The following is a 72,089-nucleotide window of genomic DNA, read 5'->3' on the forward strand; positions in this document are numbered from 1 at the left end:
ACCACAAGCCTGCCGGCTGTGGGACATGCAGAGACACATGCACATGTGCAGTGAGTATCTAAATTCTTTATTTTTCCCCCCAGTTGTGCCATTGAAGGGCTGAGGTTGAGATTGCTTCCCTTTCAGCCCAGGCACTGTTCTCTGTACCTCATCTCATTCTTTCTGGGACCATCCTATATGCACAATTTAAAGGGAATTATCTATTACTTCAATTATTTGTTTCTTATCAACTGATGTTAAACTACAAGGATTTGCATTGAAAGGACACAAAGAAAGAGCAAGTCATGGCACATCGCCAAATGAAAGAGTAATGTTTTGGTGAATTTAGCCTAAATAATTTACTGCTATATAAAAGTGGAAAAGTGGAAGGTGAACCCTTTGACCAATAAATCTCTCCTGCCCATGAAACCCTTATCTGGTCTCCTCCAATATATTCCACACGAGGAAGCCATCATCATTGGCTCTGGTTTGTTATTTGTAAACCTTGATCTTCTGCACTTGGTGTCCTAAATATGGATAATTAGCATCAGTTTATCACACTTCTGCATATTTTCTCTTCTCTCCAAACATGCATGCTTCTATTGGCTGCCATTCTGCTACAGAAGATTATGGAGACAGATTGCAGAGAATGAATGTGCTAAACGAGATTAGGAAGGAATAGAAATAGCAACTTGGCCAATAAATTCCTCGTGAGAGCCTTATCATGCAATTACACGTTGACTTGCTTCACACTCTCCCAGCCTCTTAATCCAACACCCCCACCAGGAATAAAATTTCACTAATTTCTGAATTACTGCATATCCTTCTGACTTGTTACTGAGAACGGTTGGAAGGAGAGACATTGCTGAAAACAACATGTCAAACTTTACAGTAAAAAGTAAACTTTAAATCTCAAAATGGGTGGTATGAATTTGGAATGTTTAAAGCATTTAAGCATCTACAAATGGATGCACAAAGTCTTGGCATAGAGAGACATTTAACTCTTCTTTGAGTACCAATTCTCTCTTTCTGCCACCTTTGGGGATTCAGAACTGAAGGATTTCCTCGATCTTAAACAGGACTATCCAATGTGTTTAAAACAGGACAAAGCACTCACTGATTTTCTTACTTCTTATTATTACTGATAACAGTCATGACACCCCTGAGTAATTCTGGGCAAATCACTTGACTTCTTGAAGTACGATCTCCTCCTTGCTCAAACAGGCTCTTTCACATCCCCTACCCCCCGCCCCAGCTTACTCTCCTTAATGTGTAGAGACTTCTAAGTCTTGCCCACTCCAAGTCTTACAAAGAGTGTAAACAAGAACTCTAATAGGGCATCTACAGAGGGAGCTGTCTTCTCTTTCCTCTGCCTGTTAATGTCATTCTCCCCAGGGCTTTATAATAAGTGGGGTATTTAAAGAGGCCCATTACGCCTTTCGATCCACCAGGGGACTATTTATAGCACAGAGCAGCAGTCAGACATTACAGTGCCCCTACAAAAACAAGGTGCTGCAGCAGAAGGAAAACCCTGTAGGACTGAACTTGTGTTTACTGGAAGGAATGGAAATCTAAATCAAATATTAAAATGATATATTTGGGTTTGCGGAAAAGGAAAGATGTCTAATTCATGGTGGAAAGAATTAATTAGCTAAAGAAATGCACAGCAATTGGAAAGAGAGTTTTTATACATAGAGAAGAATGTTGCCTTCACGGTCTCTTCTCCAAGAAATGCCTGTTAGTCACCACCCAAGACTGTGACTATGAACAATCCAAGAAAGGATTCCATATTTCCTTTTCAAAGGACCTGCTTCCAGGCTTTGAGTTCAGAGATAAAATCGAACTGCTTCATTCAGTAAACATGTTTTGAGTGTATCTTTTACATGCACACTGCCAGGCACTGTTCTGGGACCATAGGGCTTAACCACACGAAGGAGCCCTGCCCTGGGCGAGCTGCCAGTTGCTGGGGTGCAGGCATGCCTTGCCGTGGGTGAGTATGGGCTGGCCTTTTGCAAGCCGGTTGGTTTGGTACTGGCTGCCCAGGATTGCCTTTCTGGAAAGAAAGCCAGCCTAGAACTGTGGTTTACCTTGATTGGGAGGGAAGGACTCAAGGCCCGGGAGGCAGCCCTAGGAGACACTTGTCTGAATGGCTAGAGACTCTTGATAAGAAATAACACCTTGAAGAACACCTGTTTTCCTGAACCAGTCATGAACATGTGCCATAGGGTGGCAGCTGCAGCTCCAAATGCTGAGGTCATCTGGCAAGAACGAGCACACACGCGTCTCTCAGTGGTCAGAGAAGTTCTGCCTCCCCTGCAGCCTGCTGTCTTTCAAAGTCCTTGAAATCCAACTGTGCCTGTTATAGGGGTGGGAGGACAGCATGGCCCTGTTGACTGGATGTGGGGATGGGAGTCGGTGAAGGCTTAGGGCTGGTTTGTTGTTTTTGTTTCCTGGAAGAAATATTTCGGAGGCTTTGCAGGACTAGTTTTGGGACCTCTTAAGTTTGGCTTCATCTAACTCCTTCATTCAAGCCAGGAGCACAGCCAACACTGCTAAGACCTCCCCAGGCCACAGGCACTAAGCAGTTTTGGGCTTGGAGCACAGCTCAGCAACTGGAAGTGGGGAGCCTGGGGACTGGCACGAAGACCCAGCCCTGGGGCAGGGGACAGAGTGCGAAATCAGATGAGTTATTAATAACTGTTCTCCCCTCCCCTAGGCCGTGTTGCCTGAGTCGTGAGCGATCTATGTTGGTAGGGGGAGGAGGGAGCCATTTGCCATTAATCTGGGAACAAACGGCTAACCTCGGTGACTGGTATTTTCGCTTTTCTTTTCTCACTTTTCTCAGTGTGGGGAAAGCAGCGGAGCCCGCGCGGAGCGATTGTGAGGGGCTCTGCTGGAATTTGGCAGCCGCGGCTTGGAGAGCAGCCCCATGCTGGCTGCTATTCAGAGGCCGGTTCTCCTCGAGCTTTGGAAGTTTCACTCAGCCGTGCACTCAATGGCTTCACAAAGCTGATTACAAGCTTCAGCGCATTCCTGAAGGAGCCAAAAGCGACGCAGGTGCAAACGAGCCGAGGGAGCCCCTTATCCCGGTGACAGAATGGGACAAGCTGGGAAAAGCTTGGACCACACAAATCCAAGGCTCACCAGGCAGCAGAAAGCCTGCCTTGGGAACCGGGGGTCATTATCCCCCCATTCAGCGGCGCCTGGAGACCCTGGGGGCCCGGGGAGGCCGGCCCCGGCGGGAGCACCACCGCCAGCGCGCCCGGGGACAGTGGGGACCCCGCTGGGCCCTGCAGCCCGGCTGGGTCTCTGGGAGCTGGGCTGTGCGTTTGCCACGACAAAGTCAATGAAATCCCTGCTCGGACAGGCCGTTGTCAACACTAATAGGAACACAGAGAAGGAGCGTGGCAGAACGCTACGCGGTGCCCGGACAGAGAGCAACTTTTGTTCTTCGGGCGTCCAGGCCGCATGGTCCTGTGCCCGCCCTAGCTCTGTCCCGGCTTGTCTCCCCGTGCCCCCAGGCTACCGACAGTCAGCTCCAAGGGTCGCTTTGTGCCCCTTTGCCCCAACCCGCCCTTCCCATTCGTCTTCGTCCCCGCGTGGCAGCTGGGTCTCGGGGAGAGGACCCTTACGCTGTGTAGTGGGAAGGACAGTGACCGCGCGCGGGGAGTGGGGGCGGTGGGTCCCGGGGCGGTGGGTCCCGGGGCGGTGGGTCGAAGCGCGCCTGGCGTAGCCGAGGACGATTTCGCAGCAAGCCTGATTCCGTGGCGGGGGAGGGCCCGTCCTCTCCCAGAGTAATTCACGGCGTCTCCCGCCCGCCCTCAAGGACAGACAACCCGAGGCTTTGGGCGGCGGAGGGAAAAGGGAAGGTCTGGAGGAGCGCGTCGGGGAGGACAGCTTGCGGGAGGCGGACTTGGAAGTGGGAGGGACGGGGGTGGCCCGAGCTCAGCGGAGGGAGAACTGGGGGAGGAGCTGGAGCTCGGGCGCCCTAGTAGGCCGCTGCGGTGCCCTGGCGAGAGCCCTGATCTGCGTCCTGCCGAGCGCAGCCCCGGAGTCCCTGCGGGGGCTGGGGCCTGGATCCCCCTGCGCGCGCCTCCTCGCCCTGCGCCCTGCCCCGGCTGCGCGCCTGTGAAAGCCTCGGCCCTGCCCGCAATGCAATGGGCCGGGTCCGCCCCGGGTCCCCGCGGGCAGGGCGCGGGCGGGCAGGGCGCGCGCGCCGACGCTCTTTTGTCTGATAACTAATTTGAGTTAATGCGATCTTTATGTAAAGCTAACAGCGGATAATTGTCTATTTTCTCGCCAACAATCTCCATCACAATCACTTATCTGGAAACCTGCGGCTGGATTAATCATTATATTCCGAGATGAGCCTCGCTGCGATTCCCAGCGAACGCGCTCGGGTGGGGACCTGGAAACACCTCCCGGGCGCTTGCGGGGTCCGTGTGGGCCAGAGTTGCTTCCGCCGGGGACATGCCGTGCCCAGGTGTTGTGCCCCCGGGCGAGGGCTGCTGGGCGCCTCCCCCAGGACTGGCTTTTTGCTGGGGCGCCGGCGGCGGAGGAGGGCGGAGAAGAGTAGGGGAAGAAAGGCTTAGGGAACCGGGCAGCCCTGGCCTAGCCCCACCTGGGTAGGCCCTCTGCGCATCGCGGCGCGTCCTCGGGGTGGTCGCAATAGAGGAGCTGTCCGAGAGGGAATCAAGCGTTTTTGGCTTGGCAGAGATGATGTTCTGAGCCCCCCTCCTCCCTCCAACCGTCTAGGTTCCTCTAGCTTCACTCGTTCCCTCCTTAGGTCCCTCCTCCAGGAGCCTCCTTCAAGGCCTGGTCTCTGCGAATTATTGGGAATATTTACACTTCCCAAGATTGAAATCCCCAGGAGAGAAATTTTGGACGCGGACACCGACCCTAGTTTCCGCAGTGCCGCGGAGCTCGGTGCTGGGGTAGAAATGGTGGCAGATGGCGCGTCAACCCTCTGGGGAAGAGGAACTTGTATTACAAAGACTTGTCTTTCTGAGCTGAAGTCAAAACATCAGCGTCAAGTGAAAATTATTTTGGTGGTGGTGGAGGTGCTGTGCGTTTGCGACCTCGTTGCTGAATAAGTGTGAAACGATCGACTTCTGAAACCAAGTACTGCTTTTGGCTGGCAACGTGGAAGTAAACCACCCTGATTCCATGTACTGCCACAGTTCCAAGTTGCCATCCAAGGACCACAATCGCCAAGTTTTCAAAATGGTGTTTCTGGAAAATAACAAATTCAGACTCAACTGGTGATAGTTTTTGGCCACAGAGAATGAAACTATTTGCTTCCCCTTTGGCAGTGTAACTTTTAAACTTTGAAGAGTGAAAGATTACAATGAAATAAAATGCCATAAAATTATTGGAGTTTTGTATAAAAGACGACCCCAAATTACTCCCTAAACGAGGCTTTGTAAATTCCTGTTTAAAATCCTTGTCTCTAATTTTCCCCTCCGACAGCAGATGAGGTCTTCAAGAGCAAACAAGTCAGATCCACCGGGAAAACATCAAACCCAAGTTCTTGCTAAGCTTCCCAGCGTTGTTTTTTCTCGAGGCATTTGGGAATCATCCCTCTTCATCTCTCACCTGAATCTTGTCGCCTCGGCCATCTTGAAGTGATCCGTGAACAATGCTGATCCCCGCGACAGACTCGCCGGTCAATCAGGCGGAACAGTCTATGCAAATGGCTGGAGAGGCCAAGCGCCGGGAACACTGCGTCCATTGTCTTGGGCATTTCAAAGTGTGGAGCAGCTGCGCAGACTTGTCGCCTCGGACCCTCAGTTGCCACACTAATGTCATCATTGCAAAACATCAGATTTTGAAAACTATACAATCCAAATTCATTAGCAGCCTTCTCAGGGAAGGTTTCTTTTCCCCATGACAAGTTCCAAAGTCCAGATCCCCTTCTGTTGGTAGGGGGTAGGAAGAGGAGGGGGATTGGGGAGGAGGGAGTTTTTTGCAAGTGGCAGCCGCTCATGATCCATAGTTTCCTCTTTCTGCTGGATTCCCAAACTTTGAAAACCTTCCTTGGGGTTCTGAGCTCAGAAGTCTGACTCAAACGACCCTGAGATTTCCAGATATCCCAGTTTTCTCTAAAGTGTTGCTTTAATATTGCAAGTTTTAATTCATTGAAAGAAGCCAAGGTATCAAGCAGAGTGAATTTAACAGACTCCATCTTCTGTTTTAATTATAGCACCAGTGATGGTTTCCGAAATCATTTGCTTTAGGCTGAGCTCAAAACAACCCACATCAGAGAATTTGTGCATCCTAAAGCAAACAAGTTAATAAAGCCAGGCAGCGCTACTCAGCAGCACTATTACAAACAGCTCTAGAACTTTCGTCTCTGTCATGTATGTAACTGCTTTCACTCCCTCTCCCTCCATCGCCTCGTCCCCTGCCCGGAGCTTCTTCCCGAGGGGCTTCGTTCCCTTAGAACTACGGCGGCAAGAAGGATGCGCCTGGAGGCTGGGCTGGGCGCTGAGCTCGGACCCGCGAGCCCCGTAGGGCGCTGGTGCCAGTGCGCGGGGCCGGCCCTACCGCACCTGCCGGCGCTGGGACCTGCGAGCGCGAGGGTCCCAGAAGCCGGCGAGCTCCCTCTGGCCCACCGATCTCTGCTAACGTGTTGTTCTGCTTCACAGGATGTCCTCTCCCGGCCTCATCCGGGGCTGGAAGAACTCCCAGGAGAGGCAGTCACCACGGAGACAGCCAGCAGGACGGCCGGGACCCAGAGCGGAGTCAGGCGGGACAGCGGGTTCGCCCCTGCGCCTCGAGGGCGCCGCTGCCTTCCGGTTTCTTGACCAACTGAGGGGGCCGGGTTTGGAGGTGGCGTGCAACCAAATCCTGTTTGTGTGAACATGAGAACAGGGGAATAAACGGAGACAAGGCCCCACAGGGTGTGTGTCGTGGGGTTGGGGCCGGGCGAAGCTGGAGGCTGCGATGGCGACGCCGGGGAAAAGCTGCGGGAGGACCCTTCCGACACCGGAACCCTCCGGAGAGCAGAACTAGAGCGCTCTTTTTCTCACCAAAGTCGTGTGACGCGGCCTTGAGGTTGCGCAGTGTCAGATCAGACCGCGGCGCGGTGGTGGCTCTTGCTCAGGTCTCACGTCGCCAGGCCACGTACGGGGCCGGGGACAGGCTCGACGCCAGGGACAGGCTGATGTCCCGGCTGCCTCTGAGACGGCGCCATGAGGAGAAGGGCGCGGGACGGTGCTGCAGAGGAGTCTTCGCCAGGCTGGACCGCGTCTGGCTAGTGGTGGACGCTCCAGATACGCCTGCTGAGGGGCTGAAGCGGTCACCTTCGCCCTGGAGGCGCCGATGGCTCAATGGCTGTGAAGGTCCTGGGACCTGCCTGGCCTCCTCTTCGAAAAGGCCAAAAAGGCCGCTCCAAGGTGTGCGTGGGGGATTCTGCTCACAAACGAACGCACTCTCACACGCTACACGTTCGCGCACGCACATGCCACACACATGCTTAGATTCAGTCTCTCTTTGACACATTACAGTCACACATTCACTCTCACATGTGATTCACGCAGACACTACTGAGTCACACACACTCACTCCAGCCACACAGGTGTGTGTGCATGCACACACACACACTCACACACACTGCAATCCCCTTGGTTTCCACAGTGACACGTGGCTGAGGTGGGGGGGAACTGAGTCCCCATGGGAGGTGACATCTGGTAGCTGGGAGAATAGTCACTTGGGTAAACACACAGGGCTGAATGATGAATTCTTATGAAAATCAAACATCTACAGCAAGAAAGGGAGGATGAGGACATTTTTAGTTCTCAACTTTAACGGTTCCTTTTCTTTTGAGCTTTTGGAGTTGGGTTCCTGCCTGAGGATGCTGGAGTGGACAGGACCATTCTCAGTTCCCTGTGCTTCCAGGCTCACGCCCTCTCTTGGTGCCTTTTCCTTGGCTGCCCTTGACAGCTACTTGGACTTACGTTGTCCACTACTGCAGCTGCTCACCACCAGTGGCCAGTGGACATGTAGAATGTGGCCATTCTGAGTTGACGTGTGCTGTGAGTGTAAAATACAAAGGATCTTAAAGAGGTAGTATTCAAAAAGCATGAAAATACCTCATTAATCATTTTAAAATATTGATTACAGGTTGAAAACATTATATTTTGGATATATTAGGTTAAATAAAATACATTATTGAAATTATTTTCCTCTGCTTCTTTTTACTTTTTAAACATGCAGCTATTAGGAAATTTGAAATGACCCAGGTGGCACCTATTTGTGGCTTGCATTATATGTCTGCTGGGCAGCCGTAGGCTTTTTTACTGATCCTTCAGAAAATGGAAAAGGAAAAGCAAAAATGGTGGAAAAGGCGGAGCCCCTGATACAGCAGGGAGTTCATGGTGCTTTTGCAATAGTATGTTATGAAAGCGTCTTTTCTTTCTGAAAATGCATGGGGGGAGGGGGTGGCATTACGCGTTGTATTTTATTGCTTGATTCATTTTCTTTCCATTTTAACTCTAATTCCATCTAATTACTGTATTGTGATCTCAGCCAGCAATCTTAAATGAACTCTCCAGTAACTTTTGAAGAATCTTGTTACAAATGTTGGATGATGATGAGATGTAAATTACTACAGGTTATTGTATAATGTCTACACTGTTCTAAAGCAACCCCTTTCCTGTTATTTTCAAATTTCAGGTCAGCATTTTGGTACTTTTCTGTTTTAATTTTTCCATGCAGATGTATCGCCACCACCACCTACTATCACTGCAACCCAAACAAAACAAACAAAACACAAAACTTGAGCAACAGTTCACATCTGGTGAAAATGTGTTGAAATAATCGAGAATGGAATTCCTTCTAGATTTTTTTTCCTATGATTGACTCATAGCTTCAAAAATCTGTGAGTCATATTTTGGTCATGGAGGTTACAAGATAACATATTTGCAAACTTTTTATTTTAAATAAGGTATTTAAAATATTTTACATAATATTTTAGACACTGATTTCTAGAAGTGATGTTATAAAAATTAGAAATTATATTTTGCCTGTTGATGATAGTGAGTGAAATTTCTCCAAGAGTATTATTTTTGATAAGTTCAGTATAACTACAACACAAAAATTCTGCATGCACTTAGGCTTTATATACACACATTACATTTTGATATATTTGTCTTGAGGGTTGTATAGTTAGTAAAAAACAATTTGGCAAAAATGTGAGATTAAGTCTACTTTCTTAATAAATTGAAAATGTCTCATAGATAATTTTGAATAAAATTAAAAAATTGTTTTTATCATGAAAGAAACCATCCTGTTGTTCATTATTAGTACATTCATTTACTGGTTTTTTTTTTTTTTTGGTGGTTTTTTTTTGGCTAAATTAAATTTAACTAAGGGAAAAACAAAATGTTGTATTAATAAAATACCAAGAATGATCAAGGTTTTGTGGATAAACTATTTGAAATGGTTTTAATTTTGTTATTAGCTCTTTGGAGAATGTCACTTGTTATTTGAAGCTTCTGGGGCTGGACTTGGTGGTGCACACCTGCAATCCCAGCACTTTGGGAGGCCAAGGTGGGAGGATCACTTGAGACCAGGAGTTCAAGACAGGGGGGGCAACATAGTGAGACCTCATCTCTACAAAAAATAAAAAAAATTAAAAAAAAGGAATTGTCTGGGCTCTGTAGTCTGGGAGGCTGAGGTGGGAGGATTGCTTGAGCCCAGGAGTTGGAGGCTACAGTCAGCTCCGATGGTGCCACTACATCCCAGCCTGGACAACAGAACAACACCTTATCAATAAAAAAAATTTTTAAATAATAAAAAAATTGGGGGCTTTTGTTCAATTAATAAGGAACATGTAATAAAAATGTTTTATTCTTTAATCAAATTACCTATTTTTAAAAATTTGCCAAAGAAATAACTAAAAATTTAGCACACACCTTGTTAAAGAGCCATCAAAATCCCATTAGAAACTGAAATAATCTGAGTTTGGCTATGCTTATTAGTATGACAAAGTGGTTTATTTTTTCAATGACTCATGTTTGTTCTACTAAATTCACTTAGGTAACTAAGAAGTGAACAGCAAGAATTTAGCCACTAACTGCCATCTGTGCTCTCCTACTTGTTCAGAATCATCTAGGAATAAAAGAAGGAAAAATTATAAACAGGTGCAGAAAAGAGAAGCCCAGGGACAAGGTGGACACTATACCTGCCAGCGAAGTTCCCAGCTCACTTGCTCTTTGGTTTATTTTACATATGCATTCCTGGCCTCCTATGCTCCAGCCTCTCATAAAGCCAGACACTTTGCTTGCCTTCTGTTTGTCTTTTTCTCCCTAAAGACTACAATGGTTATACACTTTCAAATATTCACAGACAAGATATTCTGGATAAACAATCTAAGATTAACTAAATTAGGTCAATGTTCATACAAGGCCAGTATGATATGTCCCTTGTGTTGAAATTATCTGGTGTCAGCTACATTGATTGAAAAAGCACTACAGACCCAAAAGAAAGAGAAAATAAAACTCTTATTACAAGATGTCTCAAAAGCAGATAAGAAAACAACAAAGTCTTCTTGTAAATGAGGAACCTTATCTAGATTTTAATATGGCAGTAAGCAAATTATAAATGTTTTTGCAAGTTAGACAACTTGTGTGGGAAAACAGATGTTTCTAAAGTTCCCGTAATTCTAAGCCAGTTATGTAGTTTGCACATCGGTCCATTACTGGTGGGCTCTTTGTTCTTTTCCTCAAGATATATTTCGTGTAAGGGCAGAAAAACCATCAAATTTCAGGGCACACTCCCTGGCTATTTGACAGGTTCTAGGATAGAGATAGCTCAAGAGGCTGATTCCTGTATATCATTGTGTGACGACTACTTTCTGCTTATCTACATATTGTTCAGATCTACTCCACACATAGTTTCTCTATTTCTGAAAACTGCTGTTAATGCTAACGAAGTCCTTATAACAGAGCTAAAACATCAAGGGTTGGAAAAGAAGGTTCTTGAGGCTTGTATACAAAGAACACATTTGCTGGAGTCAGTGGCAGAGCTCAGCTTGTTTTCACCAGGCAGCCTCTTTAGTAATTTTGTAGGTGAGAAAATTACTTCTTTGTCTGATCATTGCGATTATCATCCTTTCATCAGTCAAAGTTCACTGAATTGTTGTTCCTGTTACCATGATATTCTCTTTATTATCATAAAAGTTATTTAACAAGTTGATAATTTGATATAATGAACAGAATAGTGGTCAGTAAACATATTTCAAAAAATAGCCATAGTCTAGCAGCCTGCCGCCCACAGAGGATGTCACTCCACTTCAAAAATACAACATTCAGAACATGTTTCTCAGTGGCAGTGATGATGATAACCTTCATCTTTAGGTCTAAACTGCATCTCTTACTGTAACAGCACTGGCCAGGCCATACAAAAAACTAAAACCGAGGAGGAAACCCACAGCCTGTGTGCATTCTAACGGGAAGGTGAGCACGTGGGGAAGAGCGTCCAAGTAGTTCTGACGCCACAGTCCGCAAGAGCTGCAGGTGGGGAAGGTGAACTCCAGAGACCTGCAGGGTCAGCATTCTCATCCCAGTGTCTTTAGCAAACCAGCAGGTCTCCTGTGGCTGCCGGAGCAGCCTTGCTGTGGCGCTTGTAGGGGCAGGTAAGTGGGGGTCACTGTGGCCACCATGGCCATGGGAGATGGATCATCAAGGATGGAACTTGATCCCAACCTTCCTCCCTCCTTACTTCACGTTCAGAAACTTCTAGAGGCACTGTCTGGGTTTGACCTTAGGGTCTTGAGGATGGGCTCCAGGACAGAGGGTCAGAGAGCCCAGAAGACGTGCCGGCTGCCAAAACCACCGGAGTACTCTCGGATAACCAGTGCGAAGTCCCTTTTGCGCTGTGTTGGTTTGGCCTCCCGTGCACTGTCTTGCTGTTTTCCAATCAGCCCACTACGCGCACCAAACCCAGGTGTGTCCTGGAAGCGGGCAGGGCCCTGAGCCTTTCAGGTCTTTCGTTGAAGGCCATTTCTCCTCCAGAAGAAAAATAAATCCATTCCTTGTCCTGCTGTGCCAGAGAGGCACACTCTGTCCGCCCATTCATACCTTGCTCCGCTCTGATCTGAGCCAGGCTGAAGGTTTATGGCTTTTAAAGATTCATATTTCATGGCTCCTCTCTTAGGGAGGAAAGACGGAGGGAAGGGAGTGAGGGGGTCTTTCCGCAGACCCACGGCATGGTCTCTCTAATCTCAAGCAATGAACTGACATCTTCACAGGGGTTTACTCATGAGCCAGCACGGCAACTTAGACTCCTGTCACAAGACAGAAGCCTATGGGGAAAGAATTCAATTCGGCAGGTGTTTGTTAAATATCTACTATATTTATGGAACTTTGCAAAGTGTAGGATACAAAAGTGAAAAAGATATTTGTCATGATTAATGCTCTCAAGAAATTTGCAACCTTGTGGCAAAAAGAGATAGTCAACACAAAGAAAGCTAATAAACATGGATGCCCTTCAGTGTGACGATTGCAGTTGCAGGTAACGCAGTGGCAAACTAAGGGAGTGGCCATGTCCTGCTGGGAGATCAGTCTTGAAGAAAGAGGAGTGGAAGGGAAAGGCAGTGTGGATGGGGAACAGCACACACAGAGGCACAGAGGCAGGACATAGCAAGGTGTCTCCAGGAAAGTGCAAGCCATCTGTGCCAAGGGGCTAATTTATAGGAACAAATGCTTTCATGATTCTGTAGAGGAAAGGAGCTGGGCAGTTAGAGAAAGTTTCCCAGAGGGAGATTCAATTTTCTCAGGGCCTAAAACAGAGGGCCTTCCTGGAGCCTGCATGGAAGGTCAGAGTCTCTCAGCAGAGGGAGCACAATGAGGCTGGATGTTCGAAGTATGTTCGAGGCGGGAACACACCCATGTTTGGGTGGAGCAGACTTTAAGCATGTGAACAGAGAGTAACGATGTTGGAGGAGGGTCTGGTCAAGACTGGAGGGCCTTGGGTGGCAGGCTGAGGAGAGGAGACCTGATTCTTTGGGCAGTGAGGGCCATGGGTGGTATGTGACATCTTGGTGCATGGGCCAAACGGGACATCTCACCACCAGGGTTATTGTAAATCAAGTTATTGAGTGGTCCTGGGTCCACGAGAATTGGCCCTTGAGAAATTCTGAAAGGCACTCTTGCAGAGAGACAGAGACAGAGACACAAAGAAACAGAGAGAGACAGAGACAGAGAGAGAGAGAGGCAGAGAGAGACAGAGAGACAGAGACAGAGATAGAGACAGAGAGGCAAAGACAAACAGAGAAACAGAAAGACAAAGACAGAAACAGAGAGACAGATAGGAAGAGACAGAGAGAGGCAGAGACAGAAATAGAGACAGAGGCAGAGAGAGACAGAGAGAGACAGAGAGAGGCAGAGAGAGATGGAGAGGCAGAGACAGAGAGAGACGGAGAGGCAGAGACAGAGACCCACAAATGCATTAGAGCGGGTGGTGCACGACCATCCTCAGGATCCTTGGACCAGAGAGGTGGCCCCTGCCTGGCATGTGTGGCACCAGGGCCCATCCAGCCCTCCACAGTCTGGCTCCTTGTTACCCTGGGGCCACATTTTCAATTTGCTGTCCACTCTGGTCAGTCCACATCAGCCACACGGCCTCCTTCCTCCTCCCGCCTCAGACCTGGTCCTTCGACAGTCTCCCTTCCTCACTTCCTCTGGTCAGCTCTGTGCTCTGATGCCAGTTTGTCATTAAGGCCCCCTGACCACCTGTTTTGGGTTGGGCCCCCATCCTCTGGTCTCCACAGCACCTGCCACCAGGCAGCAGCTAAGCATGTCACTGCTCCTGTGGCCTTTGTCTCCTGCCCCAAGCATGAGCAACTCCCTCCCGCAGCACATTGCTGCACCCTCAGCCCCTGGAACAGTGCCAGGCCTGTCCCGGGTGCTCAACGTGTGTTGGTCCAGTGAGGGGGAATGAACAGATGCCTGAGGGCAAAAAGATGGTAAGAGAGGGTAAGGAGTAGGTGAGCTTCTGAGAGAGGAAAAGCTTGGTCACAGTATGGGCAGCATGCCTACCTGTAGCAGATGGCTGGCTTCTGGGGCTAGGAGGAGGCCGGGTCATTTCCCCCCACCCCCAACCTCCACGGCCAGGTGGGAGGTGCAGGTGTGGTCCAGGCCAGGCCACCATGACGTTTTGTACAGGCGGCCGGTGCGGAGGCAGTGCGGCTGGCCACTGGTGAGAGACAGGACAGTTCAACTGTGACACTGTCTGCTAACGTGCTTTCTGCCATGGATATACATGCACAGTGTAAGGTTTTGCTACGTTGGGTAAAAATAGTCTCCTAAGCTTTTTTTGATGAAAAAATAGAATTGCCCAAATTAATATCTTGATAAAACACATAATGCTTTTCCCACTACCATGAGCTTTTCAGTAAAACATTGATAATAAAAATAAAAATATATTAATATAACTCATGTTTAAATGTCTATAGATGTCATTTTTACTGATTTTTCAAAGAATGAAAGAAATAAAAACTTAACGAAATTAGAACATTTCAAAAGACAGCTCAGTATTATTTTTATTCTGGACTGGAAAAAATATTCCCCATCAAGCCTTGTGAACACAGCCTTGAAATACCCCTGACGTAACAGTTAGTTCACACACCATGAGAGTATTATGTTACATCCTTAGTATATACAAACAAAAATCACATGTCTTTAAGTTGATATCGTTTCCCCTTCATGTTTAATTGGTGGGAGAACAGAGTGCAGAACGGACTGGTTCAGGGGGATGAAGAGGCACCGCTGGCATTTCTGCTGCAGCTACAGGTGCATGGGGCCCACTCAGAGGCTCGGGTCACCACGTTCGGCGCTGACACCATCCGGCGCTTGCTCTTTGCCAGCACCGTCCTAAGTCTTCAGCAATTACCTCGTACAATTTCGAAACCCCTGCTCTGAGGCTGTCCATGTCTTTATGATAACCACTTTCATGATGAGGAAATGGTGAGTGTTGGGTCCAGGTTTGGGATCCAGGCAACGTGGCCCCGAAGTTCTCTCTCAGTGGTTCTGCTCTGCTGTGTCACAGACATTTGGAGAAATGCTGACATTTGCACAAACAAAAAGAAGTGCTTGTCATCCATCAGTGCTCATAGGAGGAGAAAGGCAGAGGGAAGAAGCCAAGTGAAGGTGGAGGCAGGGCCTGCAGGATGCAGCAATAGGCCAAGGAACCCAGGACTTGTGCAAACACCGAGGCTAGGAAGTGGGAAGAAGGATTCTCCTCCCCACGTTTCAGAGAGCGTGGCCCTGCCCACATCTCGATTCCAGGCTCCCAGTGTCCAGGACTGTGGGAACCCCAATTTTTGTTGTCTGAGCCCCCAGGCGTGGGGCACTTCGTGCAGCAGCCCCAAGACACTAATAAACACGTCCTGGTGGTGCACAGGCCCCTCAACACCTGCACTAGCTGAGCGGAGCCAGAGTGCAGGTACGTGGCTCTCATTCCCACACAGGGCTCACATGAGCACACCCGCTTCCCCTCATGGGGCCTGCACGAAAGAGAACCACCCAGGTCCCCAGGCCAGGCCAGGGAGGGCAGGAAACAGATGGCCATGCCAAACAAGGTGCTTCAAGGGGGTCTGAAGAAGGGCCCATTTTCTATGCTGGGGACAGCATGGAGAGAAACCAGAATGCCCAGTGCAGTGGGGGACAGTAGCCCTTGCTGTCCCCGGGAGTGGACATCGACCTCCAAGCCCCACTTCTCCTCCACCCCTCGGGCCCTGCCAGGGGTCCTGTAACCAGACTCAGCTGGAGTCTGAGGGCAGAGGCAGGACGGAGCTGCCCAGCTGAACATATCCACTGTGCTCAAGGCGTCTCACCTTCTTTACCTGTAAGGGGGGAAGCTAAGCAGGCCAGCAACATGCCCACGTGCAGAGGACAGCTGCAGTGAGCCCTCGGTGGACATAGGCAGAAGTAGGACATGGCATCTCTACCCGTGAGAAGGGCTGTCAGACTAGCAGGTTTGCAAGCGGGTGGGTGGGATTGGCAGGGTCCCGCCTTCCTGCCTCGGGTTTCCTCCAGGTGTACAGTGAGCCTGGGTCCCGCTGGCACGTGAACACATTCTTGGCAAACGGCGATGTCTTTCTCCATGTGCGGTACAGGAGAGATAATAAGGAAGCTCTTTGCATACAAAAGAAATACCCAGTGTGTCCAGCTCTCTGTCTTGTTTGAATTTGCAAGCTGACGTCTCAGTGAGCATTTTCTTTCCACCTGCCACTGAGCCAGCCACTGGGGCTTTGGGTCCTGACCCTCTTGTCTCGTTGTGTTTCTACTGTGCTCTGCCCAGGGCCCCTCTGAGCAAACTGGGTGGGGTGTGTAGCCTGTTTCAATAGCTCACCTTCCTGAGCATGGCGGGAAGCTGCACTGGGTGCATGAGGAGTGGCGCGGGGCTGGTGGCGGCGGGCTGAGATGATTTCAGATCTGATTGCATCTACGCAGGGCAGGGTAATTGCCAATCAGTCCAGGAGGAGATTCGATTCAGAGCTGCGTTCTTGGGGCTCGGGCCCAGCTTGGAATTATTCTAAACCAAGGCAGCTCTGACGACCGCCACTCCCTGGGCTGCAGAGAGGCTAACGTGTTTTTATCCGAGCGCCCAGATCCCTGCTGTGCCTGCGAGTCCCAATCAGGGGGTTCTTGCTTAGATTGCTGGGGAGGCCGGGATGACCTTGGGGTCCCTAATGAGCTCAGCAGCTGGGGGCTGACATGGGAGTGACGGCTCCCAGCCCGCTGCGGCCTCCTTCACCAGCAGACTGAGAGGCCGTCATGAACAGTGCCGCCCGGCCCAGCCCCGACGCCGGTTCAGAAGGGCAGCGGCCCATTCGGATGAGGGAGCCCACAGAAGTGAGAGACGTGTCCTATCCCACTCTCAGTCCTCAGAACTCTCAGAGTGAAATCACACATTCTGAATTTGAATATGAAGAATAATAAATGAGAAATGAAATCAAAACTTCTCATATATCAAATGCACCACTGCGCAGCAGACAGGACTTTAAATAGATTCACGTAGACACATTTCAAAACGGGCAATTTGGATATTAAAACTCAAGGGGTATCAGTGACTTTGGGGAGCGTGTGCCAGCGCCACACGGTCTGAGCAGCCCTGCTCCCGCAGCCCGCCCCGGGCAGGGCCCTGGTAGTCACAGGACTTCCTCCAGGTTCCAGGACACCCCCACCTCCTCCAGAGAACTCCCCCCTCATCCCCGTACCACCTGGAGGCTCCCTCAGCTCGTCACACCACACTGTGGTCATGAGTTTACTGTTCTGTCCCTTTTACTCCTTCAAGGCAGAAACCTGTCCCAGTTTAACTTGTATCTTCAGCACCTAGGACAGTGCCTGGCCCTGCTGGACTGGGTTGTCAGAGGGAGGGAGGAAGAAATGAAGGAGGAAAGAAAGGAGGGTAGAAAGGGAGGAAGGAGGGAGGGAAGGAGGGAAGGAGAGAAGGAAGGGAGGGAGGAAGGGAGGGAAGGAGGGAAGGGAAGGAGGAAGGAGGGGAGGGAGGGATGAGGGAAGGGGAAGAAAGGAAGAAAGGAAGGAAGGAGAGAAGGAGGAAAAGAAGGGAGGAGGGAAGGAAAGAAGGAAGGGAGGAAGGAGAGAGGAGCGGAGAAAAGGAGAGAGGAGCGGAGAAAGGAAAGAAGGAAGGAGGGAAGGAGGAAAGGAAGGGAAGAAGGAAGGAAGGGAAGGGAGGGAGGAAAGGGTAGCAAAGCAGAGAGAGCAGGACAGGAGTCAAAACCTGAAACCTCCAGGCAGTGTGAGTTGCTTCCCTCTGTCTGTGTCTAAAGGAGAAAGACTGTTCCAGGGATGGTGCCGTGTGCGAGGACCATGTGTGGGAGCCCCGGGCAGGTGATGGTCTGAGGCCAGGTGGTCTCACTGCTAGCTGCTGCCACAAGGCCACTGTTTCTGCGCTGGGTGCTTTAAGACCAGCTCTGCCTTTAAGGGTCAGAGTCTGTTCCAGCCATTGGCTGGTGTGAGTTGGACAAGTTCTATTTTATTATTTTTATTTTTGCTGTCCTTTACTTGCATTCTCTAGGGAAAAAACAGGAAGCTTTTAGGATTGGTTGAGGAGGGGTGTAAACAAATGATTGCCAATGATATAAAGGGCCAAAAGCTTCAGGCACTTCTACTTACAAAGCAGGGTGGCCCGAATGCCAGGACACGTCCAGGCCTGTCTCGAACGTCACTGCCGCCCTGGTGCTCACACAGACCAGTGCCAGACGCACTTTCAGTGAGACTTGAGAAATTACCTTGGGCCCTGCCAATGTTTTGAAAAGAATGAAGACATTTAACAACTTTGACCTTAATACAGAGCACATGCATCTTTGCCTTTTTATTGCATCGAGGAGTCAGCACTTAATCTATAGCTGAGCAATCTGATGCCCAAGGCAATAGAATCTCAGTGTGAAGCCTTGAGCTGTGAAGCTCTGAATCTGGGTGCAAAGAGCCTTTCTGATCAAGGGTAATGTGGCATTTCACGTTCCAGCTCTGGATGGTTCTGACGTTCCTGGTCCTGCTTGTCTCGGAGGTGAGCAGCACCAGCTTTCTTCTCCAAGACACGTTTGCATTCAGATCCTGTTCTAAAGTAAATGGTTGAGGAGATAATTACTTAGGGAGGTTCCAGAAATCCCCCAATACAAAGATCAATGATAGCCATTTTTAAAAATTTTATGAAAATAGTTGTTTAAGAGAAATCCATAAAACTGCTTTGTGATCACAGTCAACTTATCAAGGGACATGGAAATACAGGATAAATACTGCTGGCTTTGGTTATTTGAATTAAGAAGCAGCAAACTTATTTTGCAGCTATTTTAGGAAATAACAGGAAGAAATGGCTAATACCATGAGTGACTGCTGTTTTCATGCCGATTTCAAAAATCCAAGCTCTGTCCTATGGAGGCATGAGTCTGCATGTGTGGGGTAAAATCAAGTGTCTTTTTCCCCCCTTTTTACAATTTTTGATCCCAGAAGGCAGCATCACATGGGAGAAGGAGGGAGAGAGGGAAACATGCTGTAGGACTATGTGTTCCGTGAGCAGCACTTACAAGAGCCAGCACGTCCTCAGACCTTGCCAGCCTCGGATTTGCCATGGCAGACCCCGGGGCAGCCCAGAGCAGCCCTGCCCCAACACACAGACTCTTCCTCCAGCGAGAGACAGCGTAACACCTTGCTTGTGTCCACTGCGCCTGCACCAGGGAAAGAGAAAGAATTTTGTTTAGGACTATGCACAGGTGTTTTCCTGCTGAAGCCAGCTTCTCAACACCAGCTACTGCTCCTCCTCCTCTCTCTCCAAAAGGGTACTCACGCCCACAACACAAGACTGTCAGGTTAGTACCTGTACTAGATGTGGAAAATTCTTATTTGAGAATCTTATATTCAAGTTTATAATGCAAAAGATATTTTAATTCTTTAAATCCAGTTAGAGACTTGAAAAATCATATTTTTCAGCCCTTACCTTGGCATTCATTGATTATATATTGATATGCATGATTTTTAAAACTAAAGATGGACTTCTAATAATAATCCTTGGAAGTTCCTTAGAATAAAAACATTTTTTATTTATGCCTAAGAGAATTTTTAGTTTATTTTATACTGAATATTTCATTTCCTAAGGGTCCAGCAGGTAGTGAATTGGAGGATAGCTGCTCTGGTAGGGAGGGCGTGGGTTACCCATGAGTTTACCATCCTGTTTTTAGGGATAAGGCAGCCCTAACTTCTTTAACTTTTCACAGATCAAAAACTTTTTTCTTCATTATACTAGTTTTTCACGTATCTCAGTGCTGAACATACCAGATAGTTTTCTCCCCCAAGATTCCATTTCATACCTAATATTAAAAGAAAGGGTGCTGCACTCTCACGTGATAAACCGATGGTTTGCTATGATTCCAATGTACTTTTCTGCTTTGCTTTTGCTTTTGCTTAGCTACTGTAGTAGTTATCTATTGCTGCATAAAAAATTCCCAAAAACTTACCCAAACATTTATCGTCTCATAGATTCAGTGCATCAGCAATTTGGAAGTGGCGTAGCTTGGTGGCTCTAGCTCAGGCTGTGTCATGCGGGGTGTTCAAGGTGTCAGCTGGGGATGCTGTCATCTGAACGTGTGATTGGGGCAACTCTTTGTAGGAGAAATCACTAGTGATGCTTCAGGAGGGTGATATTTAATATTCATTTTAAGTTCTCACTTATCCTGTGCAGAATCTGCCTGAGAGGGAGACTCCTTGTATAGATAAAGATTTATACCCACAGGTGGTTATGAAAACATTATTATAAACTAGAACTCACTGAAAAATACCCTAAACCAGCAACCCTTCAGAGAGCCTGCTGCACACACAGCCGTGTGCGGCTGGTACTTGGGGGGGATGGAGTAGTGAGGGAAGCATCTACGCCGGAAAGGCAACACGAGCTCTGGCTGACTGTGGACTTTGAGATCTGGAGGATGAGGATGAACCATCTTGAGAGGACGGTCCAGCAACCGCAAGCAGAAGAAACACCAGCGCTCTGAAGGTCTCCAGGAAAGGAGAGAAACACGGCTCAGGGGTAAGAGGTGCCTCATTTTTTATTTTAAAGGGACTCTAGAAAGAGAACAAACCTGGGAGCCTCCAGCAGGCAACAGTGGACTATGTACATGACAACTTAGGTTTTTAAAAATCCAAAAACAAACTAAGAAAAAAAATGCATGCACAGAAAAATATGAAGAAATCCACTGAAATTCCCACTGTTGTTATCTTTGTGTAAGGATATAGGTAACTTTTCCTTATTTTAAATTTACATTTTTTAAAAAATTGTGTTTAGATTTTTTTATAGAAAAAAGAATTAATTTTCATTGTATACTTTTTTTAGAAGCTTTTAAAAATTCACACACATGAAAATGTACTTGTTTTGATGCACAGTTCTGTGACTTTTGACAAATGCAAAGAGTCAGGTAACCACCACCAGGAAAAGAACGATTGTGCCACCCTCTACCCTCACATCTTTGCACCACACCCTCTGGGGTCACAGGCCCCCCTGGCCCCCCTCGAACCTGGGTTTTGCGAGCCCAGGTGACCTCTAGTCTGGTCTCTGGCCCTAGAGTTTTGCTTCTTCCATAATGTCACGCGAGTGGAATCACACAGAGTGGAGCCCCTTGCACCTGGCGTCTTCCACTCGGCATGTGACACGGGGAAGATTCCTTCATGTTGTGTGTGAGTAGCTCATTCTCTCTTATTGCTGAGTGGGTTTCTGTCCTATGAGGGACCACAGTTTGTTTACCTGTTCCCAGTAAAATACATGAATTCTCTCTTATTTTTGGCTATTACAAAAAAAAACTGTCAAAAATGTTTGGAAAAGTGATTTTATTTGTGAACACAGGTATTCATTTCATTGGGGTAAATACAAACACATATTTGTAAGTTCTTATGAGATTATGTTTAACTTTATAAGATATTTCAAAATTGTTTTCAAGAATGGCTGTACCCATTTTGCATTGTATAAGAATTGCAATTGCTCCCCAGCCTCACCAGCATTTAGTACTGTAATTAAAAATAATTTAGCCATTAATAGTCAGGCTAAATATATTAAATATAGTAGTATATAATTGTGGCTTTAATTTTCATTTCCCTAATGACTATTGAGCATTTTTTATGTGTTTATTTGTGATCCATGTATTTACTTTGGTAAAGTATGTGTCCAAACATTTTCTAACTTAATTAGTTGGTTACTTGGTTTTTTTTTTTTTTTATTTCAGCATATTATGGGGGTACAGATGTTTAGGTTACGTATGTTGCCCTTGCCCCCCCTGCCAAGTCCGAGTTTCAAATATGTCCATCCTTCGGGTGGTGCACATTGCACTCTTTGTGTATGCAAATACCTGTCCCCTCCTCCCTCCTCCCCCTCCCCCCTCCCCCCTGCCCAACATCCAATAGATGTTATTCTTATATGTGCATTTATGTGTTGATAAGTTAATACCAGTTTGATGGTGAGTACATGTGGTGCTTGTCTTTCCATTCTTAGGATACCTCACTTAGTAGAATGCGTTCCAGCTCTATCCAGGAGTATACAAGAGGTGCTATATCACCATTGTTTCTTAAAGCTGAATAGTACTCCATGGTATACATATACCACATTTTATTAATCCACTCATGTATTGATGGACACTTGTTTCCACATCTTTGCAATTGTGAATTGTGCTGCTATAAACATTCAGGTGCAGGTGTCTTTCTTATACAGCATCATTTGGTTGAGTTTTGAGAGTTCTATATATGCTTGTATAAAAGTCCTTTGTCAGATATGTGATTTAAAAATATTTTATCCTGATCTGCATCTGTATTCTTTTAGCAGTGACTTGGACAGAGCAAAAGTTTTTAATTTTGATGAAATACAGTTTATTAATTTGTTTCTTATGAGTTATGCTTTCCATGTTGAATCCAAGAACATTTTGCTAAACCAAAGTCCCAATGGTTTTCTCCTATGTTTTCTTCTAAAAATTTCATCGTTGTATACTTTACATGTAGGTCTATGATTTATTAATATTTTTAGTTAATAGAGACCCTTTTTTTTGAATACAGATGTCCGGTGGTTCCAGTGCCATCTGTTAAAAAAACTATTTCTCCATTGAATTGTGTTTGTGCCTTTGCCAAAAATTGTGCTCGCCTATTTCTGAGCTCTGTTCTCTCTTCTATTGATGTATGGCTATCTTTTTTCCAATATAATATTGTCTTGATTATGGTAGCTTCAAAGTATTGAAATTAGGTAGTTTTAATTTTATTCTTTTTCAAAATTGCTTTGGTGATTCTAGCAACTATGCCTTTCCATGTAAATTTTAGAATCAGTGTTTGTCTAGTGTATTTTAGGTTGGTGCAAAAGTAATTGCGGTTTTAGCATTGTTGACATTTGCCATTTGATATTGAAATATATTCTTTTTTTATTTTTTAAATGTTTTATTGATACATATATATTCTTAAATAAATGTGGTTATGTTATACATCATTTTAATGTGCATTTTTTGCTTTATGGTTTTTTTGCTAATGACATTACTTGCTATTTATTTTAGACTATGGAAATGATGTTACACAAAAAGCAAATTTGAGCAATTTTCTTATTCAAGTTCAAAATGTGTGCTAAAGCAGCAGAGACAACTCACAACATCAACAACACATTTGGCCCAGGAACTGCTAATGAAGGTACAGTGCAGTGGTAGTTCAAGAAGTTTTGCAAAGGAGATGAGAGCCTTGAAGATGAGGAGCGCAGTGACTGGCCATTGAAAGTTGACAACTACCAATGGAGAGCAATCATCAAAGCTGATCCTCTTACAATTACACGAGAAGTTGCTGAAGAATCCAACATGGACCGTTCTACTGTGTTCGGCATTTGAAGCAAATTGGAAAAGTGAAAAAGCTCGATAAGTGGGTGCCTCGTGAGCTGATTGAAAATCAAAAAAATCATTGCTTTGAAGTGTCGTCTTCTCTTCTTGTAGGCAATAACAACAAACCATTTCTTAATCTGATGGCGACATGTGATGAAAAGTGGATTTTATATGACAACCGGTGATGACCAGCTCAGTGGTTAGACCAAGATGAAGCTCCAAAACACTTCCAAAAGCCAAACTTGCAAAAGGGTCATGGTCACTGTTTGGTGGTCTGCTGCCAGTCTGATCCACTACAGCTTTCTGAATCCTGGTGAAACCATTATTATATCTGAGAAATACGCTCAGGAAACTGATGAGATGCACAGAAAACTGCAATGCCTGCAGCCAGCATTGGTCAACAGAAAGGGCCCAATTCTTCTCCACAACAACGCCCGACCACACATCACACAACCAACACTTCAAAAGTTGAATGAATTGAGCTACGATGTTTTGCCTCGTCCGCCATATTCACCTGACCTCTCGCCAACCGATTACCACTTCTTCAAGCATCCCGACAACTTTTTGCAGGGAAAATGCTTCCACAACCAGCAGGATGCAAAAAATGCTTTCCAAGAGTTTGTTGAATCCCGAAGCATGGATTTTTACACTACAGGAATAAACAAACTTATTTCTCATTGACAACAACGTGTTGATTGTAATGGTTCCTATTTTGATTAATAAAGGTATGTTTGAGCCTAGTTATAATGATTTAAAATTCATGGTCTGAAACCACAATTACTTTTGCACCAACCTAATAAAAGAGTCCTGCTGGGATTTTATTAGGATTGCCTTGGCTCTATAGATCCAGCCGGGGAGAATTAACATGCTAATGATACTGTCTTCCAGGTCATAGGCACAGATGTTGCTACATTTATTTAGGTCTTCTTTGATTTCTTTCATCAGCATGTTGTAGTTCTTTTAGTATACAGATCCTGCAATTTTTTGTGCTATGAACTACATATTTCATTTGTATGCTGCAATTGGAATGGTGCTTAAAATTTAATTTCTAATTGTTTATTTCTAATATATAGATAAATAACTGATTTTTTTTTTTAGTATATTGAAAATATATCCTGTGACCTTGCTAAACTCAATTATTAATTCTAGGACTTTTCTATGTAGATTCTGTAGGATTTGTTATGTAGATGATCATGTCTTCTGTGAATAGAGACAGTTTTATTTCTTCCTTTGCAATCTGTATGTTTTGGGTGTTTTCCTTGCCTAATTTCATTGGCTAGGAATTCCAGTGTTAAGTTGAATAGAAAACGGAAGTGGTGAGGTTGGACAACCTTAGGAACAATATTGTTCCTAATTTTATGGGGGGAAACAGTCTTTCTGTGTGTGTGAGTTTTTTTTGTTTGTTTGTTTTGCTTTTTTTTGACAGAGTCTCACTCTGTTGCCCCGGGTAGAGTGCAGTGGCGTGATCATAGCTCACGGCAATCTCAAAGTCCTGAGCCACATTGACATGGTCGTGTGGTGCTGAGAGCCGTGTTCACGCTCTGGGGTTCAGGGCTCTGCAGTTGACCCTGGACCTGGACTTGCAGCAGTGCAACTCCTTATCCCTTGTAATAGAAAGACTCCTGCCTACAGCACCCCTCTATTTTCTCTCCCCGTTGGGGCCTTTGGATTCTTCTGTTCTTCCTCTACCATGTGTAGAAAATTATAACAACCTGGGAGCAGCCATCGACCATCCGTCCTCTGGTCCACAGGTTGGCCTTTTCCTTCACCTCTTATCGATTTCCGTCTATGGTTTGCTCCTGCAGAAACACATGGAGTGAGTATTGCGCCATGTTCACATCTGTCTGCCTGGCTCCCCATGGTAAGCCCTTCTGAATAGGCCTCACGTCCATGACCTCCTCCCAAAAGTGTCTTCAAGCTTTGGTGGCATGTGTCGTCCCTGAGATACACCCAGGGCAGCTCTGAGAGTTGTTGCTGTGCACTGGCAAAGGGCTCCGGAGACGAGGTGTCCTGGACGCCTGGCCAGCCGGCCCGCTGGGCCTTGGCGGCAGGCCCCAGGCAGAGTTTGGGATGAAAAGACCTCTACCACTCCAGTGTTGCCGTGGGCAACGGGACACAGCAGGAACCCTTCACTGGCTGAGGGCCTTCCTCTCCATTCAGTCTTTCTGTTTTACTTTTTTCTCCCCGCAGCCTCAACAGCAAATCCTCTTATTGCGCATGGGGATATGGTCCTTTGATGAACTGCTGTGCTAAGCCGGACTGCAGGGTCTTCGGCCGACACTGAGACTCAGAGGACCTCACCCTTAAGCCGTGTTTGCCTCGACACATGACCAAGTAGCCTTCCGGGCGGAGGCTTTTAGCCTCCCTTCAACATCTCCTCCCACCTTCCCGCCTTTCTGTCTCCCTTCTGTGCTCCTTCCTACTTCCCTTCTTCCTTCCCTGCCTCTTCTCTTTTCTCCAAATCTATCCCTTTATCCCATGCTCTGCCGCAAAACTGTCTGATACAGATTATTTTAGCTTAGCTATTCTCTGACTTTTTCTTTTAAATAAAAGAATGTACTTCATAAGTCCTAAAAACATACTTTAAAAATTAAATAAGATATAGAGAGTGATGCTAGCAACATGGAGAATAGGAGATGTGAAGAAAAGGGAACACTAGTACACCGTACAGCCACTATGGAAAACGGTTTGGAGGTTCCTCAAAATGTTAAAAGCATACTACCATATGATCCAGGAATCCCACTGCTGGGTATATATCCAAAAGAAAGAAAATCAGTAAATCAAAGAGATATATCTGTGCTCTCGCATTCACAGAAGTATTATTCACAATAGTCAAGACGTGTCCCCAAGGGTGGAATGCATACAGAAAATGCGGTGTGTATCTGAAGTGGAACACTACTCAGGCTTTAAAAAAAGAAAGTTCCATCATTTGGGAAAACATGGATGGACCTGGAAGACATTATGCTAAATAAAATAAGCCTAGCACAGAATGACAAATACCACAGGATCTCACTTACGTGTGGAGTCTAAACATTCAAACTCGGGGAAGAGAAGCATAGGATGGTGGTGGCCAGGGTCGGGGCAGGGGGAGAGACATGGCCAAAGGTGCAATGGTCCTTTGAAGTTTCAGTTAGACAAGAGGGACAAGCTTTGGTGATCTATTTCACAGCAAGGTCACTATAGTTAATAATAATGTATCGTATATTGCAAAATAGCTGAAAGGGTGGATCTTGAACGTTCTCACCACAAAGAGGTGGTAAGAGTGTGAGGTGATGGAGGTGTTATCAGCCTTATTTGCTCATTCCACATGTATACATGTATCAAAGCATCACATTGTACCCCATAAAACATACAATTATTATTTGTCAATTTAAAAACTAAACAAATAATGCCCTGAATTGACATGAAGTCGTGATGTGGTTGCTTTACCTGGGACGCGAGTGAAGGAGGAGTCAAGCTCCAGGTGGGAGTTTTTGGGAATAAGTTGCATTAATGATGGCTGTTAGTTGGCAGAAAACTACGGCAGGACATATGGTGAACCGCATGCCAAATAATTTATCGTGTATTTCAAAATAGCTAGAAGAGAAGATTTGAGATGTTCCCAGCACAAAGAAATGATGAATGTTTGAGGAGATGGATATCCTAAATGTCTTGATGTGATCATCACACATTGTACGCCTGTATCCAAATATCACGTGCACCCCATAAATATGGACAATTATTATGTATCAATTAAACAAGAGACTGAAACAAGGTAAATAATATTTAGAAACCAAACAAAAAATACCAGCATGATCCAGAAGACACACAAATCACACACAGACTCACCAGAAATTCCTGGATGGTATTAACTAAAATAGTTTCAGTTAAATTGTGCATTTAATTAAAAAGCTCATCTACAATTCAGGCTGAGATAAGAGCTCCTTTAAAAGCTACTCCTTTAGCTTGGCTCATCCTCCCATCAGAGGGAACCAAATTAATTACGTTCCTGGAACTTGGTCCTCTAGAAATTTAGAGATGTGACAAGTGAGTGTGAAGCTTTGCAAAAAGGGAGGCGTCAGGAAGGGGGAGGGTGTGCATCTTCTTTGCTCAAGATGTAAGGTCCCCAAATCTGATCGTTTTTTCTTAAACATGCATTTTCAAGGTCTATACTGGGGGCAAGGTTGGTATGCAGGTAAAACTAGTTTATGTGGCACACTTAGCAAACAATTCTGTCACTTTTGTGTCTCTGAAAATAATGAACCTGAAGCACTGCAAACTCACAAGGAATCTTTCTAACAACCCCTAGTTGAATTATGCTCAACATTGTTTTGTTGTCAAGCACACTGCACCCCGTCTCTTCGAGACCTGAGGGTCTCCTGTGCTGAGATGCGCAGGTTGCACTGAACAAGCTGTGCTTCCCCGACTCGGTCGGCAGTGCTGTCACTGTCCGTCACTGGGGCCAGAGCCTGGAGTCCTCCTGAGCCCTCCTTCCCCTCAGCCACATTTCTCCATGCCCACCTAGCTCACTTTTGCCTCTGTCGCTCCTCTGCCTCCGAGGGCTGTCGTCCTCGGCACCACGATGGTGGTCTCCTGCCTTCCGTTCTCCCATTGGCCTCAGAGAGAACTTTATAATCACCAATCTAATCACCGACCAACTCCGTGGCTCCTCTTTGCAGTTAGAAGGAAATCAGATCCCTGGCTGTGGCCTCTGGATCGCACCAACCCCAGAGACTGCAGGATCCCGCTGGCCCAGCCACACTGTCCTGCACGGCCACTCTGTCCAACACAGCCCTGGCCACGGTGTCCACAGCTACACTATCCTTCCTGGCCACACTGTCCGCAGCCACACTGCCTGCATGTCCACACTGTCCTGCCTGGCTGCACTGTCCTGCATGGCCACACTGTCCACAGGCACACTGTCCTTCACGGCCCCACCAGACCCCATCCCAGAATTTCCACATTTGCTCTTCCCGACTCTCCCCACGACTAGAACCTGGCTTTCATGTTACTTCTCCAGAGTGGCTTTTTCTGTCCCTGGCTAGGGAACCCTCTGGTGTCCTCAGGCACAGCACCAAGTCATGTTCCTCTGTCACTTGATGAGTCTTTGCCTTGCTGTTGACTGTCCACTGGAGTCTGACCTCTGTGGGGGCTGCCTCGGCCTGCGCCCCATGGGAATCATGTGGGGGCACCGCGCTGGGCATGTCCTGGTGCTGGATGTGTCTGCCGGCTGGGAGAGTGAAGCACATTGTCCTATGAGGCAGATGGGCCTGTTCTCTGGCCGTGAGAGACGACAGAGGTTTGTTCACGCTGTTGTTCGTGTCCCATATCGATTGCTTGGCCTTTGATTGCTGTCCTGTGCTTAGAGGTGGGAAGACAGACAGATGTCTGCGAGCCTCATATGCTGGGAGGTGACTAGGGGTCCCCGCTGGCAGGGAGGGGAGAAGAGACACTAAAGAATCGCCAACACCTAACTTTGAGCAAAGTGCATGACTTGAGAGGAACGGGAACCTCAAGCGGTGGGGGACCTGGCAGATTAACCCTGGTGGGGATTAGACGGAGAATTTACAGGAGCGGCCACGAGAGCACCTGGCACATAGAAGTGCGTGCTCAGCTTCAGCGAAATCTAAAAGCAACAGCCCTCCCTTGAGAACGAATTGCAGAGTAGAGTAGCTTTTTCTCCTTACTTCGTTTTCTTAATTTTTTTTTTTTTTTAGCCATAGCACTCAGTGCATCACGAAGCGGAGAGGCAGGGAGGCACGAAGCAGTCTGCCCGCCATGCAGCAACTCCCGCTGCAGGGCAGGGTGGCACCCAGGGCACCCAGGCCGCTCCTCATGGGTGGAGCCTGCTCTTTCCTGCCCGGCCACAGGTACCAGGGCGGCTGTGAACTGCAGTACTGCACCATCTTCCCAAACAAACGACATCCGTCAATTCTGGCTGCACCACTTGCCAAACACATTAGTGTTGTCATTTAGGTATCTGCTGTTTTTAAGACTGCCACTTAAAAATTGCCTTTACACCTAGTTCATGATACATACGGAATAAGTTAAAAGCTAAAAGCAACAAACATAATCATTTGGTTCTCACGTCTGTGTGTACATAACTCTGGGATTCTCAGGAATGTTACAAGCAGAGGAATGTATTTCGTGAGTTAAGAGCCCCTGAGAGCCTGTGATCCGAGCTCCTGCACCGCCGAGCAATTGAGTCACTAATGGACCCAAACGCGTTCAGCTCCTAGCCACCCACGGACACAGGGCCTGCATCACAAGGAGGGCTCATAGCTCAAACGCCACAGCACAGGGCTAGACATTTATTTCCCACCGCTGCACTGGCAGCTGCACCAAACTCGGTGCTCACGCAGAATGGAGAACTGTGGTTCACCCTGTGTCTGCTCACCAACCGCAGCGCCTACCCTGGGTGCTGCCTGTTTTAACCCACTTGACATCTGTCCTGTGAGCCGGCAAATGATCCCAACCATGTAAACAGTTAAAGAGCATCGGAGGACGTGTCCTCTGCAGTTGGATGTCAAGTGACAGTGCTGTCTTCCTGCTGCCAAAGCTGCAGTTGGAGATGACAACATCTGGACAATCTTAAGATTACTGTGTCTCCTTAAAGATGCTAATGCTGCACGCTTCTAGTAGGGTTTGCTGTCTGTACCCGTCTCTTTCAACAGATTGTGAGCAAGCCACGTGCATGGCCTAAGTCTAGCAGAGAGGTTTATACATAGTCAAAGTGCAATACATTTTTGACTAAAGAATCAATATATCACTGGAATCCTGCATCATCTGGCACACACACCTGGTGGTGACTGATAGATGTTTCTCGTGTTATCACTAAAGCTTGATGCCTACAGGTACGTGAGGATGGTTAAATGAAGACTCCGGAATGGTATTACCGCTTTCAATTTGTAAATATTCCTTTGTCCACTGTGCATCATGTCGCCTGCCGTCTCCTCACAGCTACCTCCTCAAATGCACAGGTCCACTTGCACAAACACGTAGAGTGGCACAAAACAATGCCACTAGCAGACGACCCCAGGGCCACACAGCAAGACATTGTGTGTGGATTTGCCTTTGTCTTGAGACCAGGAGTATGGGGGCAATCATGACCCACAAGGAGGACATTTTTGGGCAGTTAGCAAGTGACCAGAGGAGTTTAAAAACCTGGAGTGAAATCAAAGCCCCTTAAGAAAAAATCGTAAATGAAAATGGCCCATTGGTTGTTAATCACCAGGAGTTGTCTGACCTCGGGGGTGGGGGCGGTATTACTGCTGTTATAAACTATACAAATGTAAAGAAGAAAGTAATTACCTCCTTTATACACCGAAAAGTTAAATGTGAACTGCTTGTTACCATGGACACGCTGGACTGTTTACAACGTCAGTCTTTTCCTGGCCATCAAGGGCCGATCCCGTCACCAGCGAGAAAGCCCTTCTTAATGGCATTCATTAGGGTCACTTTTTTTTAGTAGGTCCTTTCTTCAAAAATCAAATCCTATTGCTTATGCACATGCCTTCACAAATAGAAACACGCAGAAAGAGGAAGGCTGAGACCGTACACCGGAACCAGCTGATTACTCGTGGGATTCTACAGCGAAACTGCCTCAGGGAGGTGGCACCGAAGCCATATGCCCCTTGTCCCCAGGCTACGGAGAGAAAGGTGGGTGCACAGAGCTGGGAGAGGCCAGAGTTCTGTCCCACAGGTAGCCCCAGATTACCTCTTCATTCTAGAACTTCTTATTGTTTAATCATTTTATCAACTGACTTGTTGTGGAAATTCCGGCTGAGATACAGGAGACGCAGGCAGGGGTGTGAGGGTGACCACAGAAGAAATAAAACAGGCCTAGTTACAGAGGGTGGGAGAGCGCCACAGCGCCTCTCACCAGACTTTGAAAGCAAACACAGTTGATGTTCGCTGGTTGAGCACGATCTTGGCACACCCAAGGAGGAGTGGAATTTTGATTCATTCTCAAGGGATTCACACCTGGGTGGGAGCTGAATACACGTCTCAGGGCCACTGCCAAGGATGGTGCCACTTGAGTTCTTGTCTATATTTTGTTTCTGTCTAACCTCATCACCCCTAGAAGATCACTTCGTCAGTTTAAGAAACAGTCACCTTCTGCCTTTCTCCCAGATGCCCCAGTGACTGTTTTTGCGGGAATAATGATATTCCCCTAAAGAAAAGGAAACTGGAGAATTGATTTTAGCATCTAGAGTGACCAAAATAATGGCAATACATCCTATTGCTTCTGGGAAATCCATGTCAAAAAGGAAAAAAGAAAATGAATACTTATTGTTATTTAAAATCCTGAGCACACACCAAATTGTTTGACCGACTGGAAACCGCAACGTCAAACTCCAGTATGGTGCATGGCCGGCCCACGCCACAAGCTGAGCAACCCCATAGATGAGGCAGACGTGGAGAGGGAGCATTTCAAAACTCTTATAGCATTTTGACAAAGGAATGTTACGTGTATGAATTCTCATAATAAAAAATTATGAGATTCTTCTCTTTTATGGGTTACTTCTATTTCACTTTTTAGCAACTCACTTTTATTTTCTTTTACAAAAGCATCATTCCATGACAGATTGGAAATTAAAACTAAAATGCCACTCCCTGGCCACAGGCTGGTGACCTCGGCCTCAGGGACGGTACCCAGAAATTCTCTGTTAACATTGAACAACAGCAACGATTAGCCAAGACTTCACCTTCCTAGAGGGTTTAATTTTACAGCTAATTTTTTAAAGCTCTTTTTTAAAAAAAAAAATGTCTCTAGGCTTTAGCTTTTCTATTCTTTTTGTTTGGTGAACTTAGAGAGAGCCACAGAAACTAGCTCAGGTCCTTTTACAAATGGCCCTGTGCAGCCATCTTAACTGTCCTGTGGTCCCTGCTATCCTTCCTCAGAGAGGTCCCAGAGAGCCAGACTGCACCAAGAGCCACCGAGAGACCCGCCCTCCCTCTAGGCACTGCCAAAGTTACTGTGTCAGTGGTGTCCAGTTTACAAACAGGTTGGACCCAAGTTTGTTACAGGACTTGAGAGTACTTTTTCATAGAAGTAGGGCTGAAGAGAGAAGTTAGGTTCCCAGATGGGCCAGGCCTACCCAAACCCATTTAACCCATATTGTAGCCAGTACTTCACAGAACTATGTTAAGAACAGTGTTCTACACATCTCCTCCCTCCACAACCCTTCTCCTTCCCGAGGGCGGTAACGCCCTGACTGGTCCCTGCCTCCAGGCTGCCTCGGAGACGCTCCACAGCTCCTGTGCCCAGCCCAGGGCTCTGGTCACCCTGCAGCCTGGCCATTCTCCTGCCCTGTGCGGATGGCAGCTATGCACAATTTCCCAGCCAGACCATGAGGGAACTTTCCAGGCTATTCTAGACTCTTCTCCCCCATATCTGACCAGCACATATTCACTCTGCAGGTCTTGGCTTAAAGGAATTTTTCTAAGGTAGAATTTGTTGGCCACTGGGCCCTCCTCCAGACGGTGTCCCTTTCTACCAGAATTTCCCCACCCAGACCGTCCTGTGGCACCACGTTCACTGAGCTCTTTCTGTTTCCTTCTGTCTTCCTCCCTCCCTCCGTCCCTCCCTTCTGTGCCCCCCATTGTCTCCCTCTCCTCCCTATCCCTCCCTTTCCTCCTCTCTCCCTCTCACTCTCCCCCCTTCTTCCCCTCAGTCCCCACACGGTGCCTGGCACAGAGCTGAGGCTCAGTGGAATGAGTGGAAGGGAAAGGAACCCTGATGAGTTGACTCCATCCAGAGCATCGTGGTGACGATGGTGAGGACAGACCATGTGTGGCAAAGTTGGAGCTGCAACTGGAGCCCAGAGGAACGTAAGTCAGAGTGTCTTCATCACTGTCCTCAGAGGCTCGAGGTCTCTTTCTCAGGAACACGGTTGAATGTATACAGCTCCAAGGGGCTGAGTCAGGATCACTAGGTACAAATTTGGATGCAATTCTGGCTTAGTTTCTGATAGAACTTTCTGCCCCAATCTTCTAGCAGTGGTGTAGGGTCAGCAGGTCTCCTCGGGCCAAGGCCAGAGGGCTCCTTGCACCACGTTGTGCAGGGAGGTGCTGACCATGTGGGAGGTGGAACTCTGGGCTTGGAATCTGCCTCTGAAATTCTAACGTCCCATGACATAAGGGAGCCCCTCACCCTGCCTGTGAGGTTCCTTCTCTCCAAGGATGGCCCTGTGATCCCTCTGAGCTGGAGCTTCCTCCTCAGAGAGGACAGTCCCCTGCAGCCACAGCTGGGGTTGCAGCCCCTGGAAATGTTCCTCCTGTCCCCCAAGCGCCATCCTGGGCCACACCAGGTGGCAATTGTGACATGGTGGGGCCTGAGGTGACCTGTCATTCCACATTCCAAAATTTCTTTACATTTCCAGCTTTGAGCTAAAAATAAAAATAAGACTTTTACTTCATTGTGGCTATTTCTGCTCATTTACCCTGTGAAAAAATTATTTCTTCTAATTCAAAGAGATATTTTAGCATTCATTCACCAAATAAAGCTTAACATTGAAGTGCTTTAGGTATTCATGTCTTTACTCACACCAGCACGATGATGTTTAAATAAACTCACCAATGGCATTAAATTAGGTGGGCTTACTTTGTTTGTTTATTCAGTCTGTATCATTTCTGAGCGAAGAGTGAAAGGATCCGTGGCCCTCTGTTCTCTGGTCTCATAACAGAAATTTAACTGCCCGACCCGGCTGCTGGGCGTGTGCCTGGCCACTCACGGGCTCCGTCCACTGAGCGGGGCTGGGGCATCGGGAGGAAACTGTGCTGCTGGAACAAAGACACTTGGGTTTGTCCATTCATTTTTTTTTAAATTGGAACTAAGAACAAAGTCCCAGTAATAACTACAGAGTTAATTTGGCTTCAAATGCTTTTTTTCTTAATGGAGCTCATTACTTGAAGAGAAGTCTCAAAATGCTTTCTGTTTTGCTTTGTTCTGTAGCAGCAATATTTGCCAAAGATTCAGGCTACTCATTGTTTTATTTCTACCAAACAATTGGAATCAAATGGCTATTGAGGCCCTTCCTCTCTAGGCACGATTGTTCAGAGATGGCTGACGAGGAGTGGAGTAATTTTCCCTGGATCCGGGTGTAAGTGTCAGTGCATTATCAAACTCCAAAAGACACGGGTTCCTCTAAAGGTGGTGTTAGTAAGCACAGGTAAAAGACTAAGGGGCAAGAGTAAAAATCAATATATAAACTTTTAAAAGCAGGAACCACTGTTGGGTAATAGCAAGAATATTTCTTCTTGAGATAATACATGGCATGACTTCCACACATCCCTACTATTGTCCTCCCAAAGCCTGGGCATGTGGGAATGGCGTCATGGGTGTGCATGTATGCACGTGTGCTTGGCCACTACGTGCAACATAAAGACATACATGCACATAAAGTCCTGTTTGCCAAACTGATAGCAATTTATATAATTATACACATAATGTATTTTACCAAATACACAAAGAAGATTTTTATAATGCCACTTAGGGTCTAGATTTAACTTAAACCACTACTTAGTCTATCTCTCTTAATAGGATACTAAAAGGAAATTTTATGACAACATTATCAGTAGCATTTTGCTGATAATTAGAATAACAATAATAATACCAAGATATTTTTTCAGTAATAATGGTGTTATTAATGAGATTTTTATGAAAGACAGACTTCTTTGGTATAATTATGAAAATTGATCTTTTGCATTTTACTTATTCACTGAAATCAGATAAGTGGCTTAACTACATGTATTATTTCTAATAAATATTCAAAAGAATGCATTTAAACAAGGCTCCTCATTCTACTCTTGCTCATATTCCTTGCATTTAAATAAAAGTGTAATTGCTCTGCTTTTTAAACTGCTAGTTTGGATTAGCTGTCTAACCTGTACAGTGTAGCTGTTTGCTGTTTGCATTTTTAATAGCTTTATTACCATTTGGTGAAGCCTTAATTTCTGACTCCCTTGAAGAGTCCTGCCTTTAAGTCAGCACTACAATTTAACCAGCAATAATCTGTCAAGATAAGATAAAGACTCATACCAGATGAAATGCAGTATTTTTGTGTAGCATTCTGTCATTGTTAAAGTCAAGATCTGAGTATGTCAAAATGTAACCTCTGAAAGTTTTCTAAACTTTGCAGCATAATTTTACAGTTCATGTTTTTAATCAGGGGCTCCCGAATGCATTATCTTGTTCACCAGGGAAAGCAATTAAAATGTACATCTTGTTATCCGTGACTATATATTCCTAGGGAATATATACTTGTGTGAGTGTTTGTGTGTGCACAGAGAAATGTTGCAAGTAGGAGCAGAAAATCTGTAGTGTTTGAGCAATGGTAACGCTTTTATTTTCCAAGAATCTGAGACTATATGTATGTGTATGTGTTTTATTTTTCAAATTATGTTAAACATATAAAAGTGGAGAGAATAGCACAACAGCCCCTACATACCCATCTCCCAGCTTCGACAATCAGCCCTCCACAGAGGTCCTGTTCAGTCTGCACCACCCACGCACCGCCCCCAGAAAAGCCCATGTGGCACGTATGTTCATATGTAAATACTTAGGAGTAGATCTTTAAAAAAATAGACTCTGTTTTAAAAAATCATGATCACATACACTGTCACACCTAAAAAAATAATAATTCCTTAATAATATAAAATACCTAGTTGGTGCTTAAATTTCCCAACCCTGTTATTTAATGTCATATATCTGATGTATGTACTTCATAAATAAATATATTTTTCAGTTTGTTTTTTAATTTGGTTGAGCCAATATGAAAATAAGACTCCTACAATTATGACGGATGAAAGGTTTCGTGAGTCTTTTCAATCTACAGGTCTGGCAGCTGATTTTCCTTTCCTTTTTCCTTATGATTCATGTGTTGAAGGAAACAATCCTTGTTCTGTGGGGTTTCCACACTTGGGTTTTCCCCATTGCACTTCGGAGGTTTGGTCTAACCCATTCCTCCGAATTTCCCGTAAACTGCAATCAGCTCTGGGGGTTGCTCAGATTCGGGTTTCATGCTGGGAAGAGCAAGGTGTTTTCCAGGAGGTTCTGTGTCTGCCCTGGGGCTTGCGGTGCCGTCCTGTCCCTCATCCCCCTCGTCCCCCTCGTTCGTAAGGTTGCAGCTGCTGCAGCTCCGCGTCCAGATACATCGACACTCTCGGGGGGCGGCATGATCATGTTCCAGTTCTATCACTTCTTCTCCACTGATTAGCTGGGATGTTTGTGTTAAAGGAAGATTTTCCTCATATTATATCTGGTTACACAGTCGTGTGGTTTATATTGGAAAGATGAGATAAATATTTGATACTCTCCCTTTTGTTTACTAGTTTTCAAAATAATGAATTATTCATTAGCATTCTCTAGTGGTACCGATTAATTTTTTTTTTTAGTTTCATTAAGAAGTCGTAGATTTGAGCGTATGTGTCAGGTTTCAATCCATCGCAATTATTGCACTTTGACGATAGAGCTGTCCTGTCTTGGGCCATTAGCAGCCTCCTCGCATGGGCTCTGTCACCGAGTGGTGGGACAGAACATCCTAGGCTCGTCTTGTTCTCCTCTAGGGCTGGGGGCAGCTCTTTGCCCAAAGAGCTTTGGTTCCTTTTAGTGGAAACAATATTCCAAGATGACAATCTTGGCCCCGAGATTTACAGACATATACATAGCATGGACACACATACATATATGTGTGTACATATGTGGTTACCTTGTTATGTCTGGACTGCCCCCAACATCTATCACGCCAATCTTCAACAAAAGGCTACCACAGAGCAGTATGCATAAATTGTCACCACACTGACTGTGTTAACGTTTGAGCATCTGAGTAGTTCATTTCTCCACAGCCCCTGATGATTTGGATTGGGGTAATCCGGTGTGGCACGGCATTGTCTGCTATGAAGACCCAGCCACAGGATCCGAGTAGTCAAAAGGCCAAGCTCATGCTTGAGTCATGACTCAGGGCACACACTGCCTTTCCACAGGGTCAGTCTGTGCCCACAGGTGACCCAGGCTGCTGGGAGAGAGGGAGGCCCCAGGCCTGGGGCACTGGCCAGCTCTGGGAGCCACCCTGGGCCTCCATGCTCTTTGATGGGTCAGCTGATGATGGTACCAGAGGTGGGGATGAGGAAAACCGACCCAGGACAATAGAGACCCTTGTCCAACCTGCCCTGCAGCCATGCCGGAATCAGGAGCCGCTCTGCACCCCTGAGCTCTGGGCAGGCTGTCTCCTGCCAGCTGCATTTCTGCCCAAGTTAACTGCTGAACCACCTGAGCACAGGCCATTGCAGCAGACGGCTGGGTACAAAGGGGTTAGCGAGGACACTTTCCTCTGCACATAGAGGCTCCATCAAGGTCCCCACAGCTGGGGCAGGAGCAGGCCCCTGTGGTCGCCTGGCCGGCGAGGTCAGCGGCAGGAGTCCCTCGAGTGCCACACACCCGAGCACCGCCAGGCTCTGCCAGCGCCTGTGGGGCCTCACGTTTGTCAGGCCCCTGCCCCCTCCAAGGCTCTCCCACTAGAATTGTCTCATCAAAGCTCACAACACCCCAGGAGGTGGCTTTGTCCGTGGGGAGGTGAGGAGGTAAGGAGGAAAAATGAAACAAAGCAGCAGATAAGGTGGCTGCAGGGTGAGTCCATGGCTGAGGGAAAACTCTAGAAGACAGGTCACCATAACCCAGGCTGCTTCAGCCCCTCACCACCTGGCCTCAGGTCTTGGCTGCCTATGGCGACAACTCTTCTTTCTTCAGCAGACACCGATCATCACTGGACATAATCGGGCTCTACAGAAGCCTCCAGACACATGCATCCAATATGTGCACATTATTGCCACTTTCCTGTGGGGATTTAGGCTGAATTTTAGTATGTTCAGGAGGTTTTACCCTCCTTTACATCTGTTTAAACCAGCTGACATTCATCATGAATATTAATTAATAGTCTCTGAAATGATTAAATTACGGAGGTAACCTCTGAAAACAGACATCAGAGTGTTCCATCGTGTCAGTTCTCATAAAGCAAAGGTGTTTGCAAGATTAGCCATTTGTGAATCATTCCTGTTTGCTATTCTAAAATATTATGTTGCTTAAAAGAACACATGGCCTTTACAAATCAGTCTCTTAAGACTCAATCTTCACAACCCAGCTAGCATGCCATGGAGGAGGCAGCGAACCTCCTCCGGAGCTAGAGCCACGTCCTGGTGCCAGACTGGCCAGGGACACGGTAAACTGTACCCTGGCACCTTAGTCTGGGAAGGCCGCTGCGGTTCCCTACAGTGCAGGACTCTGGTCACAACTGAGCGAGATGCTGCGTGGAAACCATGGAACTGTACCTGGCTCACAGCGAGTGCCCAGGAAATGTTAGCTCTTGGCAGGACGGGAGAGGAGTGGCTGGCGGCACTTTAGCAGGTGTGTCCAGAGCATCCACACAGGTGACCTGACGAGCTGGACAGTGTTCTGGTAAGACCAGTCATGCTGCTCCAGAGTGAAGGTCTCCCCGTCTCTTCGTGGGGGCCCTGAGCTCCCCCAGGGTCCCCCTGCAAAGGCAGAGTTGGCGTGCCAGTTGCAGGGCGTGGGCGCAGGAGGGTGTGGGCTCAGGGGCTTGTACCTCGGCAACTTGCACATTCAGAACACCTGCCACAGACGTGGGGGAGGAAGGGCTTGAGCACCATTGTGTTATCAGTTTTTGAATCGCATGGTAAAAAAATAAACATTATCAAGTTTTTCATGCACTAGACAATGGCGCATTGGTCAGAGGCCAGAGCCGAGCTGGCCGGGAGGCCGACGGGATTGCTTTGAGCCTGTCCTGCCAGCGCAGTTATGGCAGGTTCAGAGGAACCAGATCTGGACTGTTGTAAAACTCGACACAATGAACTTGACAGACAGCCAGATTTCTGTTGTCAGCCAGTTTAGGGTTACTATAATCTCATTATAATGCTTGAAAGACGACAAGTCATAGAGTCTCAGGTGGCCGTGCTGGTGCTACGCGCCCGTCCTCCCTGGGTGCTGATTTCCCTTGATTACCTGGCCCAGGGAGCTCGGTTTTCAACCACTTCTCCTGCAGCAATAATCATCCGATCAGCCACAGGCTCTCCCTGGAGTCAACGGTTTTAATGGGTCAAGCATCAAATTAACCCTTTCGCCCCTTCCCCCGAGAAGACCACACTTATTAAAGAGCAATTACTCTTCAAGCACCGTTAACGCGGTGACGGAGAAAGAGCCGCTGGGGCTCCCCTGGCTCCGTCCTCAGTGCCCAGCCTTTTTAGGATTGTTCTGTGTTCCTTTAGCCAACACGAAAGTAGTTGCTAAAAGAGAAGCTTTCTCCTGTTTTGGTCGCTTTCATGATCTGGAAGATGACAGCACCAAACACTTGTGGGTATTTCATATTCTGTTCAAAGACAATAAAGTTTGACAAAAACTGGATGAATTATTCACTGTATTTTATGGAAAAACACATCTATTAGGAAAGTGACTCCTTCAGGCAAAAAGGTTTCCCCAGAAGCATGGCTTTCATGGCTGTGTCCGTAGCTCTGTCCCATTCGATCTTGCCTGGAAGGTCTTTGACACCAAGACTAGGTCTGCACACAGCCAGGACCAGGGGTTGCTTCCCATGGGGGTGTGCAAGGGGCTGAGAAGGAAGCAGGCTGGGCACTGGGGTCAGCGGTGCTCGCCACGCTGTACTTGTCTCTGAGGACACAGAGTGCTCTGTCCGGCTCAAGGAGGCTGTGCATGAGCTTGGACTTGATTCAAGATCACTTTGCTTCATCCCAAGGCTGCAAGTAAGCTGTGGAGAGGACGTCAGCAAGACAAAGACGCTAGTGGGCAGATGTCAGTCTGTGCCGCCTCCTGTGTCACCGGAGTCTTGTGCCACGTGTGGCATCTTAACAGCTATGGTGGGGTAAGAACCTCTCCAACTCAGAGGAGCCCAGAGCAGGAGGCTCAGTGCTTTTGTGCGTCCAGCCAGGACGCGTTATCATGCTAAATGAGTTTAGCACTGGACAAAGTCCAGCTTCGAGGTTTTCACATTCCTGTTGTGCCGACCCTGGGCAGGACCCTTCTCTGCACGTGCACCAAGGGTCCAGGAGCTCTCTGCGTGTGCCCAGCCTGGCATGTCCCGGGCAGCCCTGTTTGTGGCCCACCCACCCCGCTGGGGGATGACCATGGCAATGATGCTAAACTGGCATAATGAACCAATTATCCTGACATCTCCAGGTGAGCTTCAAAGACCTACAGCACACCACCAATGCGAGCTATAAGCAATTTTGAGCAGATTGGTACAAAATAATCCCGTCTGTGGATAGTCTACCACTGGTCCTGCAAACTGGATTGTGTCTGCCCCAAAATTCACATGTTGAAGCCCTAACCCCAGTGTGATGGCATTTGGAGCTGGGGTCTTTGGAAGATGACAGCATTTAGATGAGGTGATGAGGGTGGGGCCCTCGTGGTGGGACTAGTGCCCTGTAAGAAGAGACAACTATGACTGGGGTCTCTCCCTCTCTCCTTCTGCCCACCATGTGAGGACATAGCAAGAAAGCAGCCAGCTACCAGCCAGGAAGAGGCCCTCACAAGAAACCAATATACTGGTGCCCTGATCCCAGACTTCCAGCCTGCAGACCTGTGAAAAGTACCTTCCTCTTGTGTAAGCCTCCAGCCTGTGGTGTTTTGTTACAGGCAGCCCAAGCAGACCGGTACAACTGGCAACCAGTGGTTGGACCATCTTAGATGGTCCAGTTGATGCTTCTCTATAGAAGATATAGCCACATTTAGATGTTGACATGGAAAGAGAAAAGCACACATCTAGTTTCAGGACAATTTAACTATTTTGTGTATAGGTCAGCTTCCAAAAGAGAAGGCAGAAGAAATCAGACAAGTTGTTATTGCAGCATATTTTCTGCAGTAGAATATTAATATGAAGTATAGGAGTGGGCGAGCTTACGCCAAAATGAGGTTATTAACGAGAACAATACCCCACAGCTGTGTGGCACTTTCCATTCCAGAAGAGGTTTATAAAACCAAACCTGCAGGAAACAAGTATTCATGACTACCACCTGCATTTTAAAGACGGAGAAAAAATCAGCTACACAGATTTTTTTTAAGGAGCTTTTACAAGGTCACGCATCAAGGTAATGGAAGACCTAGAAATAGAACTCAACTATCTGCCTCCCACCTGCTGGCATTGCCTTGTCCGTCCTGCTTCTGAGAGGCTGCTCGATGGCACTTAGAGAACAAAAAGTTAAGTCCTTCAGCTCCAGCAGTTTACTCTAAGTGCTACTGGTTGGAAAATTCCTTGGAACAATTTCCAAATGCTGTTTTCTACTTTGGGCAGTGGTCACACCCATAGTCCCAGGGAACACAGGGCAGGTGGGGAAGGACAACCCCCGTGGCAAGCATGGTGTTGTCTCAGCTCATCCGACAGCAATTCTGCGGGAGGTGGTGTTAGAAACCCTGTTTGCGGGGAAATGCTAGCCAGGCAGGGAGCGGTTGAGTAATTTGCCTAATATTTCATGCTTAGGATTATTTTTCGGGTCAAGGTAACTAGAAAACAAAAACTTTAAAAGCAAATGCCAATGAATTCCACCCCAAGACTTGAGTTGTAAGTCCAGCGATGCAGCTAACAGTGACATCTTGAGTTTCTGCGTGTTAGGGGGTTCAGCTGTGTCTCTCAAAAAGTAAACTGAAGTCCTAAACCTCAGATCACAAGCGTATTTGGAAATAGAGTTGTTGCGGGTGTGATCACCTAAGATGAGGTCACACTTGAGATGAGGCCCTAGTTCACTGTGACCGGTGTCTTTGTGAGAGCAGACAAAATGTCACGTGATGACACAGGCAGAGGCTATACAGTACGGCAGCTGCAAGCCAAGGAACATCAACATCACCGACAAATACCGGACTCTGGGAGATGAAAGAAGGATTCTTCCCTGGAGCCTCTGGCAAGAGCACAGCTGTGCGCACACCTTGATTTCAGACTTGCTGCCTCCAGAACCGAGAGAGGATAAATTTCTGTTGTTTCCAGGTACACGGTGTGTGGCAGTCTGTTATGGTAGTCACAGGAAATGAATACACTGGGTTTCAGTTGTTTGGGTTTTAAAATCCTGCTATTAATATCTCACATACCCTCATCACAGTGATGGAAGGCGTGAGGGTCAGAAAAGCCATCCTGTAAATTGATTTGATGTGTGAGTATTACGTGTACATCTTAAAAATGAAAGTAAAAAAAAAATAGAAAGTGGTCTTTTCACCTGATGCCAGCTTCCTGCTGTCAGCTGGAGCTCTGGAAGCTGGCACACCCACAGATGCTGCCTCCTTCCCAGTGCTCCACAGTGAGGTCTGCAGACCTCGGGACCAGAGCCAGTCTGAGTGGGTGCCGCGAATCTGGCGGCATCCTCCCCCGCGGTCAGGCCTCCTCTGCCCCACATACACGGGGTCTTCTCAACACGCATGTGTTGGGCTGGGAGGGATCAGGGTCCCAGACCCGATGGACAACAGCACCTGGTGCACCTACCAGGCTGGGATGGGGAGCATGTGGCCCTTCCTGGCATCCACCCCACCTCTTCCCAAATTATGTGGACTTTATTTTAGATATTTTATTGACTATTCTCTGATTCCAAGAGCCATAAAAATTTAGCAAAAATATTCAAGCATTTCAAAATGATATAATGCATAATTTAATAGTTGCCTAACATCTTCGCCAAGAGGTAACTATAATTATGAGTTTGGCAAAATGCTCTGGTAAATACTAACATGTTTGTAGTTGTGTGTTAAGTGACGAGATCAAGAAGAAGGAAGAAAAAATCCAAAGGATGGCAGCATTTTAAGAAATCATGATGTTAAGTTTCCTCGACTTAACTTACTTTGCTGTCCTACTGCTGTGGCTTCGAATTTGCCCCCCAGTGCTGGAGGTGGGGCCCAATGGGGGAGTCTGGGCCATGGGGCGGAACCCTCAGGAAGGGAGTTCTTGCACTGTTAGTTTCTGCCAGAGCTGGTTGTTAAAAAGAGCCCCAACCCCTCCCCCACTCTTGCTTCCCTCTCACCATGTGATCTCTGCACGTGCTGCTCCCCTGCTGCCGTGAGCAAAAGCTCCCTGAGGCCCTCGCCAGCAGCAGATGCACCATGCTTGTCCAGCCTGCAGAACCGTGAGCCAAATCAACCTATTTTCTTTGCAAATTACCCAGCCTCAGTTTTCTTTATAGCAACACAAACTACCCACCATGCTTAGATCCTGAATGATGGAATCCTGGGGATGTTCCAGCCACATGTGCACTCCTGGGTCAAGCATTTACTCTGAATTTCTGTCTTTTTGATGAACTGGGTTAGAATCACGAAGAAAAGATACAGACTGCCCGATCCCTTCCTGGGAGCCTGACTCTGTGCATGCTCCTTTCCCCCACAGCCCATCCTGGCTCCTTGGATTCACAGCCCAGCAAAAAGCCCATGTGTAATGGCTCTGAAAGTTCCTTCCAAAGCTGATAATTGAGAAGAATCCCCCAAATCTAGAAGTTGCTTCACACACTCGCTCCGCCTTAGCATGGGGTCTTAGCATTCTTCCTCCCAGTCTCTTTCTAGGTCTGTAGACATCTGGTAATAAACCGGTTGCTCTGTTAAATGCAGCAATACATTTATTGATTCCACAAACACTTGTTAAAGACCTGATACATGCAGGTTCTGTGTGCCAGGACCACAGAACAAGGCAGATAGATTTCTGCCTTCTCGAATCCCGTAACTGGAGTGAAGAAGAAAGACACTGAGCATAAGCATGGGGGCTCCAGACCACTGTGGCACCTAACCTGACGGGGTGGGTGAGATCTCCTAGGGGGGCAGCAGCAGCAGGGCTGGGCCAAATGGAAGGCGCATGGGTATGTGCTGTGGGCACAGAGGAGAAACTGCAGTAGCCGCAGGATCACCCGCAGGTGCAGAGTCCTGGGGAAGAAGGCAGGAAGAGGCAGGGGAGGGATGTCGCTCATGTCTGACATTTCTATAAGGCTTCAGAATCAGTAAAACATGGATTCAATTTTAGCTTTGCTATTTTCGGCTGGCGACCTCAGGTAAATCGGTTGTCTTTTCTGAGCCGTGTTTACGTGGATAGGTGGGGATGATAGCTTCTACCGTGGACTGTGGGGAGGGTTAAACGAGTGCAGATGCCTGTGCACCAGTCCAGCTTTGCCATCCTCTGTTCCCTCGCTCACATCTCACACTCCACCAGTCCTGAACTGCACGTAGGTGCCCAGACATGGCAGTTCTCGAGCCACACCCCAGCCCTGCTTCCTGTACTGCCCAGGCCCTTCCTTCCTGTGTTAAACTCCTATCGTCCTTCAAAGCAGCTCGTGCACAAGCTCGGGATTCTGGCCTGACACCCCCGTGCTCTGCATGCACTTCTGCTCTTGGCCTCCACCTGCACACCTTCCGCCAGAGGCCTGCCTCCACGCTCACTCCTGACACAGGTGTCCGGCACAAATGTGAGTCAGTAGATGACTAAAATCTTGCTCAGCAAAAAGTGCCCTGGGAACCCGTTTAGCAAGAGACGAGCCTGTAAAAGTGAATTTGGACCAAATCAAGGATAGTCTTGACTGTTTGGCCAATGGGTTTGGCTGTGTTCTGTGAACGGTGGGGAATTGGCAGGGTGTAGACACAGTGATTGCAAGGCCAGTGGTGCCCACACACAGCTGTACTTTAGAATCACCTGGGAGCTTTTAAACAGTACAGAGAGCCCAGGCCCCACCACAGGCTGGTGACACCAGAACCCCTGGGTGCGAAAGAACATTTCCAGGGGCTTCTCATCTGCCACCAAATGGAGAACTGCTGAAGCAACCAGGGAGGATGAATCAGATGCCAGGCAGGGGAGGCAGGGAGGTGCCTGTGTTCGTCCCAGTCAGGAGGACACTGGCATCTACCCCGCAACAGGGTGGCGGAGGTATTCCCATGGGGAGGACAGAGTGCCAGCAACCAAGACAGGAAATTGTAGAGGGGCAGCGCATGGGCAAGCAGCGGTGACGAGGTCTGGTCGATTGAACTTGAATTGCTGGTGGACTACTCCAGAGGCGCTACCAGTGGGTAGCTGCTGTGCCACGGGCTGCCGGCACGTGGCTCTGTTCACATCTACAGATCGCAAAGACTCTCTAACCTTCAGTTTTCTCTCATATGAAGTGAGGATGATAATACCGACTCCCAGGGTTGTTTTATAGATCAAGCAACATTGCATAAGTGAAAGAGCCTCTACTGTGTCTGGCATGAAGTAAGCGCTCCACAGAATTTAGCAAGTCCTTGACATGATCTTGGAATTGGGGGCTGGGACTGAGGAGAAGGTGGGAATGGAGATGGAGGTGCAGATGTCACCAGGCTCTGGGCGGAGCTGGGATCCCCCAGAGAGAGAACTGCAAGGGGAGAGGTTGGGTGGAAGAGAAACCCAGACGCAGAAAGGAGTGGGGTGTGGGAAAGAAGCCCACAGAGGAGGCCCTGGGGTTGAGGAGGCTGTCATGGGAGGGTGGGGGCTCCCAGAGGCTGCTCACCAGACTGGGCAATGTTTGGAGATGAGGGAATCTTCTGGGTGCCTTTCAGATCACGCACACAGCCCAGAGTCCCTGACATGGAAGGGATCACAGACCTTGTATAGGATCTAAAGCTTTATTTATTTATTTTTTTACTGGAAAACAGATCAGGGAGAAGGAGGTGATAATAAATGCACTTTCAATTGCTTGGCAGAGAACGAAATGCAGTATCTTACACATTTTCAGTTTTGGTCTCGTACCACTCGTGTTCTAATTGACAGAACGTGGGAGCACAGCCGGGTTGAGAGTCAGAAGCCTCGGGAAGAGTTTGACTCCCTGAGAGACCCACTTCTTCGGTTCTGGGCTATAGCCAAAACCTGTTCCCCAACATCATGGCTTGAGATCAGTGGCTGCTGCTGTCACAGAAAGTAAAACGCCGTTGGCCAAGGTGTCTCTGTGGAGGCGCACAGTGCCCACCATGCACAGAGCTCCTGGCTGCTGAATTCTCCTGTAGATGTGGATTCTTTCGAATGTTTTCAACCCACTGGACACATGATTTAGTACTGAGGGAAGATCTTGTAGTTGACTTTTTAGAAATCTGAACTGTGCGTTAGAAAACTCTTCTCCTTCAGCAGAGAAAACGCCCAACACAGATGTATAACCTCTGGGGATAGGGGAGTTCTGGGGAATATTGCGAAAGGAAATCTAAAACCCAGCTCCGAGGCGCTGCTGCTCTATGCACAAGTATTAGCGCTGTGCTGATTGAAGGGACGTCGGCAGTTACTTCCGATAAGGCACCAGGCAATTCTCCCAAGAAAATTCAGTCCACAAAAACACAGATTTTCTTGCGTTAGATTCCATAGTACAAAAAAAGAGAGGACAAATTTTTTCCTTGTTTCATTGTTAAAACAGGAAGTAGTGTTGGTAATCGTGAGTTACGTAGGCTTTCTGCAGAGGGAACATAGTTTGCTATAAAAAATGTTTTGCCGACATTCCCAAGCACTTTCAGACACACTTTTAAAAATGCAAGATAAATTGCCATTTCCAAACCAAAACAAAAAAAATCAGACTTTCAATACTTGAGGTTGCAAGAAAGAGAAAACCCATTCTAAGCCAGCCTACGTACAAAAACAAATTCATTGGCTCACTAAGCTGAAAGGTCGTGGGTAGGACTGGCTCAGGCATGAGTAGTTCAGCTATCAGACAATATCCTCAGGAATTGAGGGATCTCTCTTCTGATTTCTGCTATGTTGGCTTCTGTGTACTAACACCCTCTTGGGCTTCAGAACAAGATTCTCTTTCCCCAAAGTCACAAAGTCTCATTGCCTTCTTTTGGCTCTAGTTGAGTGAAGTGCCCATCATGGAAAGAACCACTGGGGCTGTGGAGAAGGCACTCATGTCCCAGGCCAGCCTGGGCTTCATCCCGTATCCTTGGCGGTGGGAACAGGCTGCACGTGGACCGGGAATGGGTGAGTCCACAGAGCTTTCACTAGCAAAGGTAGAGTTAGCAGAGGAGGCTACAGACACTGCAGAACGAAAAAAGTTATCCACTCCACCCTGCAAACAGATAAATTATGGGTTGCTATTAATGTTACAGAGGAGCCTTCACTTAACAAAAGGATACTTTACAGAAGGATTCACTGAAGGTTTCCTTTAAGCAGTTGTCTCCAAATGCAGTTAATCACTTGTTTAGTGATCATTAATGCTTCAGTAGAAAGGCTGAGGGAAGAAAATCTTAAAGCTAAAATATAAGAGTCACTGTCAATTGAGAATCAATCAAGAAAGAAATAAAATGAATTTGAAATGGTAAGTAGTGAACCGGAAAATAGGATTTGATTTACATAAAACTTCTCACAAACATGACTATGCATGAAGCAAGGTAATGTCTATGGAGGAAAAAAAAACTGCACTTATTTACAGATATGGTTAGTGGTGGTCCTAGTTCTCCTAGGAGAGCAAAATCATTCTGCAGGTTTTAGGTACCTTAGGTAAGTAGTTAGAGGGTTTCCAACATAGCACTTCCCCATCCTCAATCTTGAGCAAGTCAGCCAACTAGTGCCCTCTTACAGTATGGGCTGCTGGATTGTTTGGGGCACTATTAATGTCAGAGACTTTCTAGAGTCCCCAAGAAACCCAAGATAGTTCTTGAGATTGGTTCTTGCGTTGACTCTTACAATCTAAATAGGAATGCACATGGGATTTTATTTCAGAAAGTTCTAATTACTTGTTGGCCATTGAACATATATGACGTCTCTCATTAACATTTACAAATCACATAAGTCAATGTTCATTTGTTTGGGATGTTTTAGTTTCATTATACTAGAAATTGTTATCATGTTACTTTATTACATGATAATATATTATTTTTATTTATTTTTGTTGTTTATGCTTAGTCATTGTATTGATTGGCACATTCAGGTTAATGTCTCATCTTAATAAATTGTGACTTTTATTATTACATAATGCCTGCTTTTGTCTCATTTAGAGCCATTAGGCTTAAATTCTTCATTATCTGATATTAATATCACTACATTTTCTGTCCATTTTGATGTGCTCATATCTGCTTGCCTATTCCTTTATTTTCAACTTTTCTTACCACTTTGTTAGAAGGATTTTTTTAAAACAACATATAACTAGATTTTTTTAAACAGTCTGATATTTGATTTTAATAGAAAAATTTATCTCATTTACATTTAGTGTAATAACTGATATGCTTGGTTTTATTCCTCTATGTTTATGTTTACTAAAGTACATTATGCTTTGCTCTGTCTTTGTTTTCTTTTTGTTATTTTGGACAGTTTGATTTAGTTAACATTTATTTCCATTTTTCCTCTGACATTTCTGCACTTTTCTATTCAGCTAGTGACTGTTCTCATGTTCCTCACTCTCATAATTTACACAATTTTTTTCTTGCTGGATAAAAACCAGAAACCGAAGTGCTCTATTCTATTACTCTTCCCTTCACATAAAGCAAATAATATAAAACAGTTGGAATCTGTTACCCTGTTCTTTCTTTGCCCTTCTAGTTTTGACTAAGATAGTTTAACATTTTTAGTTCAAGAAAATTACTAGAATTTTTCCCTTGAAGAATGCCTTTTTTCTCTTAAAATACCATAAGCAGCCTTTTATTACAAAATTTCAATCTTTATTATTATTAATTTGGAATTAACTCTAAAGGATGCAAAGTGCATTTGCTACTCAGTATTTCTTCTCTTATTTACCTTCTCATTTTTTAAGGTTGACAATAGGTATAAGGTTGACACTCAAGTTTGTTCTATCCCTATCATTCTCTAACAATATATATGGGTATGGTTTCATTATGATTGTAAAGATAAAATAAAACAGCACTGCATTGCCTCTAACCAACTAAAAATATTATAATTAACACTAATTACTTTTTATTTGTCTATGTTCTAACATAATCTTGATCTCTGTATTACCAATCAGATTCTACTTTGAACATTTATAAAACCTCTTCCCACTTGGTCTAAATATGCACATGCATGTGGTTATGCACGTGTGTACATGTGTGCACATGTGTTTTATGGATCAATAGAGACCAGTGACACTGTATGACTGGAGATGGACTTTGTGTGAATGATAATGGGATGTTGTCTAGCTCACTCTGTTACAGTTTTATCCTAAACTTGTCTGTTTGTAGTCTGTTTCCCTTGCTGTAGTCTCATATTCTGCCCTTTATAACATACTTTGTTATAGATATTTTAATTCCTACCCCATGAGATAAAGTTCTTATGGGTGAAAGTCTGCCCCTCTGGTATAAAAGCATGAGTCCTTGCCTGTACCAAGAGCTACTGTATGTACATTTAATTTAGTTGACTCGAGATGTCAGATTTGGGCACTGATTAGATGTGTTGGGGTAAAGTCTCCCCTAAGGCTGCCAAACATTTCCTGGGGATTTCAGACCTCAGTCTCCTATATTCGGGGAAAGTCTCTTAAGGAGACTGTCCCACCTCAATGTACCAAGCTTGGGGAAAGACAGTAAATGCAGAACTGGGGTCCAACTGTCCACACAACTCAGCAGGGGGGCGGGGGTCTCTGGATGTGGGACTTATAGGCTAAGCCAGGAAGTCCTGGAAAACCAGGACAAGTTGGCCAGTGCAGCCCCTTGGCTCTGGGCCTCTGCCTTGGGGGGAAGCTGCGTCCTCTCTCCCTGGGTGGAAAACACTCCATTCTGCTTTTCACACAAATGTGTATATAGCACCCGCTCACATGGCCGATGCATCGTTCTCCTGTGGTTCCGTGGGTTGGGGATGGTAGGTATTACTGTTCCCATTTCCTGGATGAGACAATTGCCACACAAGGATGTCTTGGTATACCTACCCCCCCCACCCTCCAAATGCTTTGCTTCCCTAAGATGCCAAGCGGAGTTTCTAGTTTGCCGAAATCTCTGAGGGTGTTAACATGTGAAGGATAAATGTCATCAAAAAAGGCCACTATCTTGATAGGTGTACTAGGATAATTGAAACACAGATACTAATGTTAGGGGAACTTATGTAAAATAGACAGAACACCAATTTTCTTCAAAATTATTTGTTTCCCTTTATCACAGGTTTTTATTGTTTCTTCAGAACTGAGAATTGTTTTGCCTGGACTTTGTGTCTTCACAGTAGTAACTGCCAGAGAGCGGGTGGGGGAGATGGAAGAGGGTGGGGTGGGATGGTGAAGGGGCCTCCTGGAATTCCTTTCCCTCTTCTTTCACATGCTCCTGGGATGTAACGATATGCTGTGATTCCGTTCATGTGTGCGTTCATCCATCCGTTCAGCAGACATTTCTGAACAGGGCTGGGAGTCGGAATGAATGAATGAGCCCACCCCAGCCATGGAAAAGTAACTTGATCAGGAAGACAGACCAAAAAAACCCTTTAAACACAAAACAACGTGCTACGTGCTGCATCTGGAGGTGTCGCCATCTTCAGACTCGGCTCCACTCCAGCCCTCCCGGACACAGACCAGGTCCCCTTTCTCCTGAGTTCATGTCTGGGCACTGAGGTCGGGACTCAGACACATTCTTTGCTCCAGAGCCACCTCAAGGTACATGCCGGCTGGCAGCAAGTGGCCAGGCTATCTTTATCTGGGCTCTCTCTGCACACCTTCCTTAAAGACAGGTCCTGCACAGAGGATGCAAATTTAGTTCAAAGATTAATGGAGGAAAAATACGTTAGCTTCAATCCACACTGTTGTCTCGGGGTGGCGGGGGTGAGGAGAATCACAGGGTGCTGGAGAGTCTGCCAAAAGCTGCTAAAGGATCCGTCAGCTGTTGACACAAGCACACCCCCTTCCTTGGCTCACCCGACTGGGCTACCTTCTATTTCTGGGATTTTATTTGCCTCCATACATAGAGCAAAGAGTTAAAATACTAAATTCTCACTTGTTCTTATCTTTCCCCTTTGCTGCTGCTGTCTTCCCATAGTCAGTGGTTCTCTTAAGTCGATGCCATGCCATGATCACAAAAGTGGCCCAGAGGGACGAAGAGCACGTGCATCTCAATGGGCAGATATTTGCCGATTCATGCGTCAGACTCCCCAAAATGAGCACATCACTGCAGCTTCCCGAAGCAACTGTTAGAGCACGATTTAGTCAGTGCAAGTTTGTTGAGCAATTACTGTGTTCTCGCCACCTGTGTCCAGAGCCGTGTCTACATTCAGTGACCCGAGGTGCTTTCTCCTCCTTTCCAAGTACAATGAGTGAAACTTAAATTTTCCCCAGATCAATCAAAAGAATAAACACCAGATCTCATTTATTTAATATTTTGAAAAGGAAAATTCATCCAACAATAAGTTTCTCCTGGTCTTTCTGAATCTCCACGTAGTCAAAGGCTGCTTACAACTTGCCCACTCACTGTAGGACTGCTCACTACCAGTTTCTACAAAGAATCCCATTTCTAGGATGTCCAGAGATTCAGGTAATGAGAGTGAACCTTTCAAAACTCAGTAATGGCAGCTTCCTAAGAAGTGAGAAAGCCGATGTTTTGGTTGTTCGAAAAAATCAAAGTCATTTCTACTTATCATCTGAACTTCATTTTAATCTCTGTACAAAACAGTCTCATTATTTTTTAAACATTCAATTTGAGGGTGATTTGGTTTTATGAAATGTGTAAGATTAGTCCCCTTGTGACTTTAAGGCTGGAAATCAGCTAGCTGTGGGACATCTCTAGAAAACACACCCACATTCGAGACATTTCCTTCCTCCCAACTTGCTAGAATATTAATTCCTGCAGTGGAAATGGTAAAAGGTCAGTGACTTTTCACCTTTTAAAAACGGGTTTCCATGGTAACAAAATCACGATGGACAATTCATAGTTCAAAACAAAACGAGCCTGAAGTCCAGATGCTGCTCAAACTTCAAAATTAAGACACTCCACAACCTAACCAGCATTCGCACAAACTTACACAGATCGGCCTAGTGAACAAAAGCTGGATTCGGGAGCTAGGGAGGACTAGCAGGCCTGCGATTCTGCCTTGCAGAAAACACTTGAAATCAAAATTTTAGTTCCCTGTCTTAGTCCTTCAACACATGGCAGGTGACTTTCCAACAAAGTAAGCCGGAGCAATTGGCTGATGGTAGATGGCAGAAATGATCCTGCCACCAAGTACGCAGACCCGAAAGCACCCTGTGTTTCCTAGGGCTCAGGTTTGTTAGGAAAATGCATCGACTCTGTAGCTCCCAGCCTTTCGGTTGCTTTTGTTTAGGATATTTAATTACACGGGCAGGTCCAGATGAAGTACGCAATTTATAGATTCCTGTTTCTCATCGAGGAGGGAGAAAGTGATCTATTTGCAGGAGTTATATATATTTTTCAGGCACTTTACGGAGACACCCCAACACCCCTTGGTTGCTGACTGTAAAATAAGAAAACTATTACCCAGCTGGGGCAACAATAGGCTCCCGCAGAGCCTTTCTGCTCAGCTCGCAGCTGCGGGGAAGTGGAAGCTCCACAGCGGGGTAACATTCTTTCCTTACAGCCCGCTGCTGTGGGCAAGGAGCCCTCCCACTGATCCAATGTATTTCTATGCAAAACGCAGAAGAAGTGACATTTTAAAAGTTTTGACCTTTGTTTTTTTTTTTGCATGAACCGAAGCATACATTTTTTAAACCTTCTGACAGGGTGTCTGTTAGAAACAGCAATAGCCATTACTGTAATAATAAAATGTTTCAAAATTTGAAAATTCTATATTGAATATAATGCACAGATGACCTTTGTCTGGAAAATGATAGTGATGTAGGTCTTGGAACCACTTCTTTATTGTTCCAGGAAAACAGATTATGACAGATTTCGGGCATGTTTAGGAAACAATATCACTGGATGCGATGTTTTCATTTACTAATTTAAGACTTTCATGATTTTTTTCCAAAAAGGATTTGAAAGAGTTTTGCATTTATACCATAAGGTGTTTCCACTTAATACTAATAATAATGTTATTTGTTCAGAAAGCTGTTCCTTGTATAACAAAAGTAGTATTTTAAAAATTTAGTTTGTATACAAACGTATTTACGTGAAATTTTTTTTTGAGAAAAGTTTAACTCTTATTTGAATCCAAAACTTTTCCTGAAAAAAAAAAAAGAAAGAAAGAAAGAAAAAGAAAATAACCAATCGACAAAATGACAAAGAGAACTTTCTTTTAAAGAACTTCCAACTGGTAAGGGACATGAATGGGGGGAGGAGGGAGGCCCAAGTACAAAGATAGAAAGAAAGAAAATTAGAGCAAGTGAGACATTGCATTATTTACAACAAAAGACAAGTGAATGGGAGAGAGACGAGATACCAAATCTCAAGTAAAATTACTGTGTGGCTTCTGGCTCCCAAGCAATGTTCTAGGTATCACCAACCAGGGGATGTCACAGCCTCAGGTGGCTTTTGGGCTCTTTGAGTTCCCTGATTTGTCCAGCAGACCATCACTTTCAGATTTTCACTTTCATTTTCAAGATTGGAAGATTTCTGGGGCTAAGCAAGATTTTATTCTTTCTAAGGTGTTTGAAGGTGATCTGATGAAAACGATCTGCTCCGAGAAGCAAGTGTTATGTCCAAACACAGGTCAGGGCCTGAGGAGCCTGCGTGGGATCTTAATTCTACTCTTCCCTTACCTTTTTCTTTGGACAGATTGCTTAATTTCGTACCATCTCTTCCTCGGATCTGGAGGCAACGCAGTCATTACCGCCATCAGACTGTCAGCTGGAGGATAACTTGTGAGCCAGGTAAATGGCTAAATTGACAGGATTGCTTTCCCTAAACCAAAAACTTGTTAAATTACTGTGGATACCTAGAGTATGGCTTATGTCAGCAAATTCAGATGGTGTCCATGGCACTCAAACCACCAGCCAACTCAAACCTACTCACGTAAAGAAATGCATCAGTCAAGCTGGGATGATGTGAGTTTATAAAAATTTTGCATTGTATATGAGAAAAACCTTTTTATGATATTATAAAGGCAAGCACTTTAGAATTACAAGCACTTTTAGAACTGCTTCGTATTATTTAGAAGTTCAAATCATGGAATTTTAGAGCTTGGCCTACTGAGGCTGGGACCTACCCAAGGTCACAGGGTTAGGAACAGAGGTATAACTGGAAGCCTGTCCTGAGTCTTTTTCCTCAACCCACCAGGAGGCTCTTCCCCCTCCTAACCCTTCCCCCCTCCTGCCCCTCCTCCTTCCCTTCCCCTCTTCCCCACCCCTCCTCACCTTCTCCTCTTCCTCCTCCTTCTCCTTATTTTGCTCTAACTTCAATCCCAGCAGCTGATTTCAGGCCAAGCTGGACTGGTGATTTATTTCTTTACCTCATTTCCTAAGCCCCATAGGTCTCAGTAGCATCTTCCTGCAGACATCTCTTCTGCAAAGGGTGCATTGGAAGAACAAAACCTGCTTGAGAAGATCTAGATGCCATTTATGGGGACAGGCCACACGACTGCCAGCATCTCAGGGGCCTACTCCTGAAATTGCGCCCCTCACGGTTTCTTATGTCACTCCATTAAGACAAATTTGGAATGTGTGATTTCCTGAATTGCAGAGTCTCTTCCGGTGACACAAGGATAAAGGTTTGTGCCTGGGGTTGCTGCCCTCAGGGTCTGCCCCCTTGGGTTTGAGGTCTGACCTCGGCCATGGGAGCCGTGGGATGGTGGAGTCATTCTCGGCAGACTGCAGAAAGCAACCAAAAGTTCTGGCCATTCCAGAAGAGAAGGACCAAGACCAAGCTTCAAATACACACAACACGGGCAGAACAGTGTTTGAAGACTAACCCACGATGCACGCTCATTGCCTTCAGAATGCTACTTGGGACCATTTCTTTGCACAACTAATGGGGGTTGACCAGTTAGCAGGGTAAAGGCAGTTTTAGCTGATGAGCACTTGGGGGGACCCAGGGATCTTGATGAAAGTTTTTACTGCAGGACAAGTGCTTTATACCTACGCACGATGATACAGTATAATAAAGCTGCCCTTACATCATGAAGCAGCCTGCCATTTGAGATTTAAGGGTAGACAAAAAGTGTGTGATTCTAACTCACTAAGGAAATTGAGATGCTAAATATTTTATTAAGGAATTATTTTAAAAATTAGGCCAGGCTTGGTGGCTCACACTTGTAATCCCAGCCCTTCAGAAGGCTGAAGCAGGAGTTGGAGACCAGCCTCGGCAACATAGGGAGATCTTGTCTCTAACAAAAAAATGTTGTTTTTTTTTTTTTTTGAGACAGAGTCTCACTCTGTTGCCCAGGCTAGAGTGCTGTGGCGTCATTCTAGCTCACAGCAACCTCAAACTCCTGGGCTCAAGCGATCCTCCTGAGTAGCTGGGACTACAGGCATATGCCACCATGCCTGGCTGAATTTTTTTCTATATATTTTTAGTTGTCCGGCTAATTTCTTTCTATTTTTAGTAGAGACAGGGTCTCGCTCTTGCTCAGGCTGGTCTTGAACTCCTGAGCTCAAACTATCCTCCTGCCTCGGCCTCCCAGAGTGCTAGGATTACAGGCGTGATTACACTGCACACGGCCTCTAACAAAAAATTTTAAAAATGTATTAGCAGGGCGTGGTGGCATGGGGCAGCAGAGCAGAGACCCTGTCTCTAATAAAAAAGAAAAATTAGATCTGACTTGCGAAAGGAAGATCCTGAGCTTGCACTGGTAAAAATAAGCTCTGACTTGGGATAATCATTTACGTTTTAAAGCAAGTGACCTTTCACTAAATACTTGCTTTTCAAGATTTGTTCTGGGCTGGGTTTACAGAGCCCTTTGGCAAGTGCAGAACTGGCAGGTCGCGGCAGTGTGGGCATTGTTTTCAAATCTTGGAAAGGCATCTTTAGAAAGCTGGACAGGAGACTCAGGAAACACAAAAAGTCCCTGGTGCCAACACACCTCAAGTGACTTCAGATGCCTTCTCTGGTCACTGGGTGTGGGTTTGACATCCTGGGATTGCCAGAGCTCTGGACATTGAGCTGGGGTTTCCAACATCACAACACAAGCAAATTAAATCCATCGGGACAAGAGGACTATGAGCCCTTCCTCTTCTCCCGCTGGAGAAAAATTCTCCAGGTTTTAGGAAGAGTTACAGAGAAAAAAAATGAAGAAATAGTGATGACTGTATTCTGACTGGAGAGACAGATTATGTTATAATCCTGAAGTTTTCTTTTCCGTGTGTTTTTTTACTAAGCTCCATTTTTATCATCTGTAAAATGGGGATAATATTGGATTATTAAGTATGAAATGTCTGATTTCCTTAAGTGCTAAGTTTAATAGTTGAATAGTTTATATCTCTGACCTTTCACTTTGACACATCTTGTTTTATGTTCACTGTGAAGGTACATACTCAGTCTTGCAAATGCACATTTTGGCTTTTGATTATCTTTCAAATTTTTTTAGAGTAATTTTTGTGAAACCATGGATAAGTCAAAAATTTGTGTTATTTTCCAATATGAGTTCTGTCATGGCACCAATGCAGCACAGGCAGCTTGAAATATCAGTGAAGTGTTTGGGAAGGATGTGGTTAATGAACACACAATACTTGGATGGTTTGAGAAGTTTTGTTCTGGTGATTTTAATCTTGAAAATGAGCCACGTAGGCGACCGGAGACCAAGGTGGATAATGATGAGCTGAAAGCTATAGTGGAAGAGAATCCATCTCAACCTAAGAGTGAATTAGCAGTGAGGTTTGATGTTACTATTCTAATGATATTGGACCATTTGAAACAAATTGGCAAGGTAAACAAATTGGCTGGATAGATGGATACCACATGAATTAAACGAGTGTCAGAAGAGAAATCGTCTTAAAGCTTGCCTTTCTCTGCTGTTGTGACATAAAGGCAAACCATTTCTACACTGCATTGTTATGTGTGATAAAAATGGATTCTTTTTGACAATTGTAAGGGTTCGGCCCAATGGTTGGATACAGATGAAGTGCCAAAACACAGTCCAAAATGGAATATCCATCAGAAAAACCTAATTGTGCCTGGTGGTCCAGCACTGGTATTTTCCACTACAGTTTCATGAAACCTGGGCAATCGATTACAGTGGATGTCTGCTGCAACCAGTTGGGTGAAATGATGAGGATGCTTGCGACTAAGCAGCTGAGATCGATCAACAGGTACAAGCCAATCCTCTTGCAAGACAACGCTCGAGCACAGGTCACGCAAACAATGCTGCTCAAACTCTCTGTCATCCACTATATTTCCCAGACCTTGCACCAACTGACTACCACTTCTTCCAGGCTTTGGACCACTTCTTGCAAGGAAAAATATTCTATTCTCAACAAGCTGTGGAAAACACCTTTTGCGACTCCATCACCACTCGCTCTGGAGGCTTCTTTGCTGCTGGCATAAACAAGCTACTGTTAAGATGGCAAAACTGTGTCAATTATTTAGACTCATACTTTGATTAATTATACTACTTCTTGTTTGAGATACAATAAACTATACTTTTGATTGGAAATCGGACATTTCATATGTAATGACCTAATACTAGTGTTCTCCTCGCAGATGGAAAATGCGCCAGGTATTGCCTATATAGCACTTAGCACCTAGCAGAGTGTAATGAATAAGAGTTTTTATTATGAAAAATGTCCAAAGAAGAAAAAATAGATTAGTATAGCTCCTTAAGAGAAGAAAAAGGATTCCTGTGGAGAAAATGAGAACAAACATATTCTTTTACTCTTTTGAGAACAAGAGGAAGCTGCTCGCTGTCGCCTGCCTTTGACATCCGGCCAGAGCACTCTAATTACAGAACATGTTCAGGTGTGACCATTTTCTGAACCTTTCCTAGGAAAAGCCTGCACAGTAGACTTTAGGACACATGTACACAGTAGTATCAAAAGTTGAGAGTCTTTTATGCTCAAAATAAAACATGTTCACAGTTGCTTGTCTTTGTCAGTGATTTCCCACAACTTCTTCCCGTTAGCTTGGTAGCACATTTGCATGACACCACGGCCCGGCCTGTGTATTAACAGCAGATGAGTACGACAACTAGTCACTTACCCCCCCCAATGGGGGAAACTTCACTACAAACTGCAGTCAACAACTTATCTTGTGGACTGATCATTGTTTGAATATAATGTGAAAAACTGAAAATGTATAAATTGCCCTTTAATTAGATGTCATGTGTCACTAATTTATTTAGCTGAAAAAGTCTCGAGTATTATGAACTTAGTTATGAAAGGGGACTGTAAAATCTGCTGAAAGCGCAGATGTGAGTGGGAGGTTGAGATGTTTGAGGACAATCTCTGTCCTTCTATTTCTGTCTCTCAGCCTCTGACTCTGTTTCTCTCTTTTTTGGGCTTTCTCAAAATCGGGCTATTTGTGGAAGCTCCATTTTTATTCACGAGATAGATTTTCTTTCCCTAAGTCTCTGCATCCATGTGAGCACCGCCCGAGGATCCAGGATGCTGGCGGTCAGCGCACAAAATAGCATATTTTTAATAACCCACCCAAGGATGAAGGTCCTCTGAGAAACCTCACAGATGTAGAAAACACACAAGTGCATCTTACTCAATAACTAATATGTGGATAGTTCATGTAAAGTTCATTGAGTGAGGAGAGAAAAATCTCTTTTAGTTGCCAGGTGAGGTGGGAACTGTTTGTACAATTATTTGAAATTAGTCCTCTGAGATGATCCACTGACTGAAAAAGCATTTACAAAGAGTCTCTAAATCTCAAGTCTTTCTCTGTTATTAATATACGTCATTTTCCTTCTTTGTGTTCTCACATGTAAATAGGAATGGTAAAATGCCCACACCATAATTTATTTGGAAGTGGCTCGGTAGTTTTATATGTGAGAGTGTGACCTCCACCATGTGAATAGCAGGTCAGGGGTGCATCTGCGAATTTATACCATCCCTCATTCTGTCCTCATAATGCACTACGTTAATAATTAACTAATTAATTAACTCAGCCAACCTCTGTTGAGTGTCTGACAGATTTTAGAGACTTTGCCAGGTTTCTGGAGAACAGCAGTGATGGAACAAAATCCCTGCCGATCCATGTTTGTCACCTGTTTGCACGTTAGTCCCTGAACGGGAATGGGCTGCGTGAAACCCGCTCCTGCCTTCCGCCCTTCCGGCCTCCCTCTCAGCGCATCACTTTGCTGGAGAAGTTGCACGAGCAGAGCAGTTTAATTCCAATACCCCAAATGTGCGAGGCAGCCGTTTAAAACCAAGGTGCTAATCTGAATAATATTCACCTAGGTTATTTACTGAGTTGACTAAACTCAAATGTGTTTGGTTTACTAAAGTCACAATGGACCTGACAGGCCAAGACTCACAAAACTGGTCACCCACCTCCTCCAGGAGCAGTTTCCCACTTGCTGCCACACACGGGGCCCAGCAGTTGTGCAGACATTGTCACCCAATGTCATCGAGCCCTCCCACCCAGAGTCAACCCATCGTGGGACGGTTTCCCAGCAGGTGCCACCTAGGCCTTCTGCTCAGGGGTTTCCCTGTGAGAGGCCCAGACGGGGGGGCAATTGGAAGAAAGAGGTTTGGCTGCGAGGCTGGGAAGAGGCCATGGCTGGTGACCTGTGAGCCCAGTGAGGAAAAACAGACTGTGACGAAGGGAGAAGCAGAGGAGTGGGGAGAGGACACACGGAGGAAGGAAGGAGGAGCCTTCGGGCAGCTGCAGAAGCAGGCCGCCTAGGACACGCTGAGAACGGGTGTGTGGCGGCTGTGTCCAGCCAGGCTCTGAGCCGACAGCATCTCAGGAAGCTCACCCCGACCACCCCCTTGCACGGAGGGGAGATGCAGACTCGAGGGCCACACGCCTGCCTATCCAGTGCATGCAGGGCTGGGACTGGAGCCCAGGCACCTGCCCAGACCCCCCCATAGCACTCCCAGCCTGGCCTGAGACCCCACAGCACCCACGCAGCCAGGGCTCCTGCCTGTGGTGACCACAGCCCTCCCCTTCCTGCCCCATCTTGGACCCCCCACACTGAGGTCCCAGCAGCAGCAGCCCCCAGTCAACACCCTGAAATAACTTGGGTAAACCTCTGTTGCTTCCACCCCGGAGTCTGATACCATGTGCCCTTTAGACTTTTCACCAACCAACTTTGGGAAGTAGTAAATTTTTCTTTTTCTTTATCTTCTTTTTTGTGTTTTTTATGGTACCATTGTCAACTCCTCTGCCGTTTTGTGAGGTAATTCGTGCCCAAGAATGCAGGAAGGGGGTGCACAGAGAGGGCAGAGGGGCCGTCAGGCTGGCTGCACCGAGCCTCGTGGCTGCTTTGCGTCTTGTCACTATTTCACCCACAAGGCACTAAACGAGGTCGTGCGCGCTCCAGTCGGGCGTTGTCCCTGCTGCGTGCGCTTCAGTCACGCGTGGCTGGTGTTTTCCCACCACACCCAAAACAGATGAAGAGGCCTGCACGTGAACCTGCACGTTTAGACGACCCTTAAGAATAAAAGGAAAAGAATTCTGAGGAATTGGCTTGTTACGCAGTGACAGCAGCAACCAGAGGTATCAGGCGTTTTCTGAGGAAAGTCCTGGGGCCGCTGGGTTGGTGCACCACGGGGATGGCCACCTCCGCAGTGTCGTGCTGTGGTCAGAATGAGGATGAGCTGGCGGCTCGAGCAGGTCAAGGGACGGGGACGTCACGTCCAAGTTCAAGGTGGGAGAAAAGAAGAGAAAGATACAGTATCAGGCTCCTCAGAGCTCCCACAGACCCAGCTGCAGCCACGCTGTGCCCCCTGTCACCAGTAACAGCCGCGGAGGGAGCAGGCACTCCCAGGGCCTCTGCGCTGTGCTCTGCCAGCCACCCAGCTTCTTCACAAGTGCTACTTTCCTTCCAGAAAGTTCTAACCAGGAGCACAGAGGCTTGGTATATTCTGAGTCGGGAGACTGAAGCAATCTTTCTGCAGAAGCAGCACCTGAGCCGAGCTGGGAGGGTGGAAGGAGCTTGGGGGCGGAGGAGTCGGGAACATTCTTCCAGGCTGGGGGACCAATGTGGGCAGAGAGAGAGGCAGCCTGGGGGCGCCGCATGTGGGGGACGCCACCCTGGGGGTGAGGCCAGGGCCAGGGGCACAGCTCCACCCTGGGAAAGGCCCCAGGGAAGGTGGGCGGCCGGGCCAAGGTGCGGGGTGTCAGCCAGTGCCGGTGAAGGACCCCGAGAGAATCTGCTCATGGAGACCAGAGGCCACAGCACACCTGAGACAGGCTCAGTGTGAGCTCAGGTGGGGAGAGAGGCAGCGGCTGGGCTTGAGGGCTCCAAGCAGGCCTGCAAAGGTGTCCGGGCAAAGGAGGAGTGTGGTTGTGGAGAGCTGAGTGAATGACAAGCCTACTGTCCCCAAACGGAATAAAGACATTTGCTGTCTCGTTCTGTTTGCTTAGCCCATACTGTCTGTATCAGTTTCCTCGGCTGCCCACAGATTCCAAACAGCTTAAAGCAACAGAAATGTGTTCTGTCATGGCTTTGGAGGCCCCAAGTCCAAGACAAGGGCGTTGGCCGAGCGGGGTCCCTCTGTGGCCACTCCAGCCTCTCCCCGGAGCCGGTGACTTGTGGCCATCATTGCGCTGCTGGGCATGCAGAAGCATCAGCCCGCTCGCCGCCTTCACCTGCACATGGTGATCCTGTGTGTGTCCGTGTCCATGTGTCTCCCCGCCCCATTACGGCCTCGTCTTAGCTTCCCTAATTATGTCTGCAAAGACCCTATTTCCAAATAAGGGCACACATTATGAGCTGTTGAATGTCAGGACTTCAACATACCTTTTTGGGGAACACAGTTCAATCCTGCTTTTAAGGGACCTTTACATTACTCAAAAGCAAGACCAAGTTCCAGCCCTTCTGTCAGGACTGCAGAGCAGGTCTAGGTTGCACATCAACAGCCAGAGGACGCCATCAAATTTGCAGCCCTCTCGTTTAGGCCCATAGTAAGGCCCTGTGAGAAAATGTTTATTTCCTTGGCCAGCCTGAACCAGGCAATGTGCTGGCCTTTGCTGGACATGGCAGGCTAACGCTGCAGGTGGTTCGGTTCCGACCGCCGGGTGGAGCCGGAACCTCACCCGCACCGGACCTGCTCACCCACAGCAGAGGCAGCTCACCCGCACTGCGGCGGAGGGTGGAGGGAGAGAGGCAGAAGCTGGCGCTGAGCCCAAGGAGCGCACCCACAAATCTGTAATTTGGACTGACGAGAAGCTCCAGAGATAGCTGATTTCATTGCGTAAGAAGGCGCGGAGCTGCCTGACGCTTTCCCGCGTGTTTATTTTTGTTGCCTCCACACGGGTTCATTTCAGGTCAGTGTGGCTGTGGTATTCCAGCCCGAGGGATGGTGGCAAGTGCGTGTCCTGGAGTAGATGCGCAAGGGCTGACCCCAGGGGAGAGTATGGGCAAAGCCAGCCGCCAGGATGCACTGCCATGGTTCAGAGGCAGAAGCCAAGATTGGAGGGCCACCAGGCGAGGCCCTGCCTCCTGTTCTGAGGAATGTCTCCCCACACGGAGCCCGGAGGGTGGCTGCAGCACATCCTCTGGGAGCACACCACCCCCTGACGCCATGGAGAAGCGAGATGCCAGGCAAGCAATTAACCAAGAAAAAATACCCAAGGAGCTACCGGGAAATCGTTAAAACAGAAAAACAAGTAGAATAATTACACAAAATGCATCCACCAACTCGGAGGAAAGAGGGGCTTAGAATTGATGGTAACAGCTGGAGCTCACCCTCCGATCACAGCAATCGGATGTTTCAAGGAATACATTTTCTTTAAAATGGAAATATATTTCAGTCTTTTGGGGGAGGTACATCTAATACTGTTGGAATTTTACAAGAGTGGTGGAAGTTTTCTCACTGAAGACAAGGCCCACTGAGCCTTGTGCTGCAGACTTAAGACAAAATAGGAAGAGTTTTTAAATTCACTGCTCTCTCTCTGACTTCTCACCAACAGGCTGCCCTGCAAGGACCCATATGTGCTAGGAAACCATTTTCTTCTTTGTTTTTTCCCCAAGAACCTCCATGATCCTCAGCCTTTAAGTAGAATTGAGAGCAAGTCACTATTGCAATATGGACTCTGCAAATACTTAGCCACCCTAGCCAATGGGATATTTAGATTAGAGGGAATGGCAAACGCATGCCTAAATAAACACATTAAAAAGCTGAAGACAGGAGAAAATGATGGGCAAGAATAAGAGTTTGATGGAAAGGACTTAGGACAATATTAATAGTCGGCAGGTGTTAGTCCCTACTGTTGCCAAATACCACTCTGTTTTTTGCTACAGTGTCATAAAAGCTGCTCTGCATGATTAAAGCAAAGTGAACACAAATGCACGCATACCTCATAGTTTTGACCAACAGTTCAAAAATGTATCTGTGTCTTCGGAAAAGTGTGGCAAAAAAAATTAACTAGATCTCTAGGGCAGAAGAAATAAGATGGAAAGTTCCAGGAAACCTTTGCAATGTGGACATCTGAACACACTGAGTTAGCCACAGGGCCTGACGCTTGGCATGGCCGGGCCAGGATTTTCAGACCTACCTCTGGTGAGTTACCAGGACTCCTCCTCATTCAGCAGCATTGGGGAAGCTTCCCCTTGAGCCTCTTTGAGCAGGGCAGCACAGTCACTGAGGAGGACCTCAGAGTCTAAGAACTGACTGTTCCTGAGGAGCAGAGTATGCAAGGCAGCTGCGCTAATATTAAATAGATGCAATATAAAACCAAAAATACTGCCACTATAACCCAAATTATATATGTGTGTGGGGGGAGTTAAAAGTAAGGAAGTGAGGCAGGTTGGCCATGCAACGGGGAGACCGATTTTAAAATTTCAGACAAATGATCCAACAAAGGGATTGTGCTGCCGTTTTTGTAGTTGTTGCCTTTTCTGGGAGCTAAATGTCACTTAGGAGGTATGACTCTGATGCTAAAGTACTGGTGTTCCTGGGACAGCGCTATGTTGGCAGCTCCTTGGCACAGAAGTTGGGGCCCAAGTGCCTGTTTGCTGATGAGTTGGACAGACCCAGAGCAGAACCTTTGGACCATCCCAAGTCTCACAGAAGAATGTTCTTCCTGCCTCCCGTGCACTGGTCTCCCCACAGTGATGGCTGGAGGCTGTGCCTCGGCCCTAGTGGCCCAGGCCTCAGGAGCACAGGGTGTGCATGACGACGGAGCCATGTGTTAGAGGCCTCGTGTATGAACTACATTTCCTTGAGCCTTCACGGGCTGGTTTCACTAGTCTGTGTTATGGGCTGGATTGCGTCACCAGGGAAACACATCTAGGCTGAGCTCCTAAGCCCCAGCACCTGCACATGTGACCTCCCTGGAAACAGAGTTGTGGTGGATGTAATTGAGTGAAGTAGGGTGGGCCTAATCCAGCATGACTGGTGTCGGAGAAGAAGACAAAGACATAGAAAGACGAAGGTCACGTGAGGACAGAGGCAGAGCTTGGAGCAGTGCGATCACAAGCCAAGGAACACCAAGGACACCTGTAGCTGCCCAAAGCTGGAAGGGCAGGAAGCCCCCTGCCCTGGAACCTCGGAGGGGCACAGCCCTGCCCACACCTGGATTCTGGACTTCTGGCCTCCAGACCATGAGAGCATAAATTCCTGTTGTTTTAAGCCCCCAGTTTGCAACACTCCATGCTGAGGGTTACAAGCTGCAGGGAATGCGTGTTTGTACTATCATGGGGGTTTAGTTGAGGACACACTGCTCTACAGCCTCTGTGCTGGCAGCATATTGGTCTCTCGAGCCAGCCCGTGTGTCACCAGGAGTGGGTCACATCCACAGCCGTGAGTGGCTGCATCTGCCACCCTGTGTGCAGTGTAGCTTTCACATTTTCTATGCACCAGTGTAGAAAAGGCGGAGCAGGTGCCCAGTTTTCGTCTTATGAACAGTCCTTGCACCAGCTTCCTGTAGGCTCAAGTTTCTGGCACATTCTAGTTGTCAATTATATACATTTTTTAGTCTTGTTTTATATGTGTTTGCAAGGTATTTAAGTCCTTTAGGATATAAAGTATAGTCTGAATGAATGAAGGAAGGAACAAATGAACACGCAAGTACATGCAGCTGAAGAACAGCTGAGGATAGCGTGTTTGGCACAAGGGCCACCCACAAAGCCCGGGTCCTGGGCCCTCGGGAGCTTCTCATCGTCCACCAAGTTTTCCTTCCATTAGAAACCTGTGAGTTTGGGGTGTTCTGTTCATACAGAAGCACAACACACCTTCCCTGTGGTGGCAGTCACACTGTCTAGCTTTCTTCTTATTTTTTACGTTATTATCACCCAGTAAATGTTTGCTGGTTCCCGCCACGTCCTGGACACTGCGCCGGCCTGGGGTGCACAACACTGAATCAAACGCGAGGCCCCGTCTTAGCTGTTAACTTGCTGAGTTCTCTGTAGAGGGAAAGGCTCCATATTCAGAATTTTTAGAATGAACGGGAATTAACATTAGCAACGGATTGAATGCAAGAGCCAAGCCATTCTGTAAGTAAATCCTCCCCACAAGTCCTTTTAATTTTTATTGGATTATAAATAACTTCCTGGGCCAACAGCCAAAGGAAAGCTGCTTTGAGAGAGAAAGCTGAACACTCCACGGGATGAGCTTGCTTTGGCTAGAACTCTCACTTTCATACACTGGTCTCCCTTTTAACTGATGATTGTCACTTCTGCACATCGACTTGAAATCTAGTCACAAGCGTTGACAGCATAGGCTTTGGAAGGAAAGAGGTGAGGACGAGGAGATGTTGTTCCCTCCTGGTCCCTCACTCCTCCCTACCACGGGCCACTCACGCTATTTCCTCCTTCACCACAAAATGCAAATGTTTTTGGAGAAAGCAAGAGAAGAGCAGGAGGAAGGTAGCGCGATGTCCAGGTGTCGGCGGCTGGGGTCGCGGTGGACTGCAGGGTGCTGGGTGTGAGGGAGGGAGGGTCGAGAACCAGGGAGCTGGGGCCGGGTGTCTGCCCCTCACAGCTCGGCAGCTGGGCTGCTGCCCTGGGGTTAGTGACCTTGGGTTTCTTGGCCCCAATGCTCAGCCTGGTCCCCGTTAAAACCCAATGGCTGAATATCAAGATAAGAGTCTCCACAAATAGGTTCCTCACCTGTCCTGTGCGTCTCATCTTCCGTAAGGGTCAGGGTCCTTGGCTTACCTGATTTGTGTGGGTTACCTTGTAAAACAGAACAGCAGTCTCTCACTTTTACTATAAGGCCCTATTCAAAGCACTTTACATACATGAACTCATTTAATTCTCTTGCCAATCCTACAAGATAGGATTTTTTAAGTCCCCATTTTATAATTGAGGACATTGAGGCACAGAGAAGCTAAGAAACTTGCCTAAGGTCACACAGCATGAGTGGCAGAGCCCCTACTTGTTGGCATTTGCTGTATTGCCTCTGGAGAGAAAATACTACTTTATTCTCTTGATTAGACATTTTGATGTTGTGTTGTGGGTGGCAGCTGTTCGGCCTCCATGGGGGAGAGGCTGTGGCCAAGGGTGTAGGGTTGTAAGTTGTGTAGACCTTTGTTCGCACACCTGCCCTGACCAGGGCCAGGCATGCCACTCCTTGGGCAGTGGTGACGTCTTCTCTCCCACCACTGGTGGCATCAGTAACCAGTCCCTCCTAGGGAAGGGTTGGGGACATCCTCCCCCAGGTCTCAGCCAAGGGACACCCTCACTCCAAGCCTGCTGGGCAATGGTCCTCAAATGCCTGGCATTAGTATGTTTACGATTACCAGGCTCACGTCTGTCTTCCTAGCGGCTGTGTGTCTTCTATGGACTTTTGCTCACAGCTCTGCCCCTGCCCCTATCTGAATCAGTGCTTGGTACACAGCAGGTGCTCAGTAACTGTTTGTTGAATAAATGCGTTCGCACTGGTCGATCACCCCTGCTGGAAACCTCCAAAAGGGACGCTCATGGGGTTGGTGAGTTCGTTGCCTTTTCACAGGTGACAAAGGCCCATTTATTTATTTTTAAAAATGATTTATTTTTGTTAAACTTATAAATGAAGATGGTTTTAAAAGCAAGATGGATTCACAGGCTTTTCATGAAAATGCTGGTGCCCTGCCCCACCCCGCTTGGATCACCACTTGCAGGGTTGGCCTTCTGAGTCTGTCCAAGAATTTCCACCACTTTTCCGAAGACCACAAGCACCCGTGCCACCTGTTCCGACTGTGTGTTGGTTTTCCACATCCTCCGACTGGAGTTCCCCTCGTCTCCTGCATCTGCCTCTGCCTCCTGCGTGGCTTCATTGGCCGCAGCACACGCAGATTTGGTCAAACAAGGAAAGGGACCAACGTCACAGCAGGGAGGGGAGCAGCTGGCACTATCGCCAAGGTGCTCCCTGTCCCCACCACCTCTCCTCCCCATCTTGTCCTGTCCCCGAGGCCCTCCCTGCCCCACCTCTGCTCCCCACGCCATCCTGTTCACGCTGTCCCCCTGCCTCCCGCGTTCATCGCTGGGGGGACTTTGTGTCCTACGGCCTCTGTGGAGTGGGTTGGGATCTAGTGTGAACAAACAGCCAGAATTGATAGGCTTGAATGGCATTTCCTTATTGCTTTATATTTTTCGAAAATCAGATGGTCACGTTCATATTTTGATAATTTGTAGGAAGCGTCTTCCTCACCTCTCTTCTTCCTCGCCTTTATTTCCTTCCCAGCCCAAATCAGTGCACGGACGTGTTCCTGCGACACAATCCTGTGGGGTGGAACGTGCATGTTGGCAGGTGTGCACCAACGCTGCTCGAAGCCAAGGAAGCTGCAACTCTTGGTGCCAAACGAACACGCTGGGTGTAGTTAAGTCAGCTACAACTGCTGAGAACACGTCTCTTAAAAAATAAGTAGAGCTGAGAGAAAAGTAAAATTAACATGGGAAAATAAAAGCATCCTGTTTGCTCACATGTACAATAGCGTCATGCTGGGCCAGTGGCCATGGGCTTTGTAGATAAGTGGGTTGATTGTGTGTGTGTGTGTGTGTGTGTGTGTGTGTTACACTTGTGCATGTATGAGTTCTAAACATTACATGTGTCTCTTCTGTCAACTAATTCAGTGTTTGAAAAGCAAGCTGCATGCTGGCATTCATTATAGAATCACGATAACAATCTGATGTGATGTGAACAGCATTTTTTAATAAAACAGAATAGAATAAAAAAATTCACAGTAAAGGTAAGTTTTATCTCAGCTATCTAAGTGCATATGTATGCGTCTACTAAAGTAGGCCATACAGTGTTTCTTACTATTGATGGTGACCCAACATGCTTGAAAAACACTGAACTAGTGGTTACTGTCCTAAAGGATGTCTTTCTATTTTGCTTACGCCCATTTTCACATTTTCTTTATAAATTTACAATTTGTATTTATTCTTTATAGGGACTCTCAGTGTGGCAAATTTAAAAAAAAGAGTTAGATTTTCAAAGGAAACCAAGAATGGAAGCACCAGTGATTATTGGCTGTGGTTATCTGCACACATCTATGCTTTAAATGAGTTTCTATTTGGGGAACCTTTTCTTTGTTGAAAACAGGGGTTATTTAAGTGCGGTTAGGACGAGACCACTGACAGGGACCGTCACTGTGGAACTTGGTCCAGCCCCCGTGTCAGCAGGACAGCAAGTCCTCTGCAGCTTGGGGACATCGAGGCGTGGGTCCTGCAGAGCTGTCCAGACTCCCATTCTCAAAAGAAACACCTTCTTCACCTGTCATCCAGTCGGGGGCTTGTGGACTAGAAGACTGCTTGGGTCACCCTGCCTGGGACAACATCGTGTCTTTCTTAGAGCGTCCAGGAAAAGTGAAGGACTTGGGTGAGATCGTTAATTCAGACAGAACTGAGCCGCGTTCCCTCTCTGATCCTGGAGAGGCCGGCCGCCCTGCCCAGCACCTCCAGGAAGCCTCACAACAGCGTGTCTTGTCACTTTTCCTTCAGCCAGAAGAGAGGAATTTATTTTTCCAAAGTGGCCAGTGCTGTGGGGATGATAATGATTTTTTCTGCTTTGCTTCTTTTTTTGCTGTGTAGTAGCAGAGGCAGGAAAAAAATATTTCATTTTAAAAGAGCAGCACAGTCTCTTAGAGGTGATGCTAAATTCAAGAGGGAGAGGTTAAATTGGGGAATGGAATAAAGAAAAGGAAATTCGATGAGAAGAGAGAACTCGGAATCAGCTGAAGGTCCCTGCCCCTTTCGCAAGTCCAGGCCCTGGTGTGTCTTGGAGTCCAACTTGCCATGTCTTCATTCTCATTGTTCCTTCCGACAAGGACGAAGCTGTCCATCTGTGTAGAGCAGGTTAGATCATTCAGCCACTGAAAAGAGAAGGGATCAGAGCCCATCATCTGAGCAAGACTCTTGTCCACAGGAAATGAATGGCCACCTGTGTGCAGAGATGACATCTGCGTGCCTGCTGCCTGCCCCAGGGCAAAGCCCAGGAACTGGTCCCCCGAGTCCCCCTAGAGATAGCCTCAGAGTCAGGCCAAGAGTATCGGGTTCCACACAGCCCTACCGGCGGCGAGGGGGTGTGTGTGGACAGGGCCAACTGCTGTCTCTGCTCAGACCTGCTTTAACCAGTTGTTTAAGTTCCCAGAAATAATATCCACTTAGTATCCTGCTCTGTGGAGGAAAAACTCACCACTAATAACAATAAAAAACCATCCAGTCTCTCAGACAGTTGGCAGTAATTTTCACATTATTCCAGACCCATTCATTGTCTGACAGTTTGGTACTTAAGGTATTTTCCTACTTCTGCTTAAGCCCTCCCCAAAGGAATACGCTGAATAGCTTAACTCCTTCTGCACCTGGCTGCTGTGTGTGTTTACCGGTCTTGCTCATGACTTTTAGTTCCCTCTCCCAGTCCTTTCCCAGAGCCCAAGTCTCAGCAGGTCAGTGCATGGAAACAAGCAGCAGGCTCAGCACTCCTGCCAAGCCCCCAGTCTAAGGATACACAGGTGGAACGTGACCTCGAGGAGGTAAGGAGCAAACGTGAGGAGCCAGACAGGTGTCCCAGCGGGGAGGATGGGGAGCAGGAGGGAGGACTGCTGCCCTGTGCCAGGGAGCACATGTCTAACCAGAGTCACTGAGGTGGGGCTCCCACCGGGGCTCATGGTCCCGGGAGATGTCCAAGCCCAGGCAAGACATAGGGAGGGACCTTAGCCTGGGGTGGGAGGTGGGCCTGGTGGCTTCCCTCCCCAGGCAAGCTCCTGGGATGGGAGGACTCCACAGCCAGGCTGCACCCCCCTCCCTCCTAAGTGCTGCCTTTGGTGGCTGGAGAAGGGCAGATGCAGAGACCAGGATGGTGTGAGCCATGCAGGTGGGCGCTTCACACTCTCAGCCCGGATCTGAGACAAGCTGGGCTTTCAGACATTTTTATTACTGCACTTCCTTTGAGCAAAAGCTTTTAGGAAACCCACATTATAAAGCCCACGGGACCAGGCAGTTGGGATTGAGCCCGCCTCCTGCCTCCAGTCTCTCCTGCAGCCAGACCCCTGGACACCTCGAGACAGAGTGGACAGGTGGTGGCATAGCCTCCTCAGACCTGGCCCTGGGCCCCTGATATCCAGATCTGATTTATCAAAGATAAAACCAGATTTTAAAAATTGAGATTGAAAACCCACACCTGACCCCCCAGTGCTGGCTGGGCTGCAGAGGGACAGGAACGACCACGCACAGCTGGAGGACGGTCAAAGGCACAACCACTTTAGAAACACACTTTGGCAGTTTCTTAAAAAGTCAGACCTGCACCCACCACATGACCCAGCCACTCCCTGCTAGGATTTACATCCGGGATAAAGGAAGCCTGTGTCCGCACCAGAATTTGTGCACACGTGTTCACAGTGGTCCATTCGCAATAGCCGAAAACTGGAAACAGCCCGCCAGCCACGCCAGATGTGTGAAGGAGCACACTGTGGTACATCCACATGCGGACTGCAGCGCAATGCAAGGGAGCAAGCCACTGCTGCACGCAGTAACACGAACGAATCTCCACATAGCTATTCCACGCAGCACGAAAGCCAGGCAGAAAGGAGGACAAACTCTATGATCCCATTTATACAAAACCCTATAAAATGCAAACAAAACTGTCTTAACAGAGGGCAGATGGTGATTGTGTGGGGCTGGACACGAGTGGTGCGTGCAGGGAGGAGCAGAGACGTGGGGAGCACACACGGCAACACCATTGCACGGTACGTGGTCAACATTTACATGTCTGCACATCCATTAGACCTCCAGAAAGCTGATTTCTGAAAAGCTCCCTCATTCACAGAGTGCAAGGTTGACGAGAAGCTCAGAGGGAGCATGGAAGAAACAAAGAAAGTGCTGTGAGGGATGTGACGTGCAGGTCGTGACAGCGTGTGGAGAGTGTGTGTGTGTGTGATGTACAGATGTGTGTGGATATATATGTGCATATGTGTATGTGAGTACACACGTGTGTATGTATGTGTGATGTGTGGATATGTATGTGTTTGAGCTTGTTTTTGTATGTATATATTTGTATGTTTATTGTGTGTGTATGTATGTATGTGTATGAGTGTGTGTATATATGTGTGCATTTTGTGTATGTGTATGTGTGTTTGGTGTGTGGATGTGTTTATACACATGTTTGTGTGTGGATATGTGTATGCACATGTGTACGTGTGTACACGTGTTTATATGTGTGTTTCCTATGCGGATATGCATATGTGTGCATGTGAGCATGTGTGTATGTATGTGAGTGTGCATTACACATGTGGTGTGGGCATGTAAATGCATGGGTGCATGACGCCCAGGTGCAGACCATTAGGGAGCCAGCAATTTAGTCAACTCTGAATGGAATTTTGAAAAATAAACCATATACTTTGAGTGGTTGCATGATGGTTTGTGAAAAGGCCTCTGCTTAAAATGTTTTTATTTTTAAAAAAGACTTTGTTACAACCTACATCAGTCTGCTTGGGCTG

This window comes from Propithecus coquereli, unplaced genomic scaffold (genome assembly GCF_000956105.1).
Source record: "Propithecus coquereli isolate 6110/MARCELLA unplaced genomic scaffold, Pcoq_1.0 Scaffold125, whole genome shotgun sequence".
In the NCBI taxonomy this organism is placed as follows: Eukaryota; Metazoa; Chordata; class Mammalia; order Primates; family Indriidae; genus Propithecus; species Propithecus coquereli.